Here is a 71,307-nt window from a genome sequence, read left to right as displayed (position 1 = left end):
GGTGACCTTGAGCAAATCAAATTCCCTCTCGGGGCTCTGTATGAGAGGGTTGGACTAGAGGGTCTTTGAAGTCCGTTCCAGGTCTCAATCCTATGGATCTAGTATTCTAGAAAGCCTTCCCGAACATCAATCAGTCACGAGTCCTGGAGCCAGTCCATTTTGGATAGAAGCCCCCCTTGATTCTGGGAGGGCCTCCTGGCTGCCACCCTGCTCCCTCCAGCCTGCTGTTGGTCACACCAGGGGAAACTGACTAGGGAGGAGCCAGGGCTAAGAGCTCGGATCCAGGCTCCTCAGGTCGGCCTGACTCATTTGTGAATGAGTGCCTGTGTTCTGGAGCTGGCAAGAGAGCTGGGTCCCTGGGCTCAGAGGCCAGCTACTGTGCCGCACACAGCTCTCAGACTGCCCGGCCCCCTCGGTCTCTCCAGGTAGCAGAACAAGGTCCTAAAATGAGGGGGTGGACCTTGATGGCCTTGGCGGTCCTCTGGGGCTGTAGGGTCAGGATCCTTCTTACAGAGCGACCCCCTGTGCCCTTCTCTAGCCAATCAGAAACGTGAGACGCACTAGGACCGATCCCAAGATGGGTAGCGCCTCAACCTTCCCTCAAACAAGCAGTGGGAGCTCCCCACCCTTCAAAACCCGGACCCAGGAGAGGGAGAGGGGATGATGGCCCCAGGGGCCATGCCAGAGTGTGGTCACAGTGAAATGATGTGGAAGGGAGCTGGAGGACACATGTGATACCCAGAGGAATTGTGCATCACCAATGGGAAGGGTGGGGGGGGGGAAGAAAATGATCTTTGTTTCTAATGAATAATGTTTCAAAATGACCAAATAAAATAATGTTTAAAAGGAAAAAAAATAAAATTTCTTCCAGGTAGATTTCTGTCCCCCACCTTCTCTGGAAGCATCCATATGAGAGAGGGAACGGTACTATTTATTTATTTGGTGCTTTAAAGCTCACAGAGTCCTTTGATCACAACAGTTCTGTAGACTGGAAGACTAAGCCTTGGAGAGGAACATTTCAAGAACCATCCCAGGATGAAGGGAGGTAGGAGCTCAAAACCTAGAACCTTCACAGTGGTCTAGAGTGTTAGAACTGGGAGAAAACTTGGAAGGAAGTTAGTGGAATGCTTGAATTTGGAATGACAGTTTTAGGAGAGACTTAAAATCCCAGAATAGAGGAACTAGAAGGAATTTTAAAACATGGAATGTCAGAGCTGAAAGGTGCCTTAGAACACAGAATATTACCTTTAGACCTTTAGACACAGAATTCAAGAACTTAGAAGGACCTTAGACAGATACAGTCATAGTTGGAAAAGGCCTTATTTAGAACAGAGAAATTCAGTGAAAAAGAAGATACCTGAAGACAGAATGTCAGAGGTATAAGGGATCTTGGAACATAGAGTGTCAGATGTTACAATATAGATTATTAGAACACTAAAAGTAAAAGCCTGAAGGAATCTCAGAATATAGACTATCAGAGCATGAAAGTATAGAAAAGCTGTGAAATATAGATGCATATAGATGGTATCCTAGTACATAGAGCACTGTGCCTGCAGTCAGGAAGAACTGAGGTCAAATCCAACCTCAGACACTTATTAGCTGTGTGACCCTGGGCAAGTCATTTAACCTCTGTTTGCTGAAGTTTCCTAAATTGTAAACTGGGGATTATAATAACATCTACCTCACAGGGTTGTTGTGGGAATAAAATGAGATAATTTTTGTAAAGCACTTAGCATAGTACCTGGCACATAGTAGGTCTTTTTTGTTTGTTTGTTTTTTAGACATCTATTCTGTTTCCTTTATTTTTTTTAAAAAATCTTAGTTAATTAGTTCATTTAGAATATTTTTCCATGGTTATAAGAGTCATGTTCTTTCCTTCCCCTCCCCACAATCCCCTCTCATAGCTGACACACAATTCCACTGGGTTTTTTACCACATAGTAGGTCTTTAAAAATTCATATTCCCTTCCCTTCCCTACTCCATTCTGAGCTAGAAAAAACTCTATGCAGAATTTTTAAAAGGATGAAAAGAATCTAGGCATAGCTACAATTCAAGCTCATCCTAAGGATAAAGTTCATGGGATGTCTCATTCTTCTACACAGGAAACTCAGGTCACATATAGGCTTTGGAGCTATGCTTAAAACCTCCATTTATACTGACAGACTGGCCAGAGTCTGGGAGTGGAGGGATATCCCTGAAGAGTTGTTAAGGGTGGGGGTCAGAGCAGAGTGAGTCAATTTTCTAATGCTATGGTTTATGAGCCCCCACTAGTGTGCTTTTCCCCATGAGTACCAATTGATATTGACTAATCAGCCAGACCATCCCAGTATTTACTAAGGTGATATGAGGAGGAGAGTTATCCCAAGCATCTTACCAAAAGTCTGTGACATATCCTTTCACAAGTACATACAGTATTCAGAGGAAAGTGGACTCCAGTTTAGAATGAATGTGGTAGAAAGACAATGCCTAAAAGTCCTTTTGCTGGAGTTCTCAAATACTGGCATAATATAGTTGTCCCCCACTCTACCCTCATCCCTCAACCATGGGTCTTTGCAAGAACCTCAAACCTGCATTCACTATATCCTTGGTTCCCTATGCAGACACAGCTGTCAGCTGTTCTAGAGACACTGCTAGGACGCCAATGAGAAGGTGGAAAGCCCATCCTCCTCTGACCAAGGAAAGATGAAGAAGTTGAGGCAAAGACCAAGGTGATCTTCTTTCTACCCCAAATCATTCTTCCTTAGAGACTTGGCTAGAACAATGCTCACAATCACCTCTTCCAACAAGCTGCTTGGTTTTATATAAACCCAGGAGGGCGTGCCCAAATCCCTCAGCCAATCCAATCAGACTTCCTGTCACATCAAAAGCCAATTCCAGGTTTTTGTTCAGATCTTGTGAAAGCCTGAAGTATGTTCTCACCTTCTAAATGTATTAGGGCTAAGTGGAAGGGGGCGAATTTGATCTTACCTTTACAAAATAAAATACCCGAGCATTCTCTAATAAGCATCTGGACAACCTTACAACATTTGTATATAGATGAGAAAGAAAGCAGAGGACATTATATATACTTGTTGCAGGAGAATGATCACTGGGGCTTTGATTAGGAGACTTGGGCTTGGAGCCCAACATGAACATCTGCTGTATGACCCGGAGCAAGTCAGAGAAGCAGTCAGAGCCTCCATGTTCCTTCTCTGTAATACTTTCACCATCTACCCAAGGAAAACACTTTGTGAACCTAGAGAAAAGGAATATGGACAAGGTCAGGAAGGACAAAAAGAGATAGGGAAGGTGATCAGGCATGGGAAAGCCCTTATTTCTATCCCTGTCACACTTTAAAGAAGGAAACAAGTATTGACTAAGCACCTACTATATGGTGCAGCTAGGTAGCACAGTGGATGGAGAGCCTGGCCTGGAGATGGGAGGACCTGGGTTCAAATCTGACCTCAGAAATTTCCTGCTTCTGTGATACTGGGCAACTCACTTAACCTTAATTGCCTTGTCCTAACCACTCTTCTGTCTTAAAATTGATACTAAGATAAAGGTTTAAAAGAAAACTTACTTTATGCCAGGCACTTTACAAGTATTATTTCACCTGAGCTTCACAATAACTCTAAAGGATAGGTGCTATTATTATCCTCATTTTACTGGACAGACAGAATTTAAGTGACTTACCTAGGGTAATATAAGTAGGAAATGTCTGAGGTTAGATTTGAACTCAAGTCTTTCTGATTTGAGGCTCAGGGCTGTATACTCTTGCTCCATGTATCTGCCTCTAAGATTGATCAAAGCTCTCTCCTCACAACACCCCACATGAAGATGTAATCATCCTTTACATAAAAGGAAACTGAGGCAGAGTGACATAAGATCATAGAATTAAAGCTGGAAGGGACCTTCCAGTTGTGTGAGTTGCTATGTCATCCATTCAAACAAATTCAGTCAAGGATACTGTGACAAAAGGGACTTGTGAGTGACAGATTTAAGGTTGCTACCTAAAACTAGGAAGGATAGGGCAAGACCAAAGAGAGAGAAAAAAAGAACTTTCTATATCTCTGGTATCAGAAAGCAAGAGGACCAAATCATCATTCAATGACCTTGGTTTTTTAAAGATGTGAAAGGAAAGGCATTATGATATAGTGGAAAGAGAGATGGACTTAGAATCAGAGGAATGAGATAGACTAGCTGTCTGACTTTGGGCAAATCACTGACATTCTTGGTCTGATTTTCTAATCTATAGACTTGATCAAATTCAGCAAGTATTAGTTATGAGCTAGATTTTAGGGATCCAGGACAAAAATGAAACAACCTTTGCTCCTAAGGAGCTTACGTTCTACTAGAAAGTGGAGCATTGGACCATATCTCTGAGCTCTTTCCAGATCTAAATCCATGATCCTATGCTCATACCCTCTCCCTTAGGTTCACTAGGGCTAAGTAGAAGAATCCACGTATATGTCTCTTTCTCAGGATCAAATCTTTCCATTCCTATAAGAAAAGGGTTCAGGAAAGAATGGATAAAGGCATTACTGTTATCTCTCCAAAATGCCCAAGCCTCTTAAACCCTAAAGAGATCAAAGAAAGAACAAAAGAATCTCAAAGTACAAAAATATGTAGAGAAGTTATTTTTGTAGTGACAAAGAAATGGAAGCCAAAGGGGTGCCCATCATTTTGGAAATGGCTGACCAAAGTATGGCATATGAATGTGATGAGATATTCATGTTATAAAAAGGAATGGTTTCAGAGAAACTTGGGAAGATTTGGTTGCATAATGAAGTAGGCAGAACCAGGAGAACACTGTATATACAGTAACATGACAAAATAAAACACTTTTAAGAGATTTAAAGACATGATTCCAGAGGACAGAAAATGAAGAAGGCTACCCACCTTCCAACAGAGAGATGATAGATTCCAGATGTAGGATGGCTTTTGGATATTGCTAGTCTAAGAATTTGTTTTGCCTGATTGCTTGATTATGTGTATATATTGCAAGAGTTTTACTTTTATTTTTCAAATGGCAGACAGGATTTAGGAAGAAGAGGGAAGTAGGGATAGGGTTCTAAAAAAATGAGAAGAGAAAAGAAGTAAGGTCAGAAGGAAGCACAGACAAGCAGAATAGCTTTGAAAGTTATATGCTGAATGTGTCATAAAAGTAAAAAGAAAAGCAATGACATACAATGGAAAAAGTAACTTTGGGGCAGCTAGGTGGGTTCAGTAGATAGAGGGCCAGGAGGACCTGGGTTCAAATCTGATCTCAGAAACTTCCTAGTTGTATGACCCTGGGCATATCACTTAACTCTGTTTGCCTAGCCCTTACCCTTCTGTCTTACAACTGTTACTAAGATGGAAAGGAAGAAAGGAAGAAAGGAAGAAAGAAGAAAGAAAGAAGAAAGAAAGAAAGAAAGAAAGAAAGAAAGAAAGAAAGAAAGAAAGAAAGAAAGAAAGAAAGAAAGAAAGAAAGAAAGAAAGAAAGAAGAAAGAAAGAAAGAAAGAAAGAAAGAAAGAAAGAAAGAAAGAAAGAAAGAAAGAAAGAAAGAAAGAAAGAAAGAAAGAAAGAAAGGAAGGAAGAAAGGAAGGAAGAAAGGAAGGAAGAGAAAGGAAGGAAGAAAGGAAGGAAGAAAGGAAGAAAGGAAGAAAGAAAGAAAGGAAGAAAGGAAGAAAGGAAGAAAGAAAGAAAGAAAGAAAGAAAGAAAGAAAGAAAGAAAGAAAGAAAGGAAGAAAGGAAGAAAGGAAGAAAGGAAGAAAGGAAGAAAGGAAGAAAGGAAGAAAGGAAGAAAGGAAGAAAGGAAGAAAGGAAGAAAGGAAGAAAGGAAGAAAGAAAGAAAGAAAGAAAGAAAGAAAGAAAGAAAGAAAGAAAGAAAGAAAGAAAGAAAGAAAGAAAGAAAGAAAGAAAGAAAGGAAGGAAGGAAGGAAGGAAGGAAGGAAGGAAGGAAGAAAGGAAGAAAGGAAGAAAGGAAGAAAGGAAGAAAGAAAGAAAGGAAGAAAGAAAGAAAGAAAGAAAGAAAGAAAGAAAGAAAGAAAGAAAGAAAGAAAGAGAAAGAAAGAAAGAAAGAAAGAAAGGAAGAAAGGAAGAAAGGAAGGAAGGAAGAAAGGAAGAAAGGAAGAAAGAAAGAAAAAAGGAAGGAAGGAAAGAAGAATATGAAAGAAAGAGTAACCTGTATAAGGAGGCAGAGGATCTGAATTAGAAAACAGGGAAGAAGGAAAGAAATTAGTATTTATTAAGGAACTATTATGTACCAGGCACTGTACAAAGTGCTTTACAAATAATATTTCATTTAATTCTCACAGATCTTTGATAAGTAGATGCTATTATGGCCCCCATTTTATAGTTGAAGAAACAGGCAAACAGGTTAAGTGATTTGCTCAGGGTCACACAATTAATAGTTATCTGAGGTTAGATTTGACCTCAGATCTTCTTGATTCAAGGTCTAGTGCTTTGTTCATTATGACACCACCTACCTGTCTAGGCAAAAATGTACCCAAGGGTGAGCTGGTCTGTCAGCTCTTTCATTGCTACCATTGATTGCTTGTGCAATTGCTTGTGTCTTTGGGCAATTCATTTAACCTTTTGGAGCCTTAATTTCCACATCTATAAAATAAGATGGTTTGAAGAAATATATCCAAGGTCCCTTCTAGATCCATGTCTACAAATGATCCATGGCTAACGATAAAAGCAATAATATCATTTTTAAGGACATTTAAAGTCTATAAATCTTTTTCTTCTATAGCAGTCCTAGGAAGCAGGAAGATTTCCAGAGATTAAATGACATGTCCAAGGTCTCATAGCTTTTGCGTCTCAGGGTTAGGGTGTTTGAATTTGAGTGAAGAGGGAATATTACATAATGGATGAGAGTACTATACTCTGAGCTCAGAAGACCAGGATTTAAATCTTTCCTGAAACAGCTTGTGTCCATGGGCAAGTCATTTAACCTCTTCCAAGCCTCAGTTTCATCATCTGTAAAATGGGGATAATAATATCATCTACATAACAGTGTTGTTGTGAGGATCATGTGGGATAATTCATGGTAAGTACTTTATAAACCTTAAAGTGGCATAAATGTTAGCTATGATTTCTATAGAATACAGAAGCTGTTAAAATCCGAGTTTGAAACTTGCCTCAGACTTTTACTAGCTGAGTGAGCCTGAGCAAATCACTTAACTCCTGTCAGCCTCAGTTTCTTCATCTATAAAATGGGGATACTAGTATCACTTCATCACTTCCTTCCCAGAGTTCTTATGAGAATAAAGTGAGATAATATATATAATATGCTCTGCAAACCTGAAGGCACCACATAAATGCTATCTATGATTACTATTATCTAGTCAGACTGGCATAGTAGATAGAATTTTGAACATGGAGCCTGAAAGATCCATGTTCAAATCCTGCCACAAATAGTGGTTGTCCTTCAGACTCCGAGAGGACCAAAATTATATCACTCACTGGTGATAGCTTTTGATTCAAGCAAAAATTGGATTTAAGTGAGGCAGAGTTACAGAGTTATCAGCTTCACTTTCTCTTCCAGTGCCAAGATAAAAATCAAGATGACTGATGGTGGATGGCTCAGGATTCAATGGACCCCAGACTCATTGGTGAATTGGGAGTGAGGTGTCTACCCCAAGCACAGGAAGACTTTCCCCAGCAGAATAGGCAGATAAGAACGATTTGATCCAATGACCATAAAGGTGGTTGAAGCAGGCACCATGGAGTGCTTAGAGCTAAGTTAAATATGGAAGACGCCAAGGTCATCCACTGCATCCCAGCCATCCCCAGTCATCCTGACTTTTGTCTTGCCACTGGACTTGGATGACTTTGTACAGCTCTGCCTCACTTAATGCAATTCATGCATAGGTCAAGACGTTACCCGTGATGTCATTGGACCAAGGACAAACGACAACATGTCAGCTATTATTATTATAAATTTCAGCTTCTTTCCCTTGATATCAATCAGGGATGAGTCAAGGGAAGGCAGATTCCTTTGGGTGGCTAGATAGCATTGGCAGGTAGGGCTAGATAGCATTAGACAGGTTGTGATGCATCTGTAAACAATGCCTGATTTTGGAGAATAGATGATCTGAGGTTTGGGATTATCCATCTACAGAGATCACCCACCTTCTTTGGAGCAGATAATATTTCAGCACTGGCCATATTTCTGCTGGAACTCCAGTACTCTATCTCCTGCTGAAAGCTGTGTTTCCGCTGCTCCATGCATGTGTAAGTGTTTATTTTGTGGTCAAGGATGTGGGGAGACACCCAGACGCTCAGTGGTCAAGAGAGAAAACATCAACAGCCAAAAGGCAGCTTAATAGCCAGACTATGTATTTCCATGTGATCTTCTTTGGAGCTCAAAGCACCTTGTCCTCTCTAAGTGAATGCTCCTTCTCTGTAGTGGTTATCATATCATATCCCCTTCCTTTCCCTTTTGACACTTCCAACCCTCACACCAAACCCAGGTTGGCAAAGTCTATTTCAAAACTTCCTTGAGTTGTTCTTTATGGCTAGGAAGTCCCTACTGTGGGTTAACCTGTATCCTTACTACAATAGCAGCCTCAGACATTTAGGTTTCCTCCCACTGATCAATGTGGCTTTAAAGTGGATAAAAAGCTATTTTGAGCACAGGACATATGGAAAAAGAATTAGATTTGTTCCACTTTGTCCTAGAGGGAAGAACAAGGAAGAAAGGTAGAAAATCTCAAAAAGACTGCATTAGGTTTGGTTTCAAAGAAGATTTCTTAACAATGGTTTGTTGTGTTTCTGTTGGTTTTTGGCTGTGTCTGACTCTTCATGACCCCATTTGGGGATTTCTTGGCAAAGATACTGGAGGGATTTGCCATTTCCTTCCCTGGATCATTTTACAAGTGAGGAAACTGAGGCAAACAGGGTTAAGTGATTTGCCCAGGGTCATATAGCTGATAAGGGTCTGAAGTTTTATTTGAACTCAAGACTTGCTGACTTCAGGTTGTAGGTTCTATCCATTGCACCACCTAGCTGTCCCCCAATTATAGTCATCCCAAACCAGAGTGGATTCTCTTGGAAGGCACAGGCTTCCCCACTACTGAAGGTCTTTAAGCAGATGCTGGATGACCACTAGTTGGGAATGTTGTCAAAGGGACATTTGTCCAGGTGTGAGTTAGAATAGATGATCTTTTGAGGTTCTTTCTGCCTCTGGGGTTCTCTGATTTTTTCTGGTCTTTTCTGGTCATGCTATATTTTAGGAGCCTCATAATTAGTCATTTGTTAAAGGACCATGTGTTTGCATGGTATTGGCAAGGATTCTTAACTTGGGGTCTGTACATTAAAAAAATTAATTATTGCATTTTATTGTGATTGGTTTCCTTTGTAATCATATCTATATATTTTATTTTATGACTTTAAAAACCTTATTAGCAGACAGCTAAGTGGTTCAAGGGATGGAATGCCAGACTTAGAGATGGGAGGTCCTGGGTTCCAATTTGACCTCACACACAATTCCTAGCTGGGCAAGTCATTTATCCCCAATTGCCTAGCCCTTACTGCTCTTTTGCCTTGGAACTGATATTAAGTATTTATTCTAAGATAGAAGGTAAGGATTTAAAAAAATGTATTCAGAGAAGGGTTCCACAGGCTTCACCAGATTGCCAGAGGGGTCCGTCCACAACACAATAGGATAGAGGAAAGGATGTAGAAATTAGAGTCAGAATCTGAGTCCATACCTCCACTTTACTTCCTACTAGCTATAGGGGGAAGCAGCAAGTCTTTTAGGCAAGTCATTTCCTCTTATTTCCCCTGCTAAATGAAGGATATAGACTAGATGATCTTTATTTTTATTTTTTTAATTTAATTTTATTTCCCCCCAATTGCACATAAAAACAGTTTCCAATATTTTTCAAAGAATCCTGAATTTTGAATTTTCTCCCTCTTTCTCTTTCTTCCTCCCAACCTCTCACCTGAGGTGGTAAGCAATCTCATATATATTTTACATGTGCAATTACGTAAAATATTTTCCCATATTAATTCTTTTGTTGAAGTAAACTCAAATATGAAAAACTTAAGAAATGAAGTGAAAAGAGTTTTCTTTGATCTGGATTCAGACTCTATCAGATCTTTTTCTCTGAAAGCAGGTGGCATTTTTTACAGGAGACCTTTGGGATCATTTTGGATCATGTATTGATGAGAATGGCTAAATTATTCAGTTGTTTATTGTCCTGTCACTGTACAGATGTTCTCCTAGTTCTGCTTGTTTCACTTCGTTCAGTTCATATGAATATTTCCAGGTTTTTCTGAGCTCCTCCTGCTTGTCATTCCTTATAGCACAATAGTATTCCATTACAATTGTATATTATAACTTACTCAGACATTCCCTGATTGATGGGCATCCTCTCATTTTCCAATTCTTTGCTCTGACCAAAAGAGCTGCTTTGAATATTTTTGTACATATAGGCCCTTATTTTTGTTTTTCTTTAATCTCTTTGGGATACAAACCTAGTACTAGTATTGTTAAATTCAAAAGGTATATAAAAGGTATACATTCTTTTATAGCCCTTTCAGTTCACAACTCCCCCAACGGTACATTAGTGTCTCAATTTTCCAAGTTTTGTCATTTTCCTTTTCTGTCATAATTGCCAATATGATAGGTATGGGGTAGTACCTCAGTTCTTTTAATTTGAATTTCTCTAATTTATAGTGATTTAGAACATTTTTTGCATGCCTATAGAGAGCTTTAACTACTTTGTCTGAGAACTGCCTATTCATATCCTTTCACCATTTATTAACTGGGAATAACTTGTATTCTTATATATTCGACTCATTTCTTTATGTACTTGAGAAATTAAGTCTTTCTTAGAGCCTTGTAAACAATTTTGGACCATTATGATTACTGTGTATTACTCTTCATCCTATTTCCCCAAACTTCCCTCTTTTCTATCAGTGCATATCTCCACCCCATTCTCTTATCCCCTCCCCCTCCTATTTTCCTGTAGGGTAAGATAGATTTCTGTATCCAATTGATTGTATATATTCTTCCCTTGTTGAGCTAATTCTGATGAAAGTAAGGTTCACATGTTCTTTTCCCCATATCCTCCATCTTCCTCTTTCCCTTCCCCTGTAAAAACTCTTTTGTGCCTCTTTTATGTGGGATAATGTACTCCATTATATTTTCCTTTCCCCCCTCCCAATATTTCTCTTTCTCATGCTTTTATTTAGTTTTTATATCATCCTATCATATTTGACTCATGTTCTTGCCCTCTGTCTATGTATACCCCTTATTACTGCCTTAATAATGATAAAGTTCTTTGGAATTATAAGAATCATCTCCCTATGTACAGTTTAACTTTATTAAATGTCTTTTGATTCCTCTTTCCTGTTTACTTTTTTTATGCTTCTCTTGACTCTTGTATTTGAGTACCAAATTGTCCATTCAGCTCTGGTCTTTTCATCAAGACTGTTTGAAAGTCCTCCATTTTATTGAATGAATATTCATTTTTTCTCTGAAAGATTGTGCTCAGTTTTGCTGGATAAGTGATTCTGACTTGAAGTTCTAGCTCCTTTGCCTTCTGGAATATCATACTATAGGCCCTCTTATCCTTTTATGTAGAAGTTGCTAAATCTTGTTTTATCCTGATTGTGGCTCCATAGTATTTGAATTGTTTCTTTTTGGCTGTTTGCAATATTTTTTCCTTGACCTGGGAATTCTGGAATTTGACTAAAATATTCCTAAGGATTATCCTTTTCAGATTTCTTTCAAGAGGTGATTAGTGGATTCTTTTAATTTCTATTTTGCCTTCTATTGGGGCAGTTTCTCATGTTAATTTCTTGAAAGATAATGTCTAAACTCTTTTTTTTATCATGGCTTTCAGGTAGAATAATAATTATTAAATTATCACTCCTGGTTTTATTTTCCAGGTCAGTTGTTTTTCCAATGAGGCATTTCCCATTTTCTTCTATTTTTTTTCATTATTTTGACTTTGATTTTTTCTTGATGTTTTATGGAGTCCTTAGCTTCCACTTGCCCAATTCTAATTTTTAAGGCATGACTTTCTTGAGTGAACTTTTGTACCTTCTTTTCTATTTGGACAATTCTTCTTTGTAAAGAGTTCTTTTCCAGTAAATTTGTGTGCCTCTTTTTCTATTTGGCCAATTCTGCTTTTGAATGAGTTTCTCCTTTCATTGGGTTTTTGTGCCCAATTTTACTAATTGGCCAATTTTGTTTTTTAAGATAATTCCTTCAGTATTTTTGGTGCCTCCTTTCCCAAGCTGTTGACTATTTTTTTTGTGATTTTACTGTATCACTCTCATTTATTTTCCCAATTTTTCTTCTCCCTCTCTTACTTGCTTCTTAAAATCTTTTTTGTGGGGGCAGCTGGGTAGCTCAGTGGATTGAGAGCCAGGCCTAGAGATGGGCAGTCCTAGGTTCAAATCTGGCCTCAGATACTTCCCAGCTGTGTGACCCTGGGCAAGTCACTTGACCCCCATTGCCTAGCCCTTACCACTCTTCTGCCTTGGAGCCAATACACGGTATTGACTCCAAGATGGAAGGTAAGGGCTTTTTTTTAATCCTTTTTGAGCTCCTCCATTAGTTCTTTTTGGGCTGGTGAGCAATTAATATTTTTCTTGGAGGCCTTGGATGCAGCATTATTGACTTTGTTGTCTTCTTCTGAATTTGTGTTTTGGTCTTCCCTGTCACCAAAATAACATTTTCTGTTGTGTTCCTCATTTTCCAGTCTTTATATTTTCTTTTAACTTAAAAAATTGTTAATGTTGAATTCTATAACTGTGGTGAAGGGAGTGCTATTCCAAGCTTCAGATTCTTTGTGTAGCAGCTGTCTTCAGAGCTGACTCTGGGGATCTATCTGCTTTTAGTTCTTCAAGTGTTGTAAGGAAAGGTGTGTTTAATACTCTCCAGGCCTGTGCCCTGGTCTGTGAGTAACCACAAGTACTCTTTTCTGCCTTAGAATTGTGACCAAGTGCTGTTGTGTGCTGATGCCCTTCCTCTCCCCCAGGCTGGGCCCTAGGATTGCTTCCTGGATCTGTGTATGGGCAGTGAGACAAGAGTCTTGCACTCAGAGCCAGCAAAGAGACTCCTGTAATCTCTGCACAGTTGTCTGACCCTCCTTTGCCATTTGTAGTTTAGAGATCTGGAAATCCTTGGTGCTGTTTCAGCTGTGCTCATGGTCTGGTGCCATGGTAGGGCTTACCCTAGTGTGCTGCTTTGCTGTCCCTCCCCATCCCAGATCTCTTTTGCTGGTCTTCTAAGTTGTTTGGGGCTGAAAAATTACTTCACTCCATTTTTTTTTGTGGGTTATGTTGCTCCAGAATTTGTTCTGAGGCATTATATCATAGTTTTTTAGAGGGTAATTTTTTTGCAATGATATTTTATTTTACCAATTACATGTAAAAGCAATTTTTCCACATAAGTTTTCTTAAGTTATATGCTTCAAATTGTCTCCCTTCTCTTCCTTCCCCTTTCCCAAAGCTAGTGAGCAATTTGATCTGGGTTATACATATATTATTATGCAAAACATATTTCCATATTATTTTATAAGAAAATTCTCATATAAAACCAAAGCCCCAATAAATAAATAAAAATCCAAATAAACTAAAGTGAAAAATGCTATACTTTGATCTGTCTTCTGACTCCAACAATTCTTTCTTTGGAGGTAAATAGCATTTTTTGTTATATGCCCCTCAGAATTGTCCTAGATCAGTGTATTGCTGAGAGTAGCTATTTTTCATGGTTGATCCTCCCAGAATATTACTGTTATTGTGTACAATGTTCTCCAAGTTCTGCTTATTTCACTCTGCATCAGTTCATGGAGGTCTTTTTGGAGAATAATTTGGCAGAGATCAGATGGGTCCATGTACCTTTTTCTGCCAACTCCACTAAATGACCTTCAGAGATCCATCTCTTAGTCAATCAATAATCAACAAGTATTTATTTAATGAGGTCCTACTATGTACCAGATAAATGGCAATAGGGTAGCTAGGCAGCACAGTGGATAGAGTGTGGACCAGGATCAGGAAGATCTGATTTCAAATCTGATCACAGACACTTACAAGCTGTGTGACTCTAGGCAAGTCACTTAACACTGCCTCAGTTCCTCAATTGGAGTAGGTAATGGCAAACCACTCCAGTATCTTTGCCAAGAAAACCCCAAATGGGGTCAGGCAGAGCCACACGTAACTCAGACAACTGAACTACTGTGTGCCAAGCACTGTGCTAAGTGCTGAGGACAATAGAGGCAAAAATGAAACAGAGCCTGCCTTCATGGAGTTTATATTCTATCAAGAGGAGGCATGGACATCCTAAGCATATATAAAATAAAGGAGGGAGGCTCTACTTGTGATTTCCTTAGCATAGGGAACTTCAGGGAAAGGAAATTCCTTCTACCAATGCAATTTGTAATCTTAGAGTGTTTCCTAGAACACTGATTGGTTAAGTCACTGCCCAACATCAAAAAACGAAGACCTGTTAGAGGTGAGACTTGAAACCCAAGCTCTAGTTTTCTATCCTCTATGCCATCTTGCCTTTCAAACAAAATAAACAGGAAGTAATTTTAAGGGAGGAGGCACAGGCAGTTGGAGGAGATCCAGATAGACTTCATGTAGAAAATGGTATTTGTACTGAGTTCTGAAGGAAACAAGAGACTTTAACGTCAGAGATGAGAAAGGAATATATTCCAGGCAAGAGAGGGAATTCTGAATCTGAAGAACAGTCTCTGGCCCACAGAGGTTTGTACATCTTGAACAGATACCTGAAGTGCCTTTATCCCTGGCTTGCCTGATCCTTTTTCCCATGGGAATGGGAATGAGGGAAGGAAGGAGAACACAGTAGGTTTGATCATGAGAACTAGACATATTGGTGGATTTTCCCTCTTGGCCTTACTGAGAGCAAGGGAGAGGCTACCAGCAGGGCATCACAGATGAAGAGATGGAAGGACCTCTGAAGACAGCTGACCCAGTGCTTTTTCTAGTAGAGTATAAGCTCCTTGAGGACAGATACGCTTTCATTTTTGTCTTTGTCCTTTGAGCTTAATAAATGTTTGAATTGAATTAAATCTACAGATTAGGAAACTGAGGACAAGAGCTTCAGAGATTTGCCCAAGGTCATACAAGTAGTATTGCAGCTGAATTTGGACCCCATTCCTCTGATTCCAAATCCAACACCTTTCTATTATACCACATTGTCTTTCCTTCTCAAACAATTTTTAAGCCAACGTCATGGAATCTAAGAAGGATTTGAATGGAAGCCAATAGAGAGTCAAGAAGCTCTTTTCCCTCTGAGGGAAGTTGCCCCACTTTGGATCTGTCCAGTTGCTGTTACTTATAGTACTTGTCTGGATGGGGCTTCAGCAAGAGGGAAGCCTGAAGTCCACTCTGTATCAGCAACTGATATGCTTCCCTGTTTCCTGCTATTTGGCTCTCCTCCATCAAGAGATGCTCCTCTCCAAGTACAATGGACCAATTATACAAGCACCTCAGCTGACAGGCTTACAGTTAGTTCTTCTCTTCTCTTGTACACTCAGGTCTCCCTGCCCCACCTCCATACAAAGAGTCTTTTCAGGAACTGTGGGAACTCATCTTTCTTGGGATGTTCAACCAGGTTAGTTCAAGTCTCTATAGCTCTTTGCTGTTCTCCTCCTTATCTCCCAGGGATTTGCACCAGATTTCCCCAGAGGCACTCTATTCCACTCTCTTTCATTTTGTCTTTCCACCTCCAGCTTTCCTCTGAGTCAGCTAGACCGAGCCATGAATATTACTCTCAGATTTTTCATTTGTCTTTTCTCTTGAAACCCTGACCTTTCATCTTAGAATCATTACTGTGAATTGTTTCCAAGGCAGAAGAGGGGTAAGGACTAGGCAATTTGAATCCAGGACTTCCCATCTCTAGGCCAGTATTAATAATTAAGTATTAATTATTAAGCTTTTTTTAAACCCTTACCTTCCATCTTAGAATCAATACTGTGTATTGGTTCTAAGACAGAAGAGTGGTAAGGGCTAGGCAATGGAGGTCAAGTGACTTGCCCAAGGTCACACAGCTAGGAAGTGGCTGAGGCCATATTTGAACCCAGAACCTCCAGTCTCCAGGCCTGACTCTCAATCCACTGAGCCACCCAGCTGCCCCCCCAATTATTAAGCTTTTTCCTAGAGTTTCAAAGGGAGAGACAGAGTCAGCTACTTACTCTGAGAGCATAAGCAGAGGGAAGGTAGAAACCCCTCCCCCATCTCTAATGTAGTTACAGTTGAATACTGTGTTTTATATATATATATATATGTTTAACCCAGATTGAATTGTTTGCCAGCTCCAGGAAGAGGGAAGGTTGGTAGGGAGAGAGATAGTTTAGAACATACAACTTCAGAAAACTTCTGTGGAAATTTGTTATTATGTGGAATTGATCAAATAAAATATCTATACAAAAGTAGTGTATTATAGCTATCTGTGCCACCTCCCTACTAGATTATAAACTGCATGAGAATTTATCTAAATTGTGTACCCCCTGTAGAAGGAAAGGAACAGGCACATATTAAGTATTTGCTATGTGCCAGGCAATGTGCTAATCCTTTACAAAAACCATCTCAATGGGATGGGGAGGAGGGTGGCAGCTAAGTGACTCAGTGGAAAGAGATCAGAGACCCAGGCTTGCAGACAGGAGGTCCCGAGTTCCAGTAGTGTCTTAGACACTTGTTAGCTATATGACACTAAGAAAGTCACTTAACCCCCTATTGCCTAGCCCTTATTGCTCTTCTGTCTTAGGACCAATACATAGTACTGATTTCTAGGACAGAATGTAAGGGTTTTTTTTAATTACCTCATTTAGTCCTCACAATTAATCGCTACAACTGGGAGATAGGTACTAATTATTAACCCCATTTTACAGAAGAAGAAACTAAGGCAATCAGAGATTCAGTGACTGCCCAGAGTCACACAGCTAATAAGTGTCTAAGGCAGGATTTGAACTTAGATCTTAGTAGGTACTCAGTAAGTGTCATTGTATTCTGTAGGGACTATGTCTTTTCCATCAAACCAGAAATTCCTGAAGGTGGAGAGTAAAGTTACTGCAGTGTTTTGTAGCAAAAAAAAACCCACCAAAACAACAACAACAACAACAACAACAAATCACACTTCCTTCTCCTCCACCAAAACCAAACCAAAATTGAGAATTAAAAGATCTGATTCTGGGCTTGGCTTTACCACTTACTCAGATGCCTTTGGGCATCTCCTAAAATTCAGTTCCTTCCTTTATAAAGTGAAAGAATTAGACCAGGTGGACTCTGAGACCTGTCCTAACTCTGATATCCTATGTTCCAAGGGTTCTCCCAGCCCTGACATTTTGGGTTCTAAGGACCCTTTTCACTCTAACTTTTTTTGTTGTTGTTTTGAATTCCCCTGTGGCCCTTCTGTTCCAGGAACCTCAAATTCTATCTTAGGACTCCCCCTTCCCATTTCTTCTAGAACTTTCAGGCCCCAACCTAAGATGGGATATATATTCTGAATGAGCAGGAGACAGACGGACCAAGAAAACGGTGGGACATGAGTCACCTAGTCCATGTGTATCATTTATGGAACAGAAAACTCTGAGCAGCTACATTTACATTTCATTGTCTCTGGTTTTTCTCCCTTATGATCTTCTGCGTTGCTAAAATCTAAACGGGGCACATCTTTACAAGGAAAATAAGTGGGAGGAGTGGGTGGGAGTTACACTAGGTGAGATCTAAGGTCCCTTTAGCGCTAAATTATATTTTTTAAAAGAAATGTATATTTTCTTTAAATACTTAAAAAAGCAATACCTCTTATTTTCATATCACTTTCATTTTCAAACATATGTATCCATATGTGTGTGTATTCCCACTCCCATGCCCAGAGAATTACTACTTGTAACTAAGAACAAAAAAAGAAAAAAAGAGGGAAAAATGCAGTTCAGCAAAACTAACAAACACACCATCAGTTCTGTCAGTATGTGCACAGTAAGGATCTTCTCTCCTACTGGGTAAACTGGAATGGGATACATGTGCAAATAGGATAATTTGAAGAGGATCCTCCATAACCTGTCCCCCTCTTCCCTTTCCAGTCTTACCCTTAATCCCCTCCACTCCCCTGCTCTCCAGTGACTGGGGTACTGAATTCCTTCCCTCCATTCAGGTCTTCCTTCCTTCCTTCTTTCTTTCTTTCTTTCTTTCTTTCTTTCTTTCTTTCTTTCTTTCTTTCTTTCTTTCTTTCTTTCTTTCTTTCTTTCTTTCTTTCTTTCTTTCTTTCTTTCTTTCTTTCTTTCTTTCTTTCTTTCTTTCTTTCTTTCTTTCTTTCTTTCTTTCTTTCTTTCTTTCTTTCTTTCTTTCTTTCTTTCCTTCTTAGATCCTAAATGATTGGGAGGAGCAGGACAAGTTTCTTGGTGTGCTCCACAAATCTAAAATGAAGTTTAAAGGGCCAGGCCTGGGAGAGCATGGAACAGAGGGTCCTCATGAAATGAGCCCATCGGCAAGAGCTGGCACATGGGTTTTTAGGAGGGATCTGGGCATGTTCAGCTCAGCATCATTTGCTGAGGCCACCTCACCTTCCACATTCAGGCCTCAAGGGAAACACTTTCCCAACTCAGTCCTAACAAGTCCAGGTATCAGCTAGGCTGAGAGACACTAAAGCTCCACAGTGGGAGTGAGGCCTGAAAGCAGGAGCCTCATGGGGTGAGATTAGAGTTAGGAAGGTGGGACCTGCCATAATCTACATTAAGAAAAAGTTGATGGGGAAGGGGAGAGGAGACAATACCAGAATCGGCCAGGGGAGTGTAGTGGACTAGAATTTGGTGCCAGTCAGGGGTTAAATTCTCAGTTCTCTCTCTCTCACTCACTGGTTATACGATCACAAACAACATAGCTTAGTGGATAGAGCACTGAACTTGGGGTCTGGAAAGCTTGAGTCTGAATGATATATTGGATGTTTACTTAGCTGTGTGACCCGAAGCAAACCAGTTTTCTCATCTGCAAAAGAGTTAGCCTGGATGACCTCTAAAATCTCTTCCATCTCTAAGGCTATGATCCTAAGTCACTCAGTCTCTCTCAGCCTCAATTTACCCTTCTGTAAAAGGATGATAATGCCTTCCAGTGGGGTATAGTGAGGGAAAAGGTTTGCAAACCTCAAATCAATGTGGAAATGGGCATTCTTCCAGAGCCTTCTCTCCCAGCCTCCTCTTTTCCTTTGGGTCCTTGACCACACTTCCTTCTTTGATTTTTTACTAAACCCAGCCTACTCTTATCTCCCCACATTCTTTTAGTGTTAATGGACTCTGCTGGCCCTGAACTTATTTATGTTGGTTGATATTTGACTTTTGTGAGTTTTGGGTCTGATTCCCTTGTCCTGCTTGGGTGTACCTTTGTCCCCAGTCTTTTAATACACTGAGGACATTGACTATGTCTCCATATGGGATTACAACTGGGGTTGTCAACCTGGAATTTGTGAAGTTGTTGGGTCTTTTAAAAAAATATCAATAACTGAATTTCTATATAGTTCATCCTTTATAACCCTATACATGAATTGTAATTTGATGCATTGAAGGAGTCCAGAGACTGCCCAAGGGATCCATGACACAAAAAAGGTTAAGAACCCCTGGATTAGGGGCTCCCTGAGAGCAAAGGGGTTGCCTAAGGTTTGAGGAAGGAGACACAGAGGAACTATTGATAGCAGACTGGGCAAGAACTAGAAATCAGGTCTCCCTTGACTCCCAGACCAAGGTCCTCACCACCATACCATGTTGCTTTCCTGTTCTTGGGAGAGAGCTGAATGATAAGGACTCATTTCCCCTTAGCTGAGCCCAATGGTAGTAGTAGGAGAAGCATGGAGTTTGGATATGTCAACTAATTGACAAGTGTTTATTAAACTCATTTCAGGCAATGGGTTTACGAAGACAAAAAATGAAAGACTCCCTGCCTCAGTAGAGAAGCATACATATTAGTCAACCATAGAATATTTATTAAATATCCACTATGTGCCAAGCAAAAGACAAACTGCCCTCAAGGAGCCCATAGTCTAATGGGGGAGACAACTAGCAAGCAAAAATGTGCAGACAAACTATAGACAGGATAAATGGGAAATAATTAACAGAGGAAAGGCACTAGAATTATGAGGGGTTGGGGAAGGTTTCCTATAGAAGGATGGAGTTGAGATGAGACTTAAAGAAAACCAGGAAGGTCAGTGGTTAGAGTAGAGGAGGGAGAGAGTTCCAGGCTTTGGGAATTAGTCAGAGAGAATGCTCAGAGCCCAGATGTGGACTTATCTTTTTCTTGAAACAGCCAGGAGGCCAATGTCACTGGATTGAAGAATACATGGTAGGGAGAAAGGTGTAAGGAGACTGGAAAGGTAGGAGGTGTCTAGGTTTTGTGTTTGCTCCTGGTGGCAATAAGAAGCCACTGCAGTTTTTTGATTGTATATTGCAGTGGAGGGGAGGTTGGGGGAGGGGGAGTAGGAAGGGGACCTTAGACTTTAAGAAAATCACTTTAGAGGGTGGATTGGAGTGGAGGGAGATCCGAGGCAGGGAAATTCATCAGAAGGTTACTGCAATAGTCCAGGCTTGAGGTGACAGCCTGCACCATTGTGGTGGAGGCAGAGTCTGAGGAGTGAAGGGGAAATATTGGAGAGATGTCTCAGAGGTGGAATCAATAGGCCAGGGCAATTGACTGGATATGGAGTTGGGGGGAAGGAGAAGATAGTGAGAAATCTAGGAAGCCTCCTAGGTTGGGAGCAGAAGGGACTGGGAAGATGGGATTGTCCTCAGCAATAATAAGGAAGGCAGAAGGTGGGGGAGGGTTAGGAGACTGTGTGACTGGACAAGTCATTTACCCAAATGCCTAGCCCTTACTGCTCTTCTGCCTTGGAATCCATAAGATTTAAGACTGAAAGTGAGTTAAAAAAGAGAGAGAGAGAGAATGATGTGAAGGAGAAGGGCACTAGGAGCTGGGGGAATCAGGAATCGGGAATCAGGGCATCCTTTTGGTCCTGTGCCACCTGAGTATTTGAAAGTCACTAGGGATTTGAAGGGGCCGTGGTGACGAAAGTGTGCATTACTGTCCTTGAAGTGCTGAGTTTGAGCAAGAGACTCATCTAGGCTCCTCCGTACTTGTGTGGCCTTGACGAAGTGGGTTAACCTCGTTGAATCTCAATTTCCTCTTTCGTAAAATGATTACCTTATGTGATCTCTAAGGTCCCTGCCAGTTCTCAGTTCTCTGATCCTCCGTGGAAGGAGGCAGGGAGCTGGCTGTTCCCGGATAAGTACTAAAGCCAGGTCAGGCCAAGTCTAGGGACAGACAGAAGTGGACAGCGCTCTCCCTGGAGGGGTCAGAGGGCTGGTCGGGAAGGGGTTACTCAAAGGCTCCGCCTCTCTGGATGCAGAGCCAATCAGGGCAGCGCAGGAGGAGCTGGGTGGGCGCTCAGAGAGGGGGTGCGCTTTAGACGGAAGCGCAGCTGCTGAGCGGTCAGAGGGGCTCGGAGCCCGGGGACACTACCTGGGGACAGCGGAGCAGCAGCCAGAATCGGAGACCTGCTGGACTAACAGCTGGACGCGGACAGACGGCGGCGGTGGCGGCGGCGGCTCCAGTGGGGTTCTAGAGCTAGAGCCCGAGAGATTCTGGCAGTCTGTGAAGGGGCAGCGGAGGTGGCGCCGAACCTGCCAGAGAAAACCGAGGCGGCGGAGGCGAACTCAGGCGGCGAGAAGAAGCACTCCCGAGGGAGAGGGGGCCTCCCTGAGAACAGGGAGGAAAAGAGGGACCCAGTCTGGGTTGGAGGGCAGGGGTGTGGATTGTCGGGCGGAGTGGGGTCACTGGCACACACTCTCTCCCCGGGAGCCGTCCTGCTAGTCTCTATTGTGGTTGGGCGGTTGCCCAATCCTCCCCCGAGGGAGCGGTAGGGAAGTGTGAGCATCGCTCCTACTGTGGTCGGGCTCCGTGGACCCAGTGGTCACAGAGGCGATAGGGTAGCCCACACTGGAAGGAGAGAATCGGCTACTGCCTCCAATGGGAATCCCCCTGCTTTTCCCCTCCCTAAGAGCCCCGGATCTGAGAGTCCTGGGTAGAGCCTGCCCTGGCAGAGGGTTCTGCTTCCCGTTCTGGGAACTCCCAGCTCCTCATGGCCCAGAAGGAAAACACCTCCTCAAATGAAGAAAGTCCCACCTCAACCAGTAACTTATTGCTTGACCTTGGGCAAGTCTCTGAATTTCTCTAAGCTTTTTTTCCCTTCTGTTCAATAAGAGGGATTGGATCAGATATTTGGAGTCCTTCAAATATTTGGATTCTTTGAGGGAGGAGAGCTGTGCCCATTGCCCCTGTATACTCACGGGCATGACCTGTAGAGTTAACCTGTTGGCCCTGCTCTCTTCCTATCCCAGTCACCCCAAAGAGACCTGGTTCTTGCTCAAAGTTGAGTTATATCAGATTGGGCAGGCACCCTGGGATCTGGGGGGTATCGGAAACAAAAGGCATATGGTTCAGTCCCTGAGACCAAGGCAGCAGAGTTCTCTGCCAAAAGGAATAGGAAGATAAGAATGGAAGACTGGATTGGAGCAGGCCCCTTCAGGTAGAGATTGGGAGGAAAATGAACATTCCTCTTCTTTCCTTTCCACCTCTGTGACGCCCCATCATTGCACAGCATCCATCCCTCTTGCACACCTTCCCACCTGATCCTAGGTAGCCTAGTGGACATATGCAGTCCAGGAGAAGGAAATATCTTTGGCTGATATTTTCAGCCTCCTGGCTCCTCCTTGTCCTCTTAGGGGCTCCTCGTCTCCGACAGCTTGCCATCCCCCCCAGCCTGAGACCCAGGACACTGACCAGCTGGCCCCGATGGCTGGATCAGGAGCTTCTACCAAATTTTGTGGAGCCCGAGGAGCTGACCAAAGATCCCTGCCCACCCTCCTGTAGCACCCGCCAGTGGCAGAGACAGAGGCCTGGCTGCCTCATGGAGACATGCTTTGATACTTCCAGGTGCCAGAGCCACGGCTTCAAGGTGTTTGTGTACCCTGTAGGGCTGACCCAGCCCATCTCTGAAATTCACCATAAAGTCCTGGCTTCCATCGAGGGATCCGGCTACCACACAGCCAACCCTGAGGAGGCTTGTCTCTTTGTCCTCCCAGGGGATGCCCTGAGCCCCCAGCTGCTACCACTATGGAATGGAGGGCAGAATCATCTCATTTTCCATCTCCACCCAGGCTCTTGGCCTGATCTGGGCTTTGATTTGGGGCAGGCCATGTTGGCCAGAGCCAGTCCCAAACCAGAGACATTAAGGCTTGGCTTTGATGTTGCCCTCCCACTCTTCCCCCAGAGTTACCCACAGAGGGGTGGGAGTCGAGGCCAGCTGGCCCATCTTATTCCCCCTCCTGGAGAGGACCTGTTGGCCTTTGAAAGCCAGTTAGACGCTCGGGTCACTGGCTCTTCCAACCACCTGGACCAGAGTACTATTTTGATCATCAGTGATCACCATGGTGAGGCCAGCGAACATCACAGAGATGGGCCGTGTAAACAGGACCACAACACTGATCAGTAAGTCCTGCCTCCCCTTTCACCTCCCCTATTCTTCTCAAATATCTTAAAGAGCCACAGAAGGGAAAGGGAGATCGGAGGGAGGAAAATGGGACCAGGAGAGAAGCTATTGGGACATAATGCAGAAGGGTATTGGGGAAGAGTGATGAGAACCCTGGACTTGTCAGGGAACCAGGGTTGGAATCCTCAAATAGTAACTTGGTAGCTGTGTGATTTGGGGCAAATTTCTTTCCTTCTCTGGACCTCTCTTTACCTAGCTGTAAAATAATTGAATTAGAGCATCTCCAAAGTCTTTTTTCTCAGTCTCAGTTCTATGCTTCTGTGACTTAATTGAGTTTAGTGAGACCTCAAGAGGTGTGACCAAAAGGACAGATTCCAGACTCTGTCAATTCAATTGAACAAATATTTACAGACCGCTGTGCTAAGAACTGGGTGGGGAGTGGGGGGGAGATACAAAGATGAATAGTTCTCTCATAGAGAATTCATAGAACTCAACAGTTTCCCCCCTGGACTTTAAAAACAAGAGAAACATTTATTTTATTTCAACCTTAGACTACTACCTCCCTACCCCACCCCCATCTCAACATCTCATTTCCTCATGATGCATATATATAAAGAAGTGAGGGAATGTTTGGGGTGGCCTCTAAAAACTTGGGGTTAAATTACATGGAATCTTGAGCTCTTCTAAGGCACGAAAACCTGTCATATTCTGATCCTGCCCTTCCTCAATCCTGAGGAATGGGACTCCAAGCAGACCATCTCCTTCCTCAAGGAATATAAAGAATATAAAGGAATATTATAAATATAAATAAGGATTTAAGGATCATCTTCCCTTCCTTCGCCAGGGGAAACTGAGGTGTAAAAAGGGAAAGTAGATTGCTTGGGGAGACCTTTCTAAGCATCCCCAAGCATTGTAAAGAAGGAAGGATGCTTCCTTCCAACTGGGAGGAACCTTTATCTTGTTCAATACCTCTCTCATTTTACATATAAGGAGACTGAGGCCTGGATAGTTGAAACTAGTAAATGGCAGAGCCAGAATTTGAACCTAGGACTCTGGAATCTTCTCATCTCAAGTCTAGTGTTCTTTCCACTGTGCCAAGATCTCCACTAGAACTGATCCTTAGTCTAACCTGAACCTTTGGAGTAGATAAGAAAAAGAGGAGAGAAGGATCCTTCCAACCTAGCCTATTCCTGCTCCAGCTGTCAGAGAGGGATCTTAATAACTTTCTAGAAGAGATTATTCAGTTTCGTTGTTGTCCATGTGTCAAATGCAAGATACCCTGAGCTTGAAGGAATGACTTGCCTTAGAAAGTAGTGAGACCTCACTTTGGGGGTCTCCAAGCAGTGACTGGATGGTCACTTATTATAAAGAGTATTCTAGAGGCTGGACTAGATAGGATCAACTCCTAAAGTTCTGTGATTCTATAAGCTTCAGAGGATCATCTTGGCAGCCAGTCAGAAACCAACAATTGGTCAATAGTGTTGACTGGTGTTATGGGAAGAGCAAAGGATTTGGAAGCAGGAGGTCTGGGCTTGAATCCCAGCTCTAACACTTCCTAGCTACGTGACCCCTGGGCAAGTCACTTTGCCCCTGGGAGACTCAGTTTCTTTGTCTGTAAAATGGGGATAATAATAATACTTGCATTACTTACCCTACAAGACTGTGAAAAAAATGTTTTGTAAACAGCAAATGGATATAAAAATGTGAGCAGTTGGTATGACCATGTACTTACTTATTATGTGCTGGGCTCTTTGCCAGCCCTTTGGAGATACTGAAAAGTCTAAGACATGAAAATAAAAAGGAAAATGAAGTAGATCTGGGGGCTTTCGTGGAGTGCAAACTCTATATGAGTCAGCAGTGTGATGGAGAGTCAAAAAAAGCCAGTGGGATCTTGGACTTTGTAAGGAGAAGCATGATTCCCAGGGATAGGAAGGTGATGGCCCCTCTGGCCTTTGTCATCAGCCAACATCTGGAGTATGGTGTTCAGTTCTGGGCACAGTTTAAGAAGGACATTGACAAGCTAGAGAGTATCCATAGGAGGGCAATCTGCATGGTGAAAGACCCTGAGTCTGGATCCGTTGAAGAAATAGGGCATGTTTCATTTGGAGAAGAGATGACAGAAGAGACATGATAGCTATGTTCTGGTAAGGGTTGAAAGGAAAGAAGAAGCGGTCAAAGATGACAAGATTGGAGCCTAGGTACGCGGTGGGGCCATTGACAAGGTAGTGAAATTAGGAGGAGGAAGTTATTGTGGGGAAAGGAAAGTTCATTTTAGGACGGGCTGAATTTAATATGCCCAAGGGCCATGCCAGTGGAGCTGTCTAAATAGGCAGCTGAATGTGTGGGTCTGCAGTAATAGCACTGGTAAGAACTTGCATTTTTATAGCTTAGGGAGAGAGGTCAGTGCTGGAAGTCATCCTTAATTGAGGTGGAGCTCAACTAAAATAAAAATAAGAGCTCTGTGTTGGAAAAAGTAGAGGGTGAGAAGGGCCATTATATGGTAGATGAGGGATTGGATTTGTTCTGTGGCAGAACTAGAAGCCATGTGAAAATTATAGAAAGGCAGATCTTATCTTAATGTGTGGAAGAAAACTTTCTGTCAATTAAAATTGTCCCCAAGTGGAACTAGCTGCTTCAAGAAGGCAATAAGGATGGTGGAGGAGGCAGGGAGCAGCTAGGTGGTTCAGTGGATAGAGAGCCAAGCCTGGAGTTGGGAGGACCTGGGTTCAAATCTGGTTTCAGCTAGCTGTGTGACCCTGGACACGTCATTTAACCCCAGTTGCCTAGCTCTTGTCACTCTTCTGCCTTAGAACAGATACTAAGGCAGAAAGTAAGGGTTAAGGGGAAAAAAAGGCAATAAGGGGCCTCATTGCTGGAGGTCTGTAAAGAGAGGCTGAATAAGCATTTATTGGGTATGTTGTAAACCCTTGTCTCTAGGCCTGGCTCTCAATCCCTTGAACTAACCAGCTTCCTCTAGCTAGATGATTTCTGAGATGCCCTCCAGCTCTGAAATTGTGTGAATTTGAGAGGAGGAAGGGCCAAGGATAGATCTTTAGGGAATGTCCACATTTGTGCTATTCCTACTGGCAGAGTTGGAAGAATCAGAGAAATAGGAGGAAAAGAAAATGGTTTGTTTTTAGAGGAATCAAGGAAGGAGATAAATAAGGGAAGTGGCCTCAAGTGACTGATAAGATGTTCTATTTATTTATTTACTTATTTTAAACCTTTACCTTCCATCTTGGAGTCAATACCGTGTATTGGCTCCAAGGCAGAAGAGTGGTAAGGGCTAGGCAATGGGGGTCAAGTGACTTGTCCAGGGTCACACAGCTGGGAAGTAACTGAGATCAGATTTGAACCCAGGACCTCCTGTCTCTGGGCCTGGCTCTCAATCCACTGAACCACCCAGCTGCCCCCAAGATATTCTATTTAAAGTCAGGAAGACTTGGGTACAGATTCTACTTCCAATACTAACTTGGGGACCATGGAAGTTACTTAATAACTTCCCTGGAACTACATTCCTCCTGTAAGATGAATTCAGGACTTCTCAACCTGAGATCTGTGAAATTAATAAGCATTTCAATATAATTGGCATACTTTATAATCCTAAGCATTTGCTTTTATACCTTGAAATAGAATTCTAGGAGGGGGTCTAAAAGCTTTACTGGCCTGCTGAAGGAATCTCTGAAACACCAAAAAGGTTACGAATCCCTGGGTGCCTGGGAGAGTCTCAGAAAGAACTTCCTTGGGGGATGATGGCTCAGACTTGGAGGTGGAACCTAAGGGAGGCCACAGAAGAATGAGGATTTTTGCAGAAAAGAAAGGCCTCCATTTTACTTGGGAAGGCAGAGATGATTACCCACTCCTGGGGCAGGAAGATGGCTAAGCAATCAGTCCTTGGAGCCTCTTCAAGGCTAACTTGTAAGGAAAGGGTTTAATTCATGCCTCACTTGGGGTCACTTGAGGACTGGGGATGGTGGCTCTTCCCTGAGGACGAGGCCAAACTTGAACCTGGCAAACTCTAAGTACCTCCCTCTTTCCTCCCTACTCTTCCCTCTATTCAAGTAATAGAGCCTAGCTATTCTGGGCTCCCCATCTCTCCCCCAGGAATTCATCAAGGGGCCAAGTGACCACAGGGCTGTAGCTATTTAGGATCAGGTTCAGTTAAAGGGCCCTGATGCCCTATAGATGGCAAGGATGGGAGTTTGTTAGTTCCTGAAATCCCACCTCCTCCAGGAAGCCTGCCCAACTCATTTGAAGAACAGTCAAGGTTACTCTCCCGAATCAGAGCCATATGCCAGCCCAGTCCAAGATTCTGTCTCTAACAGAGTCACAGGAGAGGGTCCTGTCACAATTAGTGATTAGGGACGCCCTCAAACAGCTTCTGCTGTTTTTACTGACCCATTATGGTTTATGCACCAATATAGCTAGATTGTTATTGTAGTGTTGGTGGGTAAGAAGGTAGATCGGTTTATCCCTTCTGGGAAAAGTCATAGGCAAAGGCTTTGCGATATTATCTCATTTGAAACTCACAATACTACTGGGGACTCTACTATACAATTGAGGAAACTGAGGCAGGCAGCAGTTAGGTGACTTGCCCAGAGTTGCATAGCTAGTAATTGCCTAAAGCTGAATTTGAATGCAAGTCTTCCTGACTTCAGAAGGCCTAGCTCTCTACCTAATGTGCTTAGAACTGGAAAATATGTTGTCAGAGGTAGAAAAGATGTTAGAATAGAGTGGCAGAACTGGAAAGGTCTTCAGAAAACAGGACCAGAGATCTAGAATGTAAACGGACATGAGAGGCCATTTTGTCTGCCCCTCTCCTTTTACAAATGAGGAAACTGAGGCCCAGGGTGGCTAAGTGACTTGCCAAACATCATGCACAAGTAGTAAGTATTGAAGGTGGGATTTGAAACCAGATATTCCAATGCTAGAGACAATATTCTTTTCAGTGTACTGCATTGCATACAGAAACCACATAGAATGTTAAAGAAAAAGATTATAGACCCCAGAATATCAGAGCTGGGAGGAATCTTAGAACCCAGAATGTCAGTGTTTGGAGGGCTCTTAGAATACAGGATATCAGAGCTGGGAGGAATCCTAGTATCCAGAATGTTAGAGCTGGGAGGAACCTTAGAACACAGAATGTCAGCTGGAGGGACCTTAGAACAGAGACTGTCAGAGCTGGGAGAGAGCTTAGAACAGAGAATGTCAGAGCTGGGAGAGAGCTTAGAACAGAGAATGTCAGAGCTGGGAGAGACCTTAGAACAGAGACTGTCAGAGCTGGGAGAGAGCTTAGAACAGAGAATGTCAGAGCTGGGAGAGACCTTAGAACAGAGAATGTCAGAGCTGGGAGAGACCTTAGAACACAGAATGTCAGAGCTGGGAGAGACCTTAGAACAGAGAATGTCAGAGCTGGGAGAGACCTTAGAACAGAGAATGTGAGAGCTGGGAGAGACCTTAGAACAGAGAATGTCAGAGCTGGGAGAGACCTTAGAACAGAGAATGTCAGAGCTGGGAGAGACCTTAGAACAGAGAATGTCAGAGCTGGGAGGAACCTTAGAACAGGGAATGTCAGAGCTGAGAGAGAGCTTAGAACAGAGAATGTCAGAGCTGGGAGGAACCTTAGAACAGGGAATGTCAGAGCTGGGAGAGACCTTAGAACAGAGAATGTCAGAGCTGAGAGAGAGCTTAGAACAGAGAATGTTAGAGCTGGGAGAGACCTTAGAACACAGAATGTCAGAGCTGGGAGAGACCTTAGAACACAGAATGTCAGAGCTGGGAGAGACCTTAGAACAGAGAATGTCAGAGCTGGGAGAGACCTTAGAACAGGGAATGTCAGAGCTGGGAGAGACCTTAGAACAGAGAATGTCAGAGCTGGGAGAGACCTTAGAACAGAGAATGTCAGAGCTGGGAGAGACCTTAGAACAGAGAATGTCAGAACTGGGAGGAACCTTAGAAGCCAGAATGTGAGAGCTGGGAGAGACCTTAGAACAGAGAATGTCAGAGCTGGGAGAGAGCTTAGAACAGAGAATGTCAGAGCTGGGAGAGACCTTAGAACAGGGAATGTCAGAGCTGGGAGAGACCTTAGAACAGAGAATGTCAGAGCTGGGAGAGACCTTAGAACAGAGAATGTCAGAGCTGGGAGAGACCTTAGAACAGAGAATGTCAGAGCTGGGAGAGACCTTAGAACAGAGAATGTCAGAGCTGGGAGGAACCTTAGAAGCCAGAATGTGAGAGCTGGGAGGGATCCTTGGAACATAAAATACCAGGGATAGCTTTATCTCAGGAGTGACAGTGTAGCAGATAGAACGCCAGCCTTGGAATCAGGAAGACCTAGGTCCAAGATCCATCTATTACATATTGTCTCTATGACCCTGGAAGAGTGGCCTCTCAATGCCCCGACAACTCTCAAACTTGAAGTTCCAGGGGAGTTTCTCTTTACTAGGAATTCCTTACAGTAATGAAGCCCCAGATCAGAGCTTTTTATTTTCCTTCAAGTTTTCAGAGAAGCTTCCTTGGGTTGGTCTTCCTGTGGGACTGGGCCTGTAATGATATGGGTGGTCTGTGCCTCAGTTTCCCTGAAGCCAAGAGGCAACAGGCCAGAACCCAACAGGCAGCACAGGATGCCAATGTAATCTGAACCCACCTCCAGGAACTGCCGGGTAAATAAGCTTTAGGCACAGAAAGAGCCAATTCACCGCCCCTTCTCCCTCCTCTTCCCCTGCTCCCAGCCCAGCCTCATTTTCCACTTAGCACTAGGCTTGGTGGGTCATAGAGCTCTTGGGAGGAGCTGATGGGGGTGGGTGGGGGCCTGCTCCAAGCAAGCCCCTGGACCTGTTTCACAGCCTCCAAAAGGGACAGAATGAGTCGTGGCTGCCAAAACAGGTTTTTCTCAAGAGGGTGGGGCTGACAGGCCAGACTCTTTCCCAAGCCCCCCCCCCCACCCCCCAACCCCAACTGAGGCTCTTCCCTCTCTCTGTCCCTGTTCACTGGGTGTCAGCCTGGAACTGGTGGTAGTAATGGCACCAGCATTTTTGCTGCCTCTCATACCTCTTTTTCTTTTTGATGTAGGGGTTCTGAACCCTTTCTTTCTCCAAAATGTAGCCAAATGGTACTCTAGAAACTTCCTGCTACAGGCTTTGGAGTCTGAGGACCTGAGTTCAAATCCTGTCTCTGCACCTTGCTAGCTAAGTAACCTTGGACAAGTTAATCTCCAGGCCTGAGCTTTTTTTCTCTATAAAATGAAAATGTTGGAGTACGATGGTCTCGAAGACCCTCCCGACTCTAAATTCTACGATCTGATATTTGCTGGCTAGGTGATCTTTGGACTAGTCACTACTTGTCTAGGGGATGAGTTCCTGGGACCTCTGGGGGGAGATGCTGAACCCAGGGGAGGGCAGGCACTGGGTGGGGCAGCCTGCCCCCCTCAACACACACACACACACACACCCTTGTAGCGTGTGGAGCCCAGAGAACAGAGTGGGCTTGTGTAAGCAACACAGGCTTCTTGTGTGGTTGCTGAGCCCGGGGGTTGGGGGAAGTTAGGGATAGGCAAGGGTTGGGAGGAAGGAGGGAGTGTACCCCCAGCCTCCATACAGAAAGGCCTTTCATAGGCTTGGGCTGTTGGGGAGTTGGAGAGCCACAGGCTGGACTGGAGGCTAACGAATGGTTCCTCAGGTGGAAGGGTGGGGTGTCTATGTGTGGGCAGTTGTGGGTGGGGGGAGTGTAGACGGGCGAAGTCAGCGTGTGGTTGTGTTTGTGTGTGGTGGTACAGCTGTGCACATTTGTGGCAGTGTCTGGTGGGTTGTTTGAGAGTGCATGAGCTCTGTGTTCACGCCTTTGAGTCAGCCACGGGGGTAAGAGTTTCCCTGGGTGGTGGTCATTGGAGGGGGGTTACAGTTCAGATGTCAAGTCAACAAGTTCTTTCCTGAGCCTTGGGCTCTTGCCTGTTGCTTCAGGGGAGACAGAAGGTCCTCTGTGCGTGTCTTTTCTGAAGCCTGTGTTTGGGGTTTGTTTTTTTTTAAGAGGGGGTGCAGGGGGCAGGGTGGTGCTGGGGAGAAGGGGAGGAGGAGGGCCAGCTTAGAGACACTCAGTATCTGTCCCTTAGGTCTGAGGATCAGAAACGCCTGTACAACTCTACCTTCTGCTTCATTCCTCCGAACTGCCACCTGGGCTCCTTCCACCTCCTCCAGGCCCTGAAGGTACCATCATGTTCTCCTTCCCCAGTTCGGGGCTTTGTCTTTTGTTCCCACCCCAGGAGCTTCCAGGACTAGAGGCCTTAATGAATGAATCACATGCTCAGTAGGAATCCCCATGCCTCGGTGTCTCCCCAAAGCTATGGAGTTCTTAGGTTGGGCAAGCAAAAACAGCATCCACAACTGGGGCATTGGGCTCTGGGGACCCCATGCTAGGAAGGCGATGGGTAAACAGAAGGTCCTTTGGAGGATTACCTAGGATGGTGAGAGGATCGGCAAACATAATGGAAGGATTATAGGAGGCAGCTGGGAAGAGAAGGCTTAGCTTTGGGTCTAGGTGCCTGTTTTCAAGTAGCTGAAGGGGAAGAAGGATGAGAGTTGGGCTGCTTGGCTGCAGATAAGAAATGATGGTGGTGGTAGATTTTTTAAATTATAATTTTATCTTATCTATTTTTTTTTTATAAACCCTTACCTTCCATTTTGGAATCAATCAATAATTGGTTCCAAGGCAGAAGAGTGGTAAGGGCTAGGCAATGGGGGTTAATTAAGTGACTTGCCCAGGGTCACACAGCTGGGAAGTGTCTGAGGCCAAATTTGAACCCAGGACCTCCCATCTCTAGACCTGGCTCTCAATCCACTGAGCTACCCAGCTGCCCCCTATCTTATCTATTTTTTTTGTCTTACCAATTAGATGAAATAAGTTTCCACATACATTTTCTGAAGTTATGTGATCCAAGTGGTCTCTTTCCCTCCTCCCTTACCCCACTCCCAGAGATGGCAAACAATTCAATCTGGGTTATACATGTATTATCATGTGAAACATATTTCCATAGTATTCATTTTTGTAAGCAACTAATCTTATAAAGCCAAACCCCCCAAATAAAACCCAAATAACCATGTGAAAAATGCTATGCTTTGATCTGCATTCCAACTCCATCAGTTCTTTCTCTGGAGGTGGACAGCATTCTTTGTCCTAAATCCTTCAGAATTGTCCTGGATCATTGTATTGCTGAGAGTAGCTGAGTCTATCACATTTGATGGTTCCACACTATTGCTGTTACTTCGTACAGTGTTTTCCTGGTTCTGCCGATTTTGCTCTGCATCAGTTCATGTAGGTCTTTCCAGGTCTTTCTGAAATCATCCTGCTCATCATTCCTTACAGTATTCCATCACCATCATATACCACAATTTGTTCAGCCTTTCCCCAATTGATGGGCCACCCCTTTAGTTTCAAGTTCTTTGGGTGGTAGAAGATTTTGAGTGACAGTTTTTACCTTAATCAACAAAAAAGATTGCTAACAAGTGGGGTTGCCTTTGGAGGGGTAGTAAGTTCCCTGTCATTGGGGAAGCACAGGCTAGGTCATAATTTGTTGGTGTTTCTAGAATTTAAAGCCCTAAGGGGTCTTAGAGATGATACAGGCCAACCCAGTCATTTTACGAATAAGAAAACTAAGACCCCAGAGAATTTGTTGACTTACCAAAGGTTGCATAGGTAGTTAGCACAGCTAGGACCAGAATCCATCTCTTGATGTTAGTCTCTATTGCTGCTTCTTGATTATATGGTGTATGCTATTGTTGTTTCTAGGAAGGGGTGAACTAAATGCCTTTCGAGGAGCCTTATAACTAAAATTTTGAATGTCTGGCTATAGGCTGAGGCTAGACCTGAAAAATCCTGAACCCTAGAAAGAATTGGGCTCCTGACATTCTTGCCTAAACACTGACCATCCTCCTGCTTGTCTAGGGGTGTTATGAAGCCATTCAATGGACTTTGGAGGTGGGGGGGGGGGCAATTGGGTGGCTCAGTAGATTGAGAGCCAGGCCTAGAGATGGGGGGTCCTGGGTTCAAATCTGGATTTTGATACTTCCTAGCTGTGTGACCTTGGGCAAGTCACTTCACCCCCATTGCCTAGCTCTTACCACTCTTCTGCCTTGGAACCAGTACACTGTATTGATTCTAAGATAGAAGATAAAGTTTAAAAAAAGACTTTGAAGGAATCTTGGTCCTTCTCAAACCCTTTCCCTCTTGTCCTTGTTCTTTGATCAATAACACATTGATTGAAGCCTCTATATGGGCTATCCTGCTCCTCTCTCTTCTCTGACACTATCACAGTGATGTCAGAAGAGTCTGGTCCAAGAGCCTTGGGCTTTTCTGATAACATTCTCCTTTCCTGCTTTTCTTTCCAGGCAGGATGTATCCCTGTGCTACTGAGCAGTGGCTGGGAGCTCCCCTTCTCTGAGGTCATTGACTGGGGCACTGCGACCATCATGATTGATGAGAGACACCTGCTCCAGGTAATGGGAGCCTGGGACTAGGAGAGGAGGGTTTCCCCAGAGACATATGGGAGAATGGGAGACACAGACGACCTGACATCTTACTCCCATCACAACTATTTTCCAAGAACCAAATATTAGAGGGCTCCCCCTTTTCTTAGAACACTCATAGGATCAAACACTTGGACACAGAAGGACAGAGGCAGAGTCACTTAGCCCAGAGGAGTCAAACTCAAATAGAAACTGGGAGCAACTAACTTATACAACAGGAGCAACTAAACTGTACATAAGGAACCCCACCTGTAGCATATTGACTTAGAAAATCACATATTAACATTATCTATGTTCTATTATATTTCTGCTATTCTGTTAAATATTTAACAGTTAATAGTGTTGACTTTGTTTGATTATCTCTGATTTAGAAGGTATGGGAGAAGTCAAAAGGGAACTCTGACCTAGAATCAGAACACCTAGGTTCTGACTGTTACTACTTTAAAAAAAATTTAAAACTATTTCCTTCTGTTTTAATATCATTTCTAAAATAGAAGAGTGGCAAGGGCTAGGCAATTAGGATAAGTGACTTGTCCAAGATCACACAGCTAGGAAGCACCTGATTTGATTTGAAGCCAGGTCCTCCTAACTCCAGCATGGCATTCTATCACTATGCTACCTAGCTGCCTCTATTCATTCAAAATTGAGAGGGAAAACTAACATAACATATGACCGAGGCAGGATGCAAAGAAATCCTGACAGACTTAAGCATTGGGTCAGATATGATATTATTTTAATTAGATCATAACTAGCATTTGTACAATATTTTAAGGTTTGCAAAACACTTTATAAATATTATTGCATTTTTCTCCTTCCAACTGCCCTAGGAGGGAGGTGCTATTACTACTTTTACTTTATACATGGGGAAACTGAGGCATAGAGCATCTGAGCGACTTGCCCAGTTCCTTAATCTAGATTTGAACTCAGGACTTTCTGATCCCAGGTCTATTCACTGTACCACTTAGCTACAATAAAATGAAGTCTTCTAGTAGGATCCGTAAAATGAACTTCATAAATATTAGATGGCAGGGCAGTGGGTTGAAAAAGATCTAGGGGTCTTGGGGGGCTGTAAGCTTAATGTAAGTTAACTGACAGATATAGCAACTAATAAAGCTTAATGTGGAGTTGGACTTGACTCAGAGAAAAATAAAGTCCAGGATTAGGAAGGAGCTGGTCCAAATGTCCAAACTGACCAACCTGGTCAGATTCTATCTGCTGTGTTGGGCTTAGTTCTGGGCAGTCCACTTTCAGAAGCCTGGTGTTTGGCTGGAGAGTGTCCAGAGGAGGACATTCAGGATTCAAGGACCTGGAAATACTCTACCAGGAGAAGATTTGGCGGGGACATTGGAGTGGTTTTCAAGTACTTAAAGGGTTTTAATATGGAAAAGGAGTTGACCTTGGTCTGTTTGGCCCCTGAGCTCCTCACCCCACCCAAAATCTCCAAGCAAAGCCAAATGACTGTTTGTAAGGTAGGTTGTATCAGGATTCTCATGTAACTACAGGTTAAATGCAGTGACCAAGCTAAGAAGCTCCTGTAATGGTGTTTGGAAAAGTGATTTCTCTTCCCTCAGCTGCAGTTTTCTCTTCTCTAAAATGATATCCAAGATTCTAAGTCTACCCTTCTGTGGTTCAGTTAATTCTCAATGATCTGTGCTAATGGGGGAACACATTGGCATGGATAAAAGCATAGATGATGATTTTATTTTATTTTCAAGGTATTTATTCTTTTGTTATTAAACCAATCATTTAACACTTAAGCAACGTTCTTTTTAAATTTTTCCCATATTACATTTTTTATTATAAAGATTTTTTTAGCAATTACATGTAATAACAAATGTTTACATAAGTTTTCTGAAGTTATATGATCCAAATTGTCTCCTTCCCTTTCTCCCTTCCTCTCCCAGAACTGGCAAGTGACTCAAGCTGGGTTACACATGTATGGGATTATAATTATTTTAAAGATTGAATTGAGAATGTGACCCTTTTAGTAGGAGATCATTCCTCCTATTTCTGTCTACAGACCCCAGAATGTCAGAGCTGGGATAGACCTTAGAACAGAGAATGTCAGAGCTGGGAGGGACCTTAGAACAGAGAATGTCAGAGCTGGGAGAGACCTTAGAACAGAGAATGTTAGAGCTGGGAGAGACCTTAGAACAGGGAATGTCAGAGCTGGGAGAGAGCTTAGAACAGAGAATGTCAGAGCTGGGAGAGACCTTAGAACACAGAATGTCAGAGCTGGGAGAGAGCTTAGAACAGAGAATGTCAGAGCTGGGAGAGTCCTTAGAACAGAGAATGGCAGAGCTGGGAGAGCCCTTAGAACAGAGAATGTCAGAGCTGGGAGAGACCTTAGAACAGAGAATGTCAGAGCTGGGAGAGACCTTAGAACAGAGAATGTCAGAGCTGGGAGAGACCTTAGAACAGAGAATGTCAGAGCTGGGAGAGACCTTAGAACAGAGAGTGTCAGAGCTGGGAGAGACCTTAGAACAGAGAATGTCAGAGCTGGGAGAGACCTTAGAACAGAGAATGTCAGAGCTGGGAGAGTCCTTAGAACAGGCAATGTCGGAGCCGGGAGGGTGGGGGTAGGGGGAGGCCTTAGAATAGGAAATATTAAATATGTAAAAGAATTTAGAAGAACAAATGTCAGAGCTGGAAAGGTTCTTAGAACATAGAACATTAGAGCCAGAGGAGTACTGGATTTGGAGTCTGGAACCTTGGCTTCTAATTTTGTTTCTGACATTAACTAACTATGTGACCTTAGGAAAATCACTTAGTTTCTTTGGTCCTCTGTTTTCTCATTTGTAAAATGGGAATCATAATCCTTGTGCTCCTTCTCTTGAGAGGCAATTATAAGGAAAATCTTTTGTATACCTTACAACTATATAGAAAAGAGAATTATTGTTGTTGTTAATATTATTCCAGGTTTTGGAATCAGTAAATTTTATACACAGGGAAGATGAGGGCCAAAAAAGGGAAGCACATATAACAACTTTAGTTTTCCCAAGTTCTTTTTTTTTTTTACTTTCCATCTTAGAATCAATACTGTGTATTGGTTCCACAGCAGAAGAGTGGCCAGGGCCTGGAAATGGGTGTTAAGTGACTTGCCCAGGGTCATCTAGCTAGGAAGTGTCTGAGGCTAGATTTCAATCCAGGACTTCCAGTTTCTAGACCTGGCTCTCTATCCACGAAGTCAACTAGCTGCCCCCCAGTTTCCCCAAATGCTTGGGGCTGATGCAATGCAAAGGAGACATCAGGAAGGATCTGGGAATGCACATGGGGAGGTTGGGAGAGGAAGAGAAGCCAGCCTGGGGCTTAGCATTGGCTGTAGAGTAGTCCCCAGATGCATTGCCCCTTCATTTCCCTTTGCTGAGCAATTTGGGCCTGAGAGCAGTGATTTGTGACATGTGTCAGTGATGGAACCCAGCCTGTCCTTCCTTGAGTTCCTCCGTGTTCCTCCTCAGATTAAGCCAGCCCTGCAAGAGCTGCCCCCTGCCCGGATCCTTGCCCTCCGCCAGCAGACCCAGTTTTTATGGGATGCCTACTTTTCTTCGGTGGAGAAGATTGTCCACACCACCCTGGAGGTGAGGCCAGACCCCTGATGTGGGTGGGTAGCCTTCCTTCTTTTAGCACATCAGTGGTTTGAGGGAAGACAGGTCTTACTCATCCCCTTCCCAGGCTGCTGAGGGATTTTTGGAAAACATTTTTTTTTTAAATACTGTGTATTGGTTCTAAAGGGGAAGAGTGGTAAGGGCTAGGCAATGGGGGTTAAGTGACTTGCCCAGGGTCACCCAGCTAGGAAGTATCCTGGGCAATTCGCTGACCCCTGTTTGCCTCAGTTTCCTCATCTGTCAAATGAGTCAGAGAAGGAAATGACAAATCAGTCCAGGATCTTTGCCAGGAAAACTCCAAATGGGGTCACGAAGAGTTGGATATCACTGAGCCACAATAACATTCCTCACACTGCCGGCTTCTCCCGGGCTAGTCTGGAGAGGGGCACTTTGTAAGCATAATGGAGTTAAAGACATGAGAGTTCTTCTGATTCCCCTGGCAGATCATCAGAGACCGGATCTTTAGAGCAGCTGCCCGGCCCTGGCTGCTGTGGAATGCCCCTCCTGGGGGGCTCCTGGCCCTCCCCACCTTCTCCACCCAGCCGGGAGACTTTCCCTTCTATTATCTGCAACGTGGTACGTTTCCCCAGGGGAGATTCCACTGCCATGACTAGACTCCTGGAAGCCCTCCCTGCCCCTGTTACAGGCCTGTAAAGATTCCACAGAGGTCTTCCCCTCCAGAGAGTCTGTCAGGCCCAGTTTCCTCTGACCCAAAGGCTTTCTTAAACACCGGAACCGAAGGGGTCAAGGGGGAAGGATGGAGGCTTAGGAGTTAGCATGCTGGGGTTAGAATCTCAGCTCTGACAGTTACTGCAGAGGGGCCTTGGGCAGGCCACCTCGGCCGATCCAAGTTCTCATCTGTAAAATGTAGGAGTTGGACGAGAGAGTCTTTATGATCCCTTCCCGTTCTAAATCTATGGTTCTCTGGCTTTCTCCAGCCTCAGGGACCACCCTCACAGAGGCAGCAAAAATGATATTATAATATATGACAAATATCGTATAATATTATATAAAATATATTATGTGATAATATAATATACAATATGGCATAGGATAATATAATGCACAGTATATTATAATATGATGATATAGTATACAATAGAATATATTATAATAGAATATTATAATAGAATAATACACAATAGAGTATATTATGTTATCATGTATAACACAATTCATTAATATATTATAATATATAGTATGTTATACAATATAGTATATGTTGTAATATATAACATATGTTACTATATAATATATAGCATGTCATAATATAGCATATAATATGGTATATTATATGTTATAATATATAATATGATGTGTTAATATAATATACAGTACAATATAATGTAATATACAATATAGTATGTTATTATATAAAACAGCATATAAATATAATATATAGCACAACATATACAATATAGCATATTGTATAACATGATATATAAATATAATATATAGCACAACATATAATATAATATATAATATAGTATATGTTATAATATATAACATGTTACTATATGATAATATATAGCATGTAATAATATAGTATATTATATGTTATATAACATGATGTGTTAATATATTATAATATACAGTATAATATAATGTAATATACAATATAGTATATTATGTTATATATAAAACCATATATAAATATATTATAATATATAGCACAACATATAATATACAATATAGTATATTGTATTGTATAATGATATATTAATATAATATATAGCACAACATAATATACAATATATTGTTATATATAACATGATCTAATAATATAATATGTAGTATAACATATAGTGTAATATACAATATAGTATATTGTTATATATAAAAGAGCATATCAATATATTATAATATAGCATAACATAATATACAACATAGTATATTATATTATATAACATGATATAGTAATATAATATATAGCATAACATTTCATATCATAATATAATATACAACACCACATATTATATTATAACAATACAATATGTTATAATTAGTCATATATAACAATATATTGTGGTGATAATAACATTAATAATGATGATAGTTATATTTAAATTAATGTACTTGAAGTCAGGAAGACCTTAGTTTGAATCTTGCTTGAGACACTTCCTAGTATTGCAACCCAGAACAAATCATTTACTTCTACAAATTTTAGTTTCTTCATCTGTTCAACAAGGATAATAACAGCCCTAACCTGGCAGGATTGTTATGAGGCTTCAGGAACCTCATATGTTAACTGCTTTACAAAATTTAAAGAATTATATAAATGTGAACTATTTATTATTATTCCATAGGACTCTAAGGATTTTAAAATGCTTTCCTCACCAGAACACCCTGTATTATCATTCTGATTGTGATCTCTATTTTATGGAAGAGACTAAGATCCCAGAGAGACCATTCCTGTGGAGGCAACCAACTGGTGTCTAATCCCCAGGATTTACACACACACACACACACACACACACACACACACACACACACACACGCCATTACCAATAGCTAGATCCCACAGAGACCATCGTCCTGAGGATTTCTAATCTGTGTAACTTTATGCCAGTCGTTTCATGATAATAATAATAATAATAGCTGACATTTATACATCTTGAAGGTTTTCAGAATGCTTACATATGATCATTTGTTCCTCACATAAGATAGTTATAGCAAGGATTATCTGCATTTTACAGAAAAAGAAACTGACAGAAAAGGAAAGCATTTATTCAAGTTCACACAGCAAGTTTCTGCAGTGGGATTTGGACCCAGGTCTTTCCCTACTTTCGGTCCAATTCTCTTTGTAATATGTGATGGGGTTGGATTTGATTTTTCCCTAGCTCTAAACCCTCCATTCCTCTCTCCCCCTCCACCTTGTTACTGAGGATTCTGCAGAAACCTATATATTGAGTAATCTATAGGGTAGTAAATTTTCCAAAGTTCCTTTTTGAGATCCTCACAGCTGAAAAGAGAGATCAGCTCTGTAGCTCATCACTGTGGAAGTGCCTCTGTCCTTCTGGGATCCCATTCTATCCCCCATCCCCCACCCCCACCCCCAGCACCACCATTACCTCCTCTGAACTCTAAGCTCTGGCTCCCTAACAGTATGTCTCCATCTCCATTTCACTCCACAGGCTCCCGTCCCTCTGGGAAATTCAGTGCCCTGATCTGGGTGGGGGCCCTGGACCAGCCCCCCCTGAAGCTGATCCAGGAGGTGGCAGGCTCCCAGCACTGTGCCCAGGTCTGCCTCTTCCCCAACTGGGCCCATGGAGGGGGAAAAGAGGTTGAAAGGAGAAAGGAGAGCATGTGGTTCCCTCAGAGTAGAGAACTAGAACAGCTCAGCTCCTTTCCTCCACCCTTCCTTCTGGGCCTGTTTTTCCTATCTGTAAAACAGAAAGACTAACTCTTGCTTCTCACTGAGGGAAAAGAGTCAGGGATTGAATTTGCATTAGACAGTCCCTTTTAGCCCTGACAGTTGATGTTCTTTGTTGCAAGATACCTTTCAACTCGAACATTCATTATCTAAGTCTTTCTCGACTGCAACATTCCATGTTCTAGATATGCTCTAGTGCCAATTGTTTATCATTAAGGTTCCTCTGATTCTCAACACTTCTTGTTCTAGATCCATTCTTGCTATTGTGTTTTATGGTCTAGGGCCTGCTTTTAATACCAGCATTCCATGTTCTAGAGCTAGATGAGCCCCACTGTTGTCTCCCTCTTGTCTCCAACATTCCATATTCTATATCTGGCCAAACTCCAGGGTTTTATGATCTAGGTTCCTCTCATCTCTAATATTCCATGCTCTAGATCCCTTCTGGTGATCATGTTTTATAATCTAGAACCTTTTCAATGCCAACTTTCCCTGTTCTAGAACTGGTCTAGCTCCAGTGTTTTATTAAGTCTCTCTCAATGCCAACATTTTAATGTTCTGGTTCCACTCTGGTTGTCATTTTTTTCTAGTCCAGGGCATTCTTAATGTCAACATTCTGTGTTCTAGACCTGGTTTGGCTCCAGTGTGTTATGATCTAGTTCCTTTCAACTCCTATATTCCATATTCTAGGGTTCTTCTGGCACTAACATTCTACATTCCAAAGTCCCTCCCAATTCTAATATGTGGGTTTCTGTTACTTTAGAAGAAAATGATGATTCAAAAATAGAATTGTTAATGGCAACTGGGAGAGGAGAAGTTAAAGACAGAAACAAGGTAAATGGTGGAAATGAGAGTAGTTGCTTATTAGGTTCAGGTGCTTCCAGATGCCATGTCATCAAATTTCTAGTTACTTATAAGCTAGTTACTTATAATGAGCAGAGAGCTTCTGTTATGAGTCAATAAATAGCTAACTCACTCATTACAGAATAATAATAATAATAACAACAACAATAACAACATCCCTTCTCATCTGCCTTCCCTTGCCCCATTCTTAGTTCTTGTTCCCCTTTCTTCTCTCATAGATACTGGTTCTCTGGAGCAATGACAGTCCTCCTCCACCTCAGGGGAAGTGGCCCCAGACTACCATGCCCCTGATGGTCATTGAAGGGAGAAAGAAGGTAAGGGGAAGATGGAGGACAAAAGAAGGTAGAAGATGGACCTTCCTCCTAATTCTTTTCTTTAAACCAGTTTGTTCACTTATTTACTTAACACCTCAGAAAGGGAATATGAATTTAGATAGCACCTACTGTGTGCCAGGTACTCTGCTAAGTGTTTAATAAATATCATCTCATTTAATCCTCCCAATGACCATTCGAGGTAGTGCTGTTATTATCCCCACTTTACACTTGAGGAAACTGAGGCAAACATAAGTTGAGTGACTTGCCCAGATACATATAGCTATATATCCAAGGACAGCTAGCTGCCTACTAGGCATATTCATTCACTCAGCATCTCTTAAGCACCTGAGGAATAATGGGCATGGATATAACTAGGTCCTAAGGGAAATAACTAAGACATCATCCCTGCCCTACTGGAGCTCATGGTCTATGGGGGAAGACAATAGACTAACAATTGTGTCTAAATTATTACATACATATACATATAAAGAGACAGAGAGACACACACACAGACAGAGAGACAGACAGAGACAGAGAGGGTGGGAGAGAGACAGAGAGAGAAAGAGAGAGACAGAGACAGAGAGAGACAGAGAGGGAGGGAGAGAGAGGGAGAGAGACAGAGACAGAGACAGAGACAGAGACAGAGAGAAGAAGGGAGGTGATGTCAGGGGGAAGGCACTAACACTGAGGGAGACTAGGAAAAGCTTCCTGTAGAAGCAAATTTGGCAGAAGCCAAGGCACATAGAAAGCCAAGATGAGTAAGGAGAACAGTTCAATGAAAAGACACAGGGTCAGGAGATTGAGAAGTCAGGAGCAGCCAGGAGGCCAGTGTCACCAGATCATGGAATCCGTGGAGGGTAGGAAGATGCAGGAAGATTGGAAAGGGAGGACAGAACCAGGTTGGACAAGCTTTAAAAATCAAACAAAGGACTTTATATTTGATCCTGGATCTTTGTATTTATACTTGTTTATTGAGTAGGAGAATTGGCAGGATCAGACCTCTGATTTAGAAAGATTCCCTTGGGGACAGCTAGAGAGCACAATGGATAGAGTACCAGGCCTGGAGTTAGGAAGATCTGGATTCAAATCTGGCCTCAGACACTTTCCAGCTCTGTGACCCTGGGCAAGTCACTTAACCCAGATTGCCTAGTCCTTGCCACGCTTCTGTCTTATAATTCATCCTGATAGAAGGTAAGGGTTGTGTTTTTTTTTTTTTTGTTTGTTTGTTTTTAAGAAAGATCCCCTGGATAGCTGAGAGGAAACTGAAATGAGGAGAAACATGAGGGAGGGAGACTAACCACCAGTTTGATAAGAAATTAGTCTATGAAACCTTGATAAATCAGCACAGATATACCAAGTGTTCTCTGGACCTGAACCTGGCATGCCAGCAGAAGAAATAGGATGGTGCGATTAATGAAGTTCAAGGGCTTGGTCACAAAGATTGTCTGAATTCTGTGATGACAGATGGGAAAGAGGACCATCCTGGGAGATGTGGACAGCACAAACCAGTAGAAAGGGCATTGTTCTGGGAGTGGGAAGACCCGGGATCTAGCCCCAGCTCCGATATTAGCAGTGTGATCTCAGACAAATCCCTTAACCCCTCTAGAGCTCAATAGCCTCATCTGTGTGTAGCATGAAGGAATTGGAGTAGTTCTAGGAGATGTTATGCTTCTATGGAAAGAACGTTAGATTTGGAATCAGAAGACCATCTCAGATGCTTACTTCCTACCTGATCTTGGGCGTTTCCTTGGATCTCAGTTTCTCTATCTGTAAAATGAGGAGATTGGACTTAATGTTCCTGAGATCCCTTCCATCTCTAAATCTGTGATCTTCCAATGTGTGATCCTAGAAAGTACTTTTCAGAATTTGTCCAAGGGATTCTAGCAGGCAGAATAAGTGGAGGGTAGAGGGAAGAAAGGTAATCAGGATAGGGCTAGGACCAAGAAAAGGTATTATTCTTAAATATTTTTCCATGTTTACATGATACATTTTTTTCCCCTTCTCTCTTCCCTACCCCCTCCCAGAGCTGACAAACAATTCCACTGGGTTGTACAAATGTTATCACTTGACACCTATTTCCATATTATTCATTTTTGCTATAGAGAGATCATTTAAAGACTAAACCCCAAAAGAGGGAGTGGTATTGCTAAGAGGGGTTTTCCCACCCCTACCTATTCTCACAGGGGAGTGACTCTTATTTTCCTCCTGCTACAGAAGAGCGACCGCTTCTTCCCTTATAGTGCCATTGGCACTGATGCCATCCTCAGCCTGGATGCCCACAGCAGCCTTTCAACCAGTGAGGTGAGGTCTGGGGGAGGCCAGTGGGTTCCAGGCATCATGTTCAACCCCATCATGGTCAGTGATGCTGGGGGACTGAAAGAATTCTAGAGAGTAGAGGCTGTACTGGAGGGAAGAGCACTGGACTGAGAATCTGGAGACCTGTGTTCTAGTCCCAGACTAGCCATTGAACCACTGAGTGACCAGAGGTGAGTCTCTTTACTCCTCTGTTCTAGGACCCAGCTCTGACATTCAGTGTTCTAAGGGCATTTCCCAGCTCTGACAGTCTCTGTTTTGGTTTTGGTTTTGTTAGAAAAGCATTAATTTTATTTATTTGTTTGCTGACTTGTTTATTTATTTTAATAGAATTCATTCCCAGATATCTCAACCTCTCTCTCCCCTCCCTGCATCCCAGAAGGCCCCCCAAAAGAAATGCATAAATAAATTATATCTTTTATGTTTCTGTTTTTCAGTTTTCTCTCTGGAGGTAGGCATTCATAAGTCATTCTTTGAATATTAATTCTGTAGCTGTATATAATATTCTCTTGTTTCTATTATTATTTCATATAGTTTTTTTCCAAGTTGCTTATTCTCATATTTATTTATGTATGTATTTATTTATTTAGCCCTGCCTTCTTTTCCCCACACCATTGAAGGCATCGTCCAACAAAATATATAATTATGACTTTCATGTTTCCACTTCTCAGTTCATTCTCTGAATATTCACTAGTTATTCTTCAGATGTTAAATCTGTAGCTGTATATAGTGTTCTCTTGGTTCTACCAGTTTCATTCTTCATTATCTCATAAAATTCCTTCCAAGTTTTTTTTTAATTAATCTGTTCATCATTTCTTACAACTCAGTAGTATTCTCACAATTATATACAACAAGTTTTTTCTCCATTCCCCAATTGATGGACACCCCCGTGACTTCCAGTTCTTTGTCACCATAAAGAGAGTTGCTATAAATATTTTGGAAGGTATAGATTCTTTTCCTTTTTCCTTGATCTCCTTGGGAGACCCAGAAATACTATTGACACCATTGCTGGGTTTAAGGGTAGACAGAGTAGCTTTGGGCACATAATTCCAAATTGCTCTCCAAAATGGTTGGATCAGTTCACAGTTCCACCAACAATGTCCCCACTTTTCCATATTCTCCTCCAACATTTGTCATTTTGCTCTTTTATCATTTTAGCTAATCTGATAGATATGGGATATATCAGAATTATTTTGATTTGCATTTCTCTAAGTAGTGATTTAGAACATATATTCATATACTTATATATCTGGCTTTGATTTTTTCATCCATGTCTGTTCATATCTTTTGACCGTTATCAATTGAGGGATAGCTCTTATTCTTATAAATTTGACCAAGTTCTCTATGTATTTTAGATATAATACCTTTATCCAAAAAACTACCTACAAAATCCACCCTCCCCCCATTTTGTGCTTTCCTTTTGATCTTGGCTATACTAGTTTTATTTTGTACAAACCCTTTTTCATTTAATTTATCAAAATTATTCATCTTATATCTCATAATGTTCTGCATCTTTTGCTTACTCATAAATTCCCCTTCTATCCACAAGTCTAATAAATAACATGTTCCCTATTCTTCTAATTTGCTTATATCTGTTTTTCTGTCTAGATCATGTATCTATTTGATGTAAGGTATTTATCCACACCTAGTTTCTGTCAAACTACTTTCCAATTATCCCAGCAATTTTTAAACAATAGTGAGTTCTTATTCTTAAAACTTAGATCTATATTGTCAAATACAAAGTTACTGTTTGTTGTATGTTTGTTTTGTTCGACTGATCTATCTTCCTATTTCTTAGTCAATATCTGATAGTTTTAATAATTACTGCTTTATAATATAGTTTAAAATCTGGTACTGCTAGACCCCCTTCCTTAATGTATTTTAATTAATTCATTTGATATTCTTGTTCTTTTGTTCATCCAAATGAATTTTACTATTTTTCTAGCTAAATAAAATAATTTTTTTGGTAATGTAATTGGGATAGCATTGAATAAGTGGATTTTCATTTTAATTTTATTGGCTCTGCCCACCCATAATATTTCTCCAATTATTTAAATCTGACTTTATTTGTGCAAAAAGTATTTTACAATTATGTTCATGTAGTTCCTGGGCTTATTTTGACAGGTATACTTCTAGGTGTTTTATTCTGTCTGTGGTTATTTTAAATGGCTTTGATAGTGATATATCAAAATGTTGATGATTATGGTTTATTTTATATCCTGCTACTTTGCTAAAATTATCCTTTCAACTAACTTTTTAGCAACTTTAACTCTAGGATTTTCCACGTATATCATCATATTGTCTGCAAAAAGAGATAGTTTTATTACCTCTTTGCCCATTCTGATTCCTTCAGTTTCTTCTATTATTGCTATTGCTAGCATTTCTAATACTATATGAAATAATATTGATGATAATGGACATTCTTGTTTCATTCCTGATCTTATTGGGAAGGCTTCTAACTTATCCCTGTTACAAATAATACTTTGCTGATGGTGTGACGGTCTCTATTTTAAGGACCCTTCTACTCTACCATTATACTTCAAGTTTCTTTTTAGGGCTCACAAATAACTTCTGGTTTAGGAGGACCTAAAGAAGTCATATCATCCGTTCCTCTACTTCCATCACTTTCCCTGATAAATAACCAGATTCCTCATTTAAAAATCTCCAGAAAAGGAGATTCTGGACCCTCTCTCAGTAAAACATTCTGCTTGTAGATGTACATAGTTACTCCATTAGATTGTGAGCTCCTTGAAAGAAGGGACTATTTTCTGCTTTTCTTTGTATCCTCAGAATTTAGCATATAACTGGGTCTTTCATAAATACTTGAGTGTGTTTTTATTTATTTATTTAATTTATAATATTTTTCCATGGTTACATGATTTGTATTCCTTCCCTCCTCTCCTCCCCTCCCCCTGTAGCCAATGAGAAATTTCACTGGGTTTTACATGTATCATTGATCAAGACCTATTTCCATATTATTAATATCATAAATACTTGTTGATTTGACTTGGTGTTAATGATTCTGAAGTTTCTTTCAGAGATCTAATCTGAAATTTTCAAATTTATTGCTACCAGCCTGACATCTTATAGGGGACGCCCACTGGGGAAGTCCCTCTTAAGACTCTTCTTACAATCTGTCCCACAGGTGGACTTTGCCTTTGTTGTGTGGCAGAGCTTCCCAGAACGCATTGTCGGTTTCCAGACCCAGAGCCACTTCTGGGATGAAATTAAGGGCTCTTGGGGCTACACAGACCAGAGGCCCAATGAGTTCTCAATGGTCCTTATGGATGCTGCCTTCTACCACAGGTACGGCTTCAGGAGGCAACAGATCTGTGGAACCTCCACCGAGAATGCACTAAGGCATTAAAGTGGAACCTGATAAAATCTAACTAAATGGATTCCTGCATCATAGCATTTGGAGCTGGAATGGACTTTAGAGGTCCAAATACTAGCAAACAGAATGACAGAGCGAGAAGGAGAGCTTAGAAGTCACCTAGTCTAATTTTCTCATTTTATGATGAGCAAACTGAGGCTAGTGAGGTAAAGGGACTTAGCCAAGGTCCTAGAGGTTGGAAGTGTTAAAGTTGGCATTGGAACCTAGATCTTCTGACCTAAGTGACAGGACTAATGAAGTATAAGGAGAGAGAGAGAGAGAGACAGACAGACAGACAGACAGACAGACAGAGAGACAGACAGACAGACAGACAGAGAGACAGACAGAGAGAGAGACAGAGAGACAGAGAAACGGAGACAGAGAGAGACAGAGAAATGTAGACAGAGAGAGAGAGACAGACAGACAGAGAGTGCATAAGAGCACATTAAGACCATTTCTTTCTTCTTATGATATAATAGCTCTGTAGCTGAAGTACTTAAGCTCAAATCTGCTCATTGACACTAAGTTGTGACCTTGGACAAATCAGTTGACTCTCCTTGACCTCAGTTTCCTCATTTATAAAATGAGAGGGTTGGATCAGATGACCTCTAAGGCCCCTTCCAGTTCTCTAGCTGGGATCTAGTTCTTTTAATTTAGTTTTCGGAAGACTCAGAGGCTGGGGGAGGGAGATAGGAAGGAATGTACCGTCTGCTGCCTCAGTTGCTATGGAGACGCTCAGCTAGGAAGGTTTTGTTTTTTTGGGCCATTATGTTTTTCACCAGGGAATGGGGTTAGATGGGAAGGAGGAGCAGGGTGGTGCACAGAACATGGCCAGTGTGGCCTCAGCCACAGGCTAAGTGCCTCACAGGGAGGGGCAGCTCTGGGGTGCCGGAAGGTGGGGCAAGGAGAGTCCTATGAGGCTCTCTTTTTGGTCACACAAAGACAATTCAAGCAGCACCAGCCCTTCCTCCTAGGCCACATTTACTTTATTGCAATTGGGAGTGTTCAGAAGGCTCTGAGAGCAAATTGGATCTTGTTTGAAATGTATTAAGTGAGTTCTTTGGTGAATCATAGAGTGAAGAATTGCCTCCGGTTCATCTTTTATCTAAATCTAGAGTTCTACATACTAGGACTGCATAAAGAGAGGCACATTCTGAGAGTGTGGCTCACATGCCATTAGCCTATTTAATGGCTAGCTAGCTAGCTTGTGTGCTTCAGAACCCTGAGCAAACCAATGCAGATTGCCCTTACTGATTGCTGAGCTCAGAGGTTACATCGTCTGAAAGATACTTAAGGAATAGTACAAATGGCCTGGGATTTCCCAACTGACTTTTCCCTCTTCAGGTTTATAACCTACTTTAGAAAATTAGGAGATTGGACTAATTATCTCTAAGGCTCCTTCCTGCTCTGACATTCTGAGTTCTAAGGACCCTCCCAGGTTTGATATTCTGTGTTCTAAGATTCCTCATAGTTCTGACTTTGGCCTCTCTCTTCCCCCCAGGTATTACCACGTCCTCTTCACCCACTTCTTGCCTGCTCCACTAAGGGACCTTGTGGATGAGCTCTCGGAATGTGAAGATATTTTGATGAATTTCCTTGTGGCTGAAGTCACCAAGCTTCCCCCCATCAAAGTACCACAGAGAAAGCCGCTCCAGGAGGTAACCTTTCTATAAATGGGAAAGACGGAGGAGGACACCTCTGAGGACCCTGGTGATGAGGAAGAAAACTCTAGAGCTGGGAAATTCTGAAAAAGGGAATTAGAGCTTAGACTATAGAATCAATCTGTTATCTTAAATGTCAGGAGACCCAAATAAGAGACAGCAGTCATGGTCCTTCCCTTTGGGAAGGTTTGGAAAAGCAGGAGAGATGAACCCCTTCACTAAAACAGACTGTGCAGAGGGGCAGGTAGGAGCTTTTCTTCATTGGAATTCCCTAGCCTGGACTTGGGAAGATTATCTCATCCATCCTCCCGCTTCCAGGCACTGGAGTACACCTGAACCAGCCTTCTGCTGTGATAACATTTTAATCAGTGACTTTGATCATCTGTTTATTCAATTTTCAGGTGACATAGAGCTATAATGGGTACTAACACACTAGACGTGCTAGAGTATTGGCCTGAATCTAATGAGATGAATTGCATTATTAGTAAATGTAAAGACTTATACCTGGGCTCAAAAATATAATCACAAGTACAAGATAGAGGGTGCCATAGTTAGGTGAGGCCTTTATATGAGTCAGAGGCAAGATCTCAAGATCATAGATTCAGACCTAATAGGCCCTACATGGCAATCCCCTCATTCTACAGATAGAGAAACTGAGGTCTAATTAAGTGATTTGCCCACAACCACACAAGTAGTGAAAGGCACTGCTACAATTTGACTCCAGGTCTTCCAGGACCACCAAGGAGTTGGAAAAGTCAATGTTATTGGGCCCCATGAAGAGAAGACCAAAGAATGGACTGCACAACTGCATTTCATGTGGGTTACGCCACTTCTGCATTATTGTGTATTGTCAGTACTGTGCCCTGTTGTCCCTTCTGGGAAACTGGGAAGGATCAGGAATGATGCAATGAGGCCAAGTCACAGAGGCACGTTTAGGCTTTCTAAGTGGAATGGGCCACCTCTGCAGAGGAGGGGAGTCTCTGTCAGGGGAGGCCCTCATACATGCTATGGCAGGACATTATTTTTCTGATGAGGCTTAGACGAGGGGGCCAACAAAGTCCCTTTCAGCTCTGAAACTCTGTGAAGATACCTCAACCCCTGCCCCATCTCCTACCTTTTCCCTTTCTCAGAAATTCTCTTTGCTGTTCAATAGAAATCTTCCCATTGCAGGGTGCATTGTGGGGAGAGGATGGGACACGGGGAGCCCACCAATGGGTCTGAAGCCGACTCTTTCCCTAGGTTCTCCAGCATGCCCAAGGGGAGCAGCCTTCCAGGGACTGCATCAGCAAGTTTGCCTCATGGTTTGGTCATATGCCTCTGGTGCATTCACAGCTCCGCTTGGACCCTGTGCTCTTCAAGGACCAGGTGTCTGTCCTGAGAAAGAAGTATCGGCACTTGGAGAGACTTTAGACCCGGGACGCTGCCCCTGCCTGAGCTCATCAGGCTTCCCAAAGGCCTTGGGTGGTGAAAAAAGTATCAGAGGAAGGTTTAACCGGGCACATTCTACTTTCCTCCAGAGGACCAGTGGAGGGGGGAACACGGTGTGGATGGGGCATCCTAGTTTAAGAATGGGGATTCCCATCCTGACTCTTCTACTTGCCCCATGTGTGCCCCGAGCAAATCACTGAACCTTTCTGGGGCCTTAGTTTCCTGGTCTGTCCAATAAGAGGTCTGGACTAGCTGACCTCTGAGGCCCCTCCCAGCCCTGAATACAGGAACCTCTGAGGCCCCTCCCAGCCCTGAATACAGGAACCTCTGAGGCCCCTCCTAGCCCTGAATACAGGATCCTAGGAATACAGGACTCCCTTCCAGCCTTAAGATCCAAGAAGGCTCATTATTGCTTAGCCTGTGCTAAGAGGAAAGTAGGTGACCCCGCGGGTCTGCTGCATTATGCCTTGGGAGGAAGGGAACAGCCTGATATCTGGCTCCCAAAGGCTGATTATCTGGCACAGAGGGCCCATGCCAAGACTTCTCAGGTCTTGAGATGCTCAGGCGGGCACCCTCCCTGCCATCCCTCCTGGCGCCACTAGAGGGCAGCACGAGGCCAGGCTCCTTGCCCGTGGCTGGGCTTTTCTCCCTGTCCTGGGCAACCTGGTTCATAGTTGGGCAGCAGAAGGGGAGAGCCCAGGAGGGATATGTTTTACCCCCTCCACCATCAGGAGTGAGGCAGGCTAAACCAGAGCTGGGGGAGGAAATGGGGGGAGTGGAGGAGCAGTTCACTGGCCAGGGATTATTAGAGACACTTTTAAATTGAGAAAATCGCTGCAGAACCTGTGAGCCCAGCTGGAACCAGCCAAGACTGTACTGTCTGGGGCCAATTCAGTACTCCCTCTCTCCATCCCTCTCCATCCCTCTCTCTCCCTGTGTCTCTCTGTCTCTGTCTGTCTGTCTCTCTGTCTGTCTGTCTCTCTCTCTTTCTCTCTCTCCCCCTCTCTCCCTCTCCCTCCCTTCCTCTCTCTTTTCCTTCCTCCTTCCCTCCCTCCCTCCTTCTCTCTCTCTCCCTCTCTCTCTCTTTCTGTCTCTTTCTGTCTCTCTCTTCCTCTCCCTTTCTTCCCCTCCCTCTCTGTCACTGTCTCTCTCTTTCTCCCTCCCTTCCTCCCTCTCTCTCTCCCACTCTTTCTTTCTCCCCCTCTCTTCTTCTCCCTCTCTCCCTCTCTCTGTCTCTGTCTCTCCCTCTCTCCTTCATCCATCTCACTTTTATGGGGGATGGGTGTGAAGGGACCCCACAGAAGCATTGGGGTTTGACCCTCTGGAGACAGTCTCTTGGAGGGAAGGTGAGGCCTGGAGGAGGGGCTCCTAGGGATGGAGGCAGATGGGCATCTTGAGACAAGATCCCACGGTTTGCACAGCCTTTTCCTTAGGATGACAGCTTTAAGGTGGATAGTGGATGAGCACTCCCATTTTATAAAGGGAGAAAATGAGGCTCCCACAGGTGTAGTGCCTTAGACACTTGGCTAAGGGAGACCTTCCTCTTCCTGGAGGATGTTTCTAAGTCTGGGAAAGACCTTAGGGCTGATCTCAGCCAAGCCTCATTTGAATGGATGAGGAAACAGTTAGAAGAACTGGACTGGAAGCTTAGTTCCACTAATTGCCTCCAAGACAAACCTTTACTTCCTTGGCTTCCATTTCCTCATCTGTGAAATGGGGGTGGAGGAGTGGAGTGGGAAGGGGAGATGGACTCATCCGGAAGTCCCATTCAGCTCTAAGTGCTCTTGGGTAGTAAAAGTGGCCCAAGAAATCAGCAACACGAGTGTTCCCATTTGGGCCCCCGACCTTCTTGTGTGGTGACATTTGAGCAAGCTCGGAGGGTCTTCTTGTCTGGGCCAACCATCAGATGAGTGTCTCCCTGCCCCTGCCCAGCTGCCAGTCCCTTGACCTGGTCCAGGGAGGGATGAGCTTAAATCTCCTTAGCCCATTGCCCAGCCCAGCCCATCACAGTTTGCCTGGGGTGAGGCTGCTCCAGTCACTTTGGAAATAAGGGGCCCAGGCTCTGCCTCATCTTGCCTAGGCTATAAATAGCTCCTCTGGCAGCTGCACTATCAGAGGCCTAGGAACTTGGGGGAGGGATTGTGTAGGAGGCAGAGGTTTGGCCAGGCCCAGGGGGCAGTGAGGGCCCATGGGGAGGGTGGTCCTTCCCAGAGGCCAGGGCATCAGGTATTGGGGTGAATCCAAGGAAGTTTGGAAACTCCGCTGGTAACCCAGCTCCCGGGGAACACACTGTCCCCTGGGGTGCCTCCTGATTCACTTGGGACACCATGACTCATGCTTCTCCCCAGAGCTGGGGGGGGGGGGTGGGAGGAAGGAGCAGCTGGGGGCATTCAGTGAGGAATCAATCCTCCCTCCAAAAAGGGGCCAGGGAGCCAAGAGCTCTGGCTCAGGTAGTCTGGACAAGAGTCAAGAACAGTTCAGAGCTGGGGAATGTAACCCAGGGAAAGGTTGGCTTGGCACTTCTACAGGGCCAACTCAGGCGGAGAGCACCTGGCCAGCCAGAAAGAACAGGTGTGTAGAAGCAGAGGTTGAAAGCCCAGCCTTTTGCAGAGGCATAACATCACAGAGTGGGGGGCACCCTTCAAGATCTAGGTTCTAATCCTGCCACTGACATTTTTAACTGGCTGGACAAGTCACTCAGCCTATTTCCTCATCTGTAAAATGGACTTAATAAGACTATCTTGTGGAGCATTGTTATAGTGATCAAATGAGATTATATATGTAATTGTTGTTCAGTCATGTTGGATTCCATGCTAATACTGTCCAGGGGATTTTCTTGGCAAATTTACTGGAGAGTTTTGCCATTTCCTTCCCCAGCTCATTTGACAGATGAGGAAACAGAGGCCAACTGGGTTAAATGACTTGCTGAGGTTCACATAGCTAATATTTGAGGCTGGATTTGAACTCAGGTTTTCCTAACTCCAGGTCCAACGTTCTAGCCATTAAAAAAATAATCTTACCTACTGTCTTAGTATCAATTCTAAGATGGGAGAGTGACAAAGGTTAAGCAATCTCAGTTAAGTGACTTGCCCAGAGTCATACAGTAAGGGAGTATCTGAAGCCAGATTAAACCCAAATGCTCCCAACTCTAGGCTTGGTGCTCTATCTACTGAGCTACCTAGATGTGCTCTATCCAACGAGGTACCTAGCTTCCTATATATTTTTATATATACATACATATATATATATATGTTTTGTATACCTTGGCTCTCTAAATGTTAGTTATTAGCTATTATCTGGAAGCAGCTAGGGAAAGTGGTAGAGGACTGAATCTGCAGTTGAGAAAACTTGAATTCAAATCTAGCCTCAGATACATACTAGCTGTGTGATCCTGGGTAAGTCACTTAACCTGTATCTATCTGTTTCCTCATGTTGTAAATAGGGATAATAATATCTACCATCCAGGATTGTTAGGCTCAAATGAGATAAGCCAGTTAGGTGGTAGCAGCAGCAGCAGCAGCAGCAGTAGTAGTGATAGGGGTGGTGGGTAGTTGTGGAAGTAATCAGCTAGGGAGTACCAAAGTTCATAGAGTGACTGTCCTGAAGTCAGGAAGACTCATCTTCCTGAGTTTAAATCTAGCCTCAGACACCAGCTGTGTGATCCCGGGCAAGTCATTTCACCCTGCTTGGTCAGTTACCTCATCTGTGAAATGAGCTGGAGAAGAAAATGGCCAATCACTCCAGTATCTCTGCCAAGAAAACTGGAGTGGGGATCCTGAAGAATAGAACATGACTGAAGAATGACTAACCAACAAGTAGTTGTAATAGTAGTAGCAATGATAGTAATTCAATATTCTTCTTCCGTTTGTAAGTCCTTGCCTTCTGTTTTAGAATCAAAACAAAGTATTGGTTCCAAGGCAGAAGAGTGGTAAGGACTAGGTAAAGGGGCAACTTGTCCAGAGTTACACAGCTAGGAAGTGTCTGAGGCTGGATTCAAACCCACAACCTTCTGTTTCTAGGCCTGGCTTTCTATTCACTGAGCCATCTAGATGCCTTCCAATGTTTTTCTGAAGCAATGACTTGCAAGAATGGGAAGGGCTCTTAGAGAGTATTCATCCCAGCCCCTCACTTTACAGGTGAGGCTTAGAAAGAAGTGACTTGGTCAAGGTCCCAAGGCTTCAGTGGAATATTGCTAAGTCTTGGACCTTCTTGGAGCTTCTCCAGGGCTAGGTTCCTTTCCCCATGCCAAAATATGGTCCATTTCCTACCTCACCTCCCTCCACCATCAGGGCTGTATCTGGATCATGATAACATTATGCCACAACCTCTTCAGGGGATTCAGCATAAAGGATACATCGTATAGAGAGAGAATAACATTTATACTCATGCATATGTATATAATACATATAAAGGAGATAGAGTATCTATACAGAATAGCTGTCATAACTTGACAGTTACAAACTCTTTAAGAACTCTTGAGAAATGGGAGCGAGTGTCCCGTGATCTCTCCAGGAGCATCACACAGCCACACTGAAACATCCCCAAGGATGGATGCAACAATCAGCCAGCAAGCATCCTCTGATTGGCCCAGCACACCGAGCTGTGGTTCCCTCTTCTCTCTGTGCCTTCTCTATGTCATTCGTGTTAGGAGCATGGGGTTGTGGGAAGAGCACGGCATTTGGAGCCTGCTGTCCTGGGTTTAGAGACCAGCCTTGCCTCTTAACTGCCCAGGGGACCTGAAGAATGGAACTGTAAGAGCTAGTGTTTATCCAGTGCCTACTAGGTGTGAGGCATGGCGCTAAGCACTGGACAAATATTAGCTCATCTGATCCTCATAACAACCCTGAGAGCCAAGAGCTATTATTATCATTTCCATTTTTAGTTGGGAAATGTGAGGCAGAGAAGTTAATTGACTTGTCCAGAGTCACCAAGTCAATAAGTGTCTGAGGCTGGATTTGATCTTAGGTCTCTCTGACTCTAGGTCCAGTGCTGATTTCTCTTGCTTTAAGCAAGTCAATTCTCTTTGGGCCTGTGTTTGTCCACTATAAAAAGGTCTCTTTTTATTGTGACTATTTGAAAGCATTTGGGGTTTTCTTGGCAAAGATACTGGAGTGGTTTGCCATTTCCTTCTCCAACTCATTTGACAGATGAGGAAACCAAAGCCAACAGGGTGAAGTGACTTGCCAAGGGTCACACAGCAAAGATACTGGAGTAGTTTGCCATTTCCTTTTCCAGCTCATTTGACAAATGAGGAAACTGAGGCCAACAGGGTGAAGTGACATGTCCAGAGTCATACAGTTAGTATTTGAGGCCAGATTTGAACTCAAGTCTTCCTGACTCCAAGTCCAGTACTCTATCCATTTTATAACCTAGCTACCCCAAATTGTTTTATTTTTTTATTGCTTCCTTTCATTTGTATCTGATTCTTCATGACATCAATTGGGATTTTCTTGGCCATGATACTGGTGTTTTGCCATTTCCTTCTCTAGCTCACTTTACAGATGAGGAAACTGAGGCAAGCAGGACCCATGGTCACCCAGCTAATGTCTGAAGTTGGATTTGAACTCATGAAGGTGACTCTTCCTGATCCCAGTCCAGTGCTCTATCCTCTGAGCTACCTAGCTGCCCCCAAAAAAAGTCTCTAGAGGAAAGCCATCATGAGGATCAAAGGACTCAAAACTACATCCTAAGAAGAGTCATTGAAACAGGATCCTGATTAAAGTCTTTTGGATATTCTCTACCTTCAGGATGGAGTCTCCCCCTCAGGTCTTGCCCACCCCTGGGTGAGTGGAGCTCTGCTGATCATCCAACTCCAATTCCCCCAAAGGCATCAAGTGCTAATGGTTCCCCCATCCCAAGCAGGAGCTCTGAGGGCAGGGCTTCTGGAGATGGTTCCAAACTGTTGCAAGAAAAGTGTTGAAGTTTATAGAGAGAAGTGGCATGAGATCAGCAGGAATGTTCTACAACTTGGAAGAAGGGTTAGTCTGGGACCAAGGTTGTTAGCTGGCTCTGGAGAAGCTCTGGAGGTATTGGCTGTCCTTTCCCGATTCTTGATGGCTGTATTTCATCGAAGCAGTTTCTGGTGAACCTGGTCCCTCTTCAGTGATTGTGAGATCGAGTCTGGAACCTTCTTAGATCGAAGGCCTTCCCTAGCCCTGGCAAAACCTTACACAGACCCTTTCCTTCAATCCAACAAAGGGGAGTTTTAAAAAGCTGAGGGCTTTAGTTAAGATCAGGGACTGCAGATTTGGGGATTAGGGAGAATTAGAGTAGGAAGTCCACTAAGAAGAAATCCCTGTAAAGCAATTTTTAGATCTGGTGGGTACAGGTAGATTAACATTAGTTTGGATTATCCCAAATCTTCTCTTTACCTTCCCTAACTTATTAACTACAACCAACTGTTCCTGTTATATAGTGGTTTGTGTACCAGAATCCCCGGTACTGCCTTAGAGAGCATTTACAGATTTGATTTTCTCAGGGCCTTCATAGCGAAAGTGTCTGGAGAAAACAGCTGACTAAAGTGGGGAGTCAGCTTGCTAACAGGAAGGTGGAGTTCCTGTCAAGGTCCTGAGGGTAGGAGGCTGCTCCATCCAGAAGGTTGGCCTTTCCAAAACCCACCTCTGATGCTTGCTGCCTGTACGATCTGGGCAAGTCTCTTCTCTGACCCTCAGTTTCCTCGTCTATAAAATGGGTCTAGACTAAAAGGCCTCCAAGGTGCTCCTTAGCTCTAGATCTCTGAACTCACATACAGTGTGTGACTTTGAGAATGTCTAGTTCTGAGGCCCGGGTTCTCCTGTTAACTGAAAGGGTTGAATTGCTTGTCTCTAGCCCTAAAAAGAATTCAGTGAAAGGGCCCAGAGCTGGAGAAACTGTGGTATGGGGAAGGCTACTTGAGATGCCCCAAGAGGCCTAGAAATCTGATGGCTCTGACCTAGTGCTCTCAGGCTCCGCCTTTGTGTCTACCCCTCCAAGGGTTAGCTCCTCTTAAAGGGGTGTGAGTGGGTGCTTGCCCATTATTCCCCATTAGGTCTTTTATTTTAGCCCTGACCTTCCATCTTAAAATCAATACTGAGCATTGGTTCCAAGGCAGAAGAGCAGTGAGGGCTAGCCAATGGGAGATAATTGACTTGTCCAGGGTCACCCAGCTATGAAGTGTCTGAGGCCACATTTGAACCCAGGGCCGCCCATCTCCAAGGCTGATTCTTTCTCCACTGTGCCACCTAGCTGCCCTTTCCACCCAATTAGGTGTTAATATGATTTGTCTTTTGAGAATGAGGAAAAATGAACAGGATTATGAGAATGTACACAGTACAGAAACTTATGAGCTACACCTTGGACCAGGCAGCTGGAAGGTGGGAGAAGCTGGGGTTCATCCCCTTCCTCTCTCCCATCCCAGCCTCAACATCCAGCTGATACAGCCAAGTTCAAAGTCAAACCTTTGGTGGTTTAGCCTCAGCTCTCTTCTTGGAGCACTTGCCTAATTCTCCCTCCCCTCCTGCCTAAGGTGGGGAGAGAACAGGAGAACCTTCCCAAGCCAGCTTGGGGGAACAGACTGGGCCCTGGAGCTGGCCTTGGGCAAAGGGTCCTCAGTACATCTAAGGGGCAGGCGGGATCTTTGCCCTGCCCTGCTTGGTGACATAAAGAGTCCAGAGCATTGTAAGTGGAAGAAAGAGGTCGTCATGTATATTATAAATTATCTAGAGCCCTGACTGTGGGCCAAGGGAGCTGAGCAGGGCCACCGTCGGCAGAGGGGGTCCTGAGTGAGGGGCTGGCTCAGCTTGGAAAACAAACCCATCAGAGTCTAGGGGCCCGAAAAGGGGAGAAGGCCTGGAGTGGCTGGATTTATATACAAAAGGGAATGTGGGAATAGGCCAAGTCCTAGTGGGGGGCTTTAGGGGTCTGAGAGAAGCAGGAAACATGGTGCCCTCTTCTTCTCGACCCTCAGTCCCATACTCTTCTCATCACTGACATTCCAGGTGGCCCTGGGATAGGCAGCAGCTCAGGGCAGGGGCAAGGCTCAGTCAGAGGGGCCTTGGCATTCCTGACAGTCTTTCATGTCCTCTGAATAATCCTCTATCTGGATGGTGGTGGTGTGGAAATGAAACATCCCCTGCAGCCGGGCTCTGGCCTCCTTCAGCACCATCTGAGCATCTGCCTCCTGGGCTAGGGTGGCATGGGTGGATAGAGAAAAGATCTGCTGCCATTTACACTCCTTCAGCACTGGCCCTACCCCCTAAGCCCTCCCTTTCAGTGATGGGGAGAGATGCTCCCATCTGGATTCACCCTTCCCCAACCATGCCCCCTTCTGGCTATTCCCAGGAGACCTTGTTCTGGGTCTGGCCTCTGACTCAGCTGCTGACTCTGGTTCTGGCTCCCATCTGTTTTCATCCCAGTGTACCAAGGCTTTCCACTTCTTTTCCGGGTCCCATCTCTGTCCCCACATCCCAGCCTCTGGTCCTGCCCTGTCTCCAGGACTATCCTCACCCAGATCCCAGCCTCTGGCCCTCCTGCCATTGCTGCCCCCATCTTCCCTCGTCCCTGTTCCACCCAGGCCCCAACCCTGAGATGCTAGGATGAATAGCACCTCTCCCAGATGGCTTCTCACCAATGGCGATGTGGACAGAAAGCACCGGCTGGGCCACAGTCAGAGCCCAGATGTGCAGGCTGTGCAGGGCTGCCACCCCTTCCACAGAGAGGAGCAGGTCTCGGACTGCGGTGAAATCCACCCCCTTGGGGGTTGCTGAGGGTGATCAGAGAAAGAGATGACTGTAGTTCCTCCCTTAGCTCATCCCTAGCATCCTGGAATTTCTGATTCACTTATGAAAGTGACCCCATTTGGGGTTTTCTGAGCAGAGATACTCCAATGGTTTGCCATTTCTTTCTCCAGCTCATTTTACACATAAGCAAACTGAGGCATACCGTTTTATGCCTCATGAACAGGGTTAAGTGACTTGTATTTGGAGGCTAGATTTGAACTCGGGTCTTCCTGACTCCAAGCTGAGTGCTCTATCCACTTCACCACCTAGCTATCCTCCTGGAAAAAGGTTCACAGACCCAGAGAGGAGGATGTGGCAGGTCTGAGAATCTTGCTTCCCACCTAGCTTTCTGGGCCTCCTTGTGAGGGTCTGTGTCTATGTGACTGGGAAGGAGGTTAAAGTACATAATCCCTGGGACCAAAGGACTCAAGGGCTACTTCTGGACTGAGTGTCACATATTGTCAGAGCTAAAAAGCCCTTAGAAACCATTGAGCCCAAACCCTGTTCTCCTCCTTCCATCTTAAATATGCAGAATGTAGGAGCTTCCAGGTGGTACAGTAGATAGGGCTGAGTCTGGAGTCAGATTCACTCACCTTCCTGAGTTCAAATCCAGTCTCAGACACTAGTTGTGTGATCCTGGACAAGCCACTCCACCCTGTTCGCCTCAGTTTCCTCATCTATCAAATGAGCCAGAGAAGGAAATGGCAAGTCACTCCAATATCTTTGCTGTATGACCCTGAGCAACTCACTTCACCCTGTTGGCCTCAGTTATCTTATTTTTCAAATGAGCTGGAGAAGGAAATGGCAAACTACTCCAGTATCTCTGCCAAGGTAACCCCAAATGGAGTCACAAAGAGTCAGATATGACTTAAAAAAAAAAACTCAACTAGACAGGGCCCAGAGAGAAGTGATTTGTTCAGTCACAGCAACTTGAGGTATTCCCCAGTCCTGTGTTCTCCTTACACTGCTCATTCAAACCAGATTGCTTTGCAGGTATTCTGACCCTGTCTTCCTGCCTTATACACCTTTGGACAGGATGAGAGAATATGGATGGGCCAGTGCCATCCATTCCCATTTCTAGGAAAATTGCTCAATGTCTGTGACCCACTGATGGGAAGATGGGGAGGAGGGCGGTGTTATGGTACCTGTAACATAGGAGGAAGAGCAGCAGGAACTGAAAGAACCCCAGATTGTTCCCTGACATTGCCTGTGACTTGCTGAGTGTCTCAGGGAGTTTATTTACTTTTCCATCCAACAATACATACCCATCCATACAATAGGAAGTATAACCTTTGCTGTTCCCTCCCTCTGGGAGGGGGGAAGATAAAGATGAGGGAGATCCCAGAGAGAGGTTCTGAAGCCCGTAGGACAAGCACATCCACCTTCCCATAGCTCAGAGGAGGGGAGGAAGTCTCCCATTGACAGGGAAGAGAATACCACAATGAAGGGTGGGGTGGGAGGGGGTGGTTGAGGAAGAAACTTCTACTTCCAGAAACTGCCCTTGCTGAGGGGGCAGCTGGGTATCTCAGTGGATTGAGAGTCAGGCCTAGAGATGGGAGGTTCTAGGTTCAAATGTGGCCTCAGCCACTTCCTAGCTGTGTGACCCTGGGCAAATCAGTTGACCCACATTGCCTAACCTTTACCACTCTTCTGCCTTGGAACCAATACACAGTATTGACTACAAGATGGAAGGGAGGAAAGGAGGGAAGGAGGGAAGGAGGGAAGGAAGGAAGGAAGGAAGGAAGGAAGGAAGGAAGGAAGGAAGGAAGGAAGGAAGGAAGGAAGGAAGGAAGAAAGGAAGGAAGGAAGGAGGGAAGGAAGGAAGGAGGGAAGGAAGGAAGGAAGGAAGGAAGGAAGGAAGGAAGGAAGGAAGGAAGGGAGGAAGGAAGGAAGGAAGGAAGGAAGGAAGGAAGGAAGGGAGGGAGGGAGGGAGGGAGGAAGGAAGGAAGGAAGGAAGGAAGGAAGGAAGGAAGGAAGGAAGGAAGGAAGGAAGGAAGGAAGGAAGGAAGGAAGGAAGGAAGGAAGGAAGGAACTGCCCTTGCTCTGCCTTGGGACTTCAAGGTCAGGCAAGCCAAGGTCCAACTCTCTCAACAACTGCAACAAATTTGTAGGAAGTGCTCTGATGTGCTCTGAACCTTAGCGGAGAACCCCTTCTTTTTGGGCAAACACAAGCATAACAGTGAATTCACTTAGTTCTAGACTACAAGGAACCTTAGAACATAGTAGCAGAGTTGGAAGGAACTTTTTAGATTGCAAAGTCCAGGCTTCTCAGTATACACATTAGGCAACTGAGGCCCATGCCCCGGTAACACACCCCAGGGCACACAGAGAATTTGTGGCAAAATCAAGTCTCTTATATAATGGCAGGCATCAGGGGAATCCCCAGATTGCTAGAGTGGGCATCTCCCATGGGGTCAGTCCATATTCTGTCTTCTACCTTAAAGCCTCAGTGGCAGCACCTTTCCATCTTTTTCATATCCTTACACTTTGGGCTGTGACTCAAGGAGCCCCAACTTCTGGCTAAGAGTAAAGAAATTTACCTTCCATCAGTACGAGAACCACATCTCTTAAGATGGTCAGAGTGGTGCCCAGGACTAAGATAGAGAAGAGGAAGGTACAGATGGGGTCCACATACTTGTATTCAGGCTGGTGAGAGAAAAAAGACCAAAGATTTAGAAGGGACCTCAATGGCCATCTGGTCCAACCTCCTTCCTTTATCTATGAATTTTGGATCATTTATTTATTTTCCATGTAATAAGTTTTGTGAAGTTCTATGATCCAAATTGTTTCCTCTCCCTTCCCTCCCCTTTCCCAGAGCTGGCAAATGATTCAACCTGGGTTAAACATGTATACATTTCTATATTGTTCATTTCTGTAAGTAAATGATCTTGCTAATTCAAAACCTCAAAACAAAGACCCAAACAAACAAGTGAAAAATCATCTGATTTCATCTGTATTCTGATTCCCACAGCTCTTTTTCTGGAGGCAGAGAGCATTCTTTGTCCTAAGTCCCTCAGAAGTATTCTACATCATTGTGTTGCTGTTAGTAGCAAAGTCTATTACGTTTGATCATTCTACAGTATTTCAGTTACTATGTATAAGGTTCTCCTGGTTCTGCTTATTTCACTCTGCATCAGTTCATGTAGGTCTTCCCAGCTCTTTCTGAAATCATCCTGTGTACATCAAAAACTTTGATAGAAAAACTACTACAGACACAAAATGGGTTGGACCATTTGAAGTTTTGCTCACTACACCAAGTGCCATAAAAGTTGCAGGAAAAGAGTCATGGTTCCACTGTTCACACTTAAAACCTGAGAAATCTAACCCCAGTGTAACAGAGAGAGATGAAGAAAATAGTTACACAAAACATAGTGCTGAGAAATGACAAAAACAACAACAAATAAACTCATAAAGATTAAAAAATACACCACTAGGAAAGAGTAATTCCAAAAAATGTTCCAGACAATGAGGAGATCCCAACAGTCAACATAGATGACAGTCAAACATGTAACATTGATAGAATAAAGAACAAGAAAGCATCCCAGAGGAAAAGCAGCAAGAAAAGCTACCAGAAAGAAGAAACAAAGATTGCAAACTGAAATGGACAGCTAAAGACTTTAAACTTGGATAGATAAGGAGGGAAGGAGGGAGAGGGGGGGGGGGAGAGGGGAAGAGAGAGAGAGAGAGAGAGAGAGAGAGAGAGAGAGAGAGAGAGAGAGAGAGAGAGAGAGAGAGAGAGAGAGAGAGAGAGAGAGTATGGAGGCAAAAATGTCAAGATTTAGAAATTGATAAGATATATGGATTGACTGAAAGGGAGAATGATTCTATTATTGTGAACCTGAGTAACTATTGGCAGGAAGGGGGAAGATTAAAAGAGGGATGGGTTTGGGAGAATGGGGAGAGGGGCAGACAATGTCTTCTAATTTGGATATTTTGAGTGTGAAATATCCTCTAAGACACTTAGTGATGCAGATCCAGAGCTTAGGGCTGGATAAATAGGTCTAGGAATCATTTACATGGAGATAATTATTGAACTGAAGCTGCTGATAAGATCACCAAGAGAGAAAAGATTAGGGGACCCAGGAAAGAGCTCTGGGACATATCCACATTTAATGGGCAAGACAGAGGGGGCAATTCAGCAAAAGAGGCTGAGGAGTGGTCAGCTGGATAGAAGGACCCAAAGTCAGAGAACCTGACTTTAAGCTTCCTACCTATGGGACCATGGACAAGAGTAAGAAGGAAAGAAGAATATAAGCATTTCTTTAGCACCTACTATGTGCCAGGCACTGTGCTAAGTGCCTTTTATTTAAAACATATATAATCAAGTAATTTAATCTCTCTGGGTCTGGAATTCTTCCTCTATAAAATAAATTCATTGAATCAGAAGGCCTCTGAGGTCCTTTAGGCCCTAAACCTATATTTCAAATAGGTAAGAACATTACAATTCAGAGAAATCAAGTCAATTTCCCATAATCACAAACTAATAATTGTCTAAGGTAGAATGTAAACCAGAATCTCCTGGCCAACTTAGGTTTTGAGCCTGTCTTCTGACCCAATGACCAGCATTCTTTCAGCATTGCAGGGTGCCATCCAGGGGAGTAGGGTTGGGGATTGGGAGAGGAATGCTCTAGGAGTCTAGGGCATTGATGGCAAACCTTTGAGAGATAAAATGCTGGGCCCCATCTCATCCCACCTCCCAGACTGAGTGCCATGCCCCTCCCCCTCCCCCAAGTGTTAGGTGTGCTCTGCCCCCATCTATACTCCACACAGGGGAGGGAGGGAGCACTCCCATTGGGTGGGTGAAGTGAGGAATGTCCTCAGCCAGTGTAGAGAGGGGGAGGAGGGTGGCTCCAGCACTCTGCTCCCCTCCAGCTCTGCCCCCTGTGAGCTACCCACCTTACCTCCTGTGCACTCCCATTGGGCTTCTGGGCAGAGGGGCAGGTGATGTAAAAAAAATGTCATCAGACACTTTGGAGTGGGGGAAGGGAGGGTGGCTCTGTGCTCACAGAGAGTGCTCTGTGCATCATCCTTGGCACCTGTGCCATAGGTTCACCATCACTGCTTTAGTGAGATGTTTAGCTTCTAATAAAGGGGAAACTTCCTATCAATTTGATTGACCCTCAGATAGAAGGGGAAGCCTCAGGAAATACTCCCTCACCTGAAGAAGGAACATTGCTAATAATTTGTTACATAAGAAAGGGGATTCCTGCTCTGGTATAAATTGGCCTAGATGATCTCTATGGTCCCCTGCAAGAAGGATATCCCACAATTCTATGAGGAGCCCATTCCCAGCCTTGATTCTCAAATACTGGCCCTCCCAACTAGTGCTGGTCAGGTCAGGCCCACAGTGAATAAGTTCAAGTTTTGGAAAAGCAATCTTGCAAGAGTAACAGGACTTATCAAGCCATTCACCCCCTTTTCCATGCTAGGTTACACCTATAGGAATATTTGAAGAATCTAAGACGCCATTCTTAACTCAGGGTGCTTTCCTCTCTCTTAAATTGTTCATGGACATTTCAGTGCCAGATATGCCTTTGTTTCCTTAACATCACTTCCTCAGGTAGCAGAGAACACCAATTTTGGGATTAGTCAAGAAGACCCGGGTTCAAATTTCATTTCTGACATTTGTATTAGCTCTGTGACCCCAGGCAAGTCATGCCACCTTCCACATGAAGTTTTCCTGATTCCTCCCTTACAGCTATTAGAGCTTTCACCCTCCCTCCCCCACCATTAATTTTTATATACCTACATATATGTACAAACATTATAAATATACATGTAAAGCATACATATGTCATATCTTCCATATATATTTCTCATATTCATGTGCACATGGACTTATATGTGTTGTCTCCCTCCTATAGAATGTAAGCTTTTTGAGGGCATGTACTGGTTCACTTTTGTCTATCGACAGCACCTTGGACAGTGCCTGGCACACAGCAACTTAAAAATAGCTTAGTTGTTTGTTTGTTTTTTAAACCCTCACCTTTCATCTTGGAGTCAGTACTGTGTATTGGCTCCAAGGCAGAAGAGTGGTAAGGGCTAGGCAATGGGGGTTAAGTGACTTGCCCAGGGTCACACAGATGGGAAATGTCTGAAGCCAGATTTGAACCTAGGACTTCCCATCTCTAGGCCTGGTTCTCAATCCACTGAGCTACCCAGTTGCCCCCTTAAAAATTGCTTGCTGAACCAACTGATAGCTATTTTTTAAGCAATTTCCTAGGATTTATTTATTTGGTCAGAGATTGGGTATAATCTGCAGACCTATCCAGTGTACCACATGTACCACACTGCCTCTATTTGAGGCCACACACCCTGAGGAAATTACTTTGAGGGGAAAAAAGTAGTTGGCACAGAAATATCAGGAACAATGGGAGAAAAGGGAGACTCTTGCGTTGGAAGTTATGAAACCAGAGTTCAAATTTTGACTCCACTATTTAATAACTGTGTGACCTTGGACAGTGCATTCCTGCCCTCTCTGGGCTCTTTTTTCCTCAGTTTAGCTCAATAAATGTTCAGATCTTACCATGTGTGAGGCATTGTGCTGAGCAGCAGGGAAACAGTCCCAGCCCTCAAGATCACAACCTATTCAGATGTAAGTATAATAAAAGGTAGTCACTGGATCAAGAGGAAATCAAAAGTCCTCTTTGGGCAGTGGTTAGGCCTGGACTGGAGTTAGGAAGACTCATCTTCCTGAGTTCAAATCTGGCCTCTGACACTTCCTATCTGTGTGACCTTGGGCAGGTCATTTAACCCTGTTTGTCTCAGTTTCCTCATCTGTAAAATGAGCTGCATGAAAAAAATCCAATTCTATGAACCCAAAATGGGCTCATAAAGTGTCAGACATGACTGAAAAATAATTCAACAAAAAAGTGCTATGGGGAAAAAATGGATGGAAATTATTAATAGTACTTGCCATTTATAGAGCACTTCAAATTTTGTAAAGCACTTTACGAACATTACCTGAGACTCATCATAGCCCTAGGAGGTTTGTTATTGTAGGAATTATGCCCATTTTACAGGTGAGGAAACTGAGGCTCAAAGAAGTTAGGTGATTTGCCCAGGGTCTAGAATTGGAATCTAGAGGTCTTTCTCTGTCCAGTCCAGCACTCTGTTCATTATGCTACACAGAGAAAAAAAGAAGGCTTCATAGAAGAGGTGTCAATGGCCGAGATAACTAAATCTTTCCTAGTCTTTCTGCAGCACCACAAATTTGCAGTCTTGGACTAGGTGGTTTGTAAGGTCCTCTCTGGCCCTAATATTTCAGGGCTATATTGATTGTTTGAAGATTGTCTGACCTTAGACATATCACTTCCCTCTCTCTGGTTACAGCATGCCCATTATGAGCTTCACCTATGTTGTCTCTGCCTATCCTGCCCAGGTCACATCTTTCCAGAAGTCAGAGGCCTCCCTTAGGGCAAAATCTCAGCTCTAAGTTTCTGGAGCTGAGAAATGGCCTTATATTGTGTTATAAGGAAGAGATAAGTTTAGTAGTAAAAAGTAGGTTTGTAGAGGACAGAGGCATGAGACCAACAGGGAAAGATTCTGGAAGCTACCAGGAAGGGGTAAGTTGAAAAACTCAGAGACTGTTGGGTCTGCCCCTCTCTGGATTTCAACCTGGAGGGAGTGGATGAGGGTTTGACCTTATCCTTACTGCTGCCTGTGTTGCTGTTCTTGTGCTGTGGGTCCTGGAAGAAGATCTTAAGAGCTTGTCACTATCCTGTATCAACATCAAGCTGTCAGTAAGCTGAGGTCTGAGTCCATCTGGACGTGGAACCTTTCCCTGGATCCCTGCCTGATCTGTTATAGACCAGTATCTCTAGTAACAATCAAGAGAGGATTTTAGTACAGGATATATAGTGCAGGTATGTAGAACAGGGACTGAGGTTTTACAGCTTAGCTAGGACAGGGAGATAAGAGTAGAAAATCAACTCACTGAAGATCCCTCATGAGAAGGCTTTAAATTCTGGGGTACTTGGCTAGTAAAATTAATGTCAGGGGTTTTCCCCTTTCCCTCTTAACCTTTCCTTTTGGAAATAAAATACACTTCCTATTTACTGTGACTGGTTATCTGTGTACTGGTCCCAGGCCAGGCTCTGCCTGGTCCAGGCAGTTCACCCATAGTGTAGAAACCTTGATACAGGTCCAAAATAATTCAGTTAATCCCATCGAATCCCATCTCCCAAATACCCCTAAAACAATCAAGAGATACCAACACCAATCTGTTTTTTTCCCTCCTTAGCCTTGTAGCTTAATAATAATCCTTTCCAAGGGGCAGCTAGATGTCTCAGTGGATTGAGAGCCAGGCCTAGAGGCAGGAGGTCCTGGGTTCAAATATGACCTCAGATATTTCCTAGCTTTCTGACCCTGGGCAAGTCACTTCAGCCCCATTGCCTGGCCCTTACCACTCTTCTTCCTTGGATCCAATACACAGCATTGATTTCAAGATGGAAGGTAATGGTTAAGCAAATTTTTAAAAATAATCCCTTCCCCAAAAACAGCTCTTCAAAGGGTTCTCCATATGCCCATGATCTCACATCCCTAAGAGTGACAGAAGGCAGTTATTGTTTTTTTGTTTTGTTTTGGTAATTGGCTAGGGAAATCATTGTTATTCCCATTTTACAGGAAAGGTAATTAAGGCCAGCAAAGTTAAAGGATTTGTTTAGGCTCACAGCTAATAAGTAGTAGAGCTGAAGCTTGTACTCATAAATTCTGACTGTACCTCAGACAAGGCATCCATTCCCACCTTGAGGTAATAATCACCTTACCTTATAGTATAGGATGTAGGCAGCCACGAGGACCCCCAAGCTCTGTAGGAGATCCCCAACCACATGGATAAAAGCTGCTCGGACACTAGGGTTCTGCTCTTCCTCCTTTGAACTGGTCCCATGATTGTGTCCATGGCCATGACCAGACTGGTGAAGAGTAAACCCCATTCTAGGAAAGAGAAGAGTCTTTAACCTTCACTCAGGACCTTGAGCAACAGGCAGAGTCCTGGACACCAGCATTAGCCTCTCTGTCTTCAGATAGTGTTATGACCCCATTAGCACTACAGGAACCTCTGGGAAAGGAAGGGTTGAGGACTTGAGGGAATGTGGCTCAAGGCCCAATTAAGTGGCTGTTCTAAGCAGAGCCCAGGTCAAATTGGATCTAGAGAGTCAATTCAAAAGGTGGTAGTACAAAGAAGGAACCAGGCTCACTGCCCCCTCAATCCTTCAATTCCTTCTATGAGGAATTTCACGTTCAGGAATCACATCAAATCAAAGTCTTAGAATCTAACTATTTGATGATCAAATAATTCTAGAATCTAACCAGGATAAACAGTATAGGAAGACTAGGTGTTGGAGGGTTCGAGGAAAGATGGACATGCCAGTTCACTGCCATTAGAACTGTGGATTAATTTAAGCATCCCGGAAAATAACTTTATACGAGGAAAATTACTGAAATGTTCATATTCTTGGACCCAGAGATTCATTCTACCATTCCTGGGTCTGAACTCCATCCACATACCACCCCCAATCATCAAGGAGGCCAGTGACCAGGGGAAGCGCTATTTTGGATAACAAAAAGCTATAAACAAAATATGTGTCTAACCATTGTGAAAGAGCTAGTACAGGCTGTAGTATAAAAGGTGCATTAAAAATATAATCCATTAAAACATGATAAATGAGGAATTAAGGAAAAACCTAGTGGGGCAGCTAGCTGGCACAGTAGAGAGGGGGCCAGGCTTAGAGTCAGGAGGACCTGGCCTCAGACACTGCCTAGTTGTATAACCACAGGCAAATCACTTAACCTCATTTGCCTAGTCCTTGCCCTTCTGTCTTAGAGTTGTTACTAGGACAGAAAGTAAGGGTTATACATACATGCACACACACATACATACAACTTATATATCTATATACACCTGCCCATATAAAACATGTATGCACATATACATACAGATACCTACACATGCATGTGTCAATATATGTACACATGCATGTGTACCTATACATATATACACGATACACACTTGTATGAAGTGATACAGAGGGACGAAAGAGAGCTTACAACAATGTCAATAAAGAGGGCTCTGAAGCTCAGCTGAACTCAGGGCTGCTACAAGGAGCCAAGTTGGCATGATATAATTAAAGTTCAAGGACACACACACAACACACACTTCCTTTCTGTTGACAATTGGTGAACCATAAAAGTGAAAAGTGACGTTTATAGCATTTGTAACCAGGATACACTGCTTAACTCTTTGGAGGGAATGTGCTGTATTGGGGGAAGAGATGAGGGTATGGTGTTTGGATACCCTTTAGGAAATATCTTGGTAAAACTTATCCATTGAAAAAATAAGAGAGAGGGGCAGCTGGGTGGCATGGTGGACAGACAGCCAGGTCTAGAGATGGAAGGTCCTAGATTCAACTCTGGCCTCAGACATTTCCTAGCTGTGTGACCCTGAGAGAGTCACTTAACCCTAACTACCTAGGGTTAGTTAGTTAGTTAGTTAGCTTTTACCACTCTTCTGCCTTGGAACCAATACCTAGTATCAATTCTAAGACAGAAGACAAAGATATAATTTTAAAAAGAATATAGAGAAGAAGGGGAGTGAAGGAAGGAAGAAAGGAGACAGAAGAGAAAGGAGAGGAGAGAATGGAATAAAGAGAAGAGGGAAGAGAGGGAAAGGGAAGAGATGGAGATGGAGAGGAAGAGACAAGAGACACAGACCCAGAGAGAGAATCAGACCAACTGGTTATAAATTGTTCCAGGGCAGGATAGCTCTGTTTTAACTCTGTATCCATAGCACCTAGCCCAGTGTGGATACTTAATCCACACTGAATTATTGAATCACAGATTTCACAGAATCAATTTTGAAACCTTGGAGCTAGAATAATAATAATAATAGCTATCATTTCTCTAAAGCTTTGAGATTTGCAAAGCACTTCACATATATGAGCTCATTCAGTGCTCACAACAACCCTGTGAGCTGGATGCTATTATCACCTCCATTTACTTCCCCAAGTCACTCAGCCAAGTGTCTGAGGTAGGCATTGAATTCAGTCTCCCTAACTCAAAGTCTAGCCTTCTATCCACTAGGCCATCCAGATGGAAGAAGCCTTAGAAATCCACCTAGACCAATCTGCTCAATTTTGGAGTCGAATCTAAGGCAAGATTGGGGGAAATGATTCAGTTGAGGTCACAGATGAGCTACTGGCAAAGCCCTCTATGGAACCCAGGTCTTCTGACTCCTGGTCTCTATTTCTTTTTGCTTTCTAGCAACTGCATGAGGGTCAGGATCGTTCCCTGTGGAAGCAGTGTTTTCTCCCTCAGTACAGCATAAATATTTGTTGAATGAATGAAGGAGTTGAGTTTTATGTACATCAATTCAGATCAAGGAAGATATATATAAAGAGCTTTGTAAACCTTAAATATACTAATTCTAGTAGTAATAATTCTCTCTCTCTCTCTCTCTCTCTCTCTCTCTCTCTCTCTCTCTCACTCTCTCTCTAATCATTCCCTTTTCTGGGACTCAGTAACTTAGGGGTGGGGTGTGTGTGTGTGTGTGTGTGTGTGTGTGTGTGTGTGTGTGCGTGTGTGTGTGTGTGAGTAAGAGAGAGTATGAGTGAGTGAGAGAGAGAAG

General features: G+C 43.4%; 2 protein-coding genes across 4 annotated transcripts in view; one reads left to right on the top strand and one right to left on the bottom strand.

Moving 5' to 3' along the window:
• The first annotated feature begins 21,370 nt into the window (after positions 1-21,370).
• Positions 21,371-56,666, top strand: EXTL1 (exostosin like glycosyltransferase 1). 2 transcript variants are annotated; one of them, XM_056795503.1, is made up of 12 exons: positions 21,372-23,479; positions 31,588-31,681; positions 33,860-33,967; positions 37,456-37,575; positions 38,046-38,178; positions 40,737-40,843; positions 42,055-42,150; positions 44,365-44,451; positions 47,609-47,769; positions 49,338-49,494; positions 50,737-50,862; positions 56,415-56,666. In XM_056795503.1, exons 1-12 carry the CDS (start codon positions 22,644-22,646, stop codon positions 56,568-56,570), a joined length of 2,181 nt encoding a protein of 726 aa, XP_056651481.1. In that variant the 5' UTR covers positions 21,372-22,643; the 3' UTR covers positions 56,571-56,666. The 2 variants fall into 2 exon arrangements, with proteins under 2 accessions (XP_056651482.1, XP_056651481.1); XM_056795504.1 differs by having other exon boundaries at positions 21,371-23,479; positions 50,737-56,666.
• A 1,913-nt stretch (positions 56,667-58,579) lies between these two features.
• The window catches only part of LOC100015082 (proton-coupled zinc antiporter SLC30A2-like), an 18,151-nt gene continuing 5,423 nt past the window's right edge, over positions 58,580-71,307 (bottom strand). For both annotated transcript variants that reach the window (XM_056795505.1, XM_056795506.1), the window contains exons 5-8: positions 68,450-68,618; positions 62,222-62,327; positions 59,531-59,665; positions 58,580-59,088 (exon numbers count right to left, since the gene is read on the bottom strand). In XM_056795505.1, the coding sequence (XP_056651483.1) occupies positions 58,943-59,088; positions 59,531-59,665; positions 62,222-62,327; positions 68,450-68,618 (556 nt within the window). In that variant the 3' untranslated portion in view covers positions 58,580-58,942. The remainder of the gene's footprint in view (positions 59,089-59,530; positions 59,666-62,221; positions 62,328-68,449; positions 68,619-71,307) is intronic.

The sequence above is a fragment of the Monodelphis domestica genome, chromosome 4 (assembly GCF_027887165.1).
Source record: "Monodelphis domestica isolate mMonDom1 chromosome 4, mMonDom1.pri, whole genome shotgun sequence".
Taxonomy (NCBI): domain Eukaryota; kingdom Metazoa; phylum Chordata; class Mammalia; order Didelphimorphia; family Didelphidae; genus Monodelphis; species Monodelphis domestica.
The sequence above is the reverse complement of the archived record's forward strand: the minus strand, read 5'-3'. Positions and strand labels throughout refer to the sequence as shown.

Excerpts from the sequence above, each read along its gene's own strand:
- EXTL1 (XM_056795503.1), top strand. The coding sequence starts at position 22,644 with ATGCAGTCCAGGAGAAGGAAATATCTTTGGCTGATATTTTCAGCCTCC. Across the intron at positions 33,968-37,455 it reads ATGAGAGACACCTGCTCCAG|ATTAAGCCAGCCCTGCAAGA; the intron begins GTAATGGGAGCC and ends GTTCCTCCTCAG. Across the intron at positions 47,770-49,337 it reads GATGCTGCCTTCTACCACAG|GTATTACCACGTCCTCTTCA; the intron begins GTACGGCTTCAG and ends TCTTCCCCCCAG.